Source organism: Pleurodeles waltl, chromosome 1_2 (genome assembly GCF_031143425.1).
Source record: "Pleurodeles waltl isolate 20211129_DDA chromosome 1_2, aPleWal1.hap1.20221129, whole genome shotgun sequence".
Classification (NCBI taxonomy): domain Eukaryota; kingdom Metazoa; phylum Chordata; class Amphibia; order Caudata; family Salamandridae; genus Pleurodeles; species Pleurodeles waltl.
The window spans coordinates 848,331,162-848,403,250 of record NC_090437.1 but is presented as its reverse complement, the minus strand read 5'-3'; positions in this window follow the sequence as shown (position 1 = coordinate 848,403,250).

The window sequence follows — 72,089 nt, the reverse complement described above, 5'->3', positions numbered from 1 at the left end:
TTGAGTTGCCTCCGGAATGCGAGGTGGCCCTGGGTGGACCTGAGGTTGGTGGGGAGGGAATTCCATGTCTTGGCCGCCAGGTAGGAGAAGGGTCTTTGGCTGGGGTATCTTGGACACTCTTAGTGTTTTCTTACACTTCCAGTGACCCTCTACACACTGCACTAGGCCTGGGGTCCCTAAGTGGTTCGCTTTCCACTTTCTTAGTATATGGTTTGTGTTGCCCCTAGGCCTATTGCATCCTATTGTATTCTACAGTGTTTGCACTACTTTCCTAACTGTCTACTTACCTGATTTTGGTTTGTGTGTATATTTTGTGTATTTTACTTACCTCCTAAGGGAGTATATCCTCTGAGATATTTTTGGCACATTGTCACTAAAATAAAGTACCTGGCACAAGGTGTAAGTACCATCAGGTACCCACTATAAGCCAGGCCAGCCTCCTACAATGAGGAATGGGAAATCAGGAAGAAACTCTTACATACTATTTAAATGGTGAACATTTGAAACACTTTGCATTCTAACATTGGAAACCAGGAAACTGTGCATGCATTGGGGGAGGCACTATTCTCCACAAGATGTTATGGCACCTACAACTGATCCCTCTATTTTGCTATAGGAAGAATGTCTCAATGACCAGGTGCAGGGTGGTTCAAATGAACCTTGCTTGTGTATGCGCTTTGTGTGAAGCTAGATTAAGTAGCCCGATTATGCACTAGCACTAGGGTAGAGAGTAAGAGCATGACATCTCATTTTATATGGCACTGTCCTGCTTTCAGCCTCGCACGTAAAGAAGTAGAGTAACTTTTTTGTTGCATGATATAGTAGCAAATCTATCCCTGAGTGTTACATTTCTCAACTGCCAAGTCAACTTCTTTCGCCCCTAAAAGCAATATTTAGTTATTACTACTGATGTACAAAGTTTTTGTTAGCTACAAAGCTTAGCGAGTATCTTTGAAAGGTTAGAGCCAAGTCCGCCACACCAAAGGTCAGTGATAAACTGGCGATAGCAAAACCTACACCATTACAGGGACCCCAGGCAAACCCACCAACCCAAGACAATCAGGAACCTGGGATCAGTGGCAGTGGGCACACAGTTCAGGGGACAGAGGCACAGGATAACAGGGAAACTGGGAGGACTGCTGTGCAACTGGGGGAGGACAGGCCCAGGGAACCCACTCTCCACGAGGCACTCTCCAACATCATGGGAGCATACCATCATTCCCAGGAGACCATGGGCACGGTACTGACCAAGTTTCAGGAGACCCAGCGGCTGCAGGAGGAACAGTACCTGGGGATCAGGGAAGATTTGAAGTCCATTAATACCACCCTGGTCACCATTGCAGGGGTGCTGGCAGACATGGCCAACACCATGAGGGACACAATGGCACACCAATGGGCCCCTGACACTAGCCTGAACGATGAACAGCCATCCACCTCTGCCGGCGCTAGTGGACAGGAGGCCCCGCCACAGGAACAACAGGCCACCAGCACCCCACCGCCTACAGAAGGAGAACCAGACCGCAAACGGTCCCTGAGATCCAGGAACAAGACAGCGAACATTGCCAAGACCCCCGCCAGGAAATAAGAATCTCCTGATTGTCACCCTTCTGTCCCACTATGTCACCCTGACAACCTTGACCTGCCATTACTCCACTTCCTATGCCCCCTTGGACAATGCACCTGTGATACCAATAGACTGGACTCTACCATGGACATTCCTCCACCATCACCCCAGCCCATTGCACAGCCCCCTCCACTTATTAGCACAGAAATAAACACCCTTGAATCACAAATCAATCTGGGGTCAGTCTGTACTTTCACAAATGTGTAATTGCAACCTCTCAGAAAAATAGCAATGTCAATGTTCATTTTCACATACGAATGTTCAACAGTTGTTGGGCATCAGTAAACCTAGCAGAAGGCAGAAAGTGATACCCAGATCTGTGAAATGGAAAGCCAAAGTGAAATATCAGGGTCCATACACAGAGGTAAAAAGGCAGAATCATGTGATGTCCTATGGTAATATGATATGAGAGGAGCAGTGCCAGTCTCTTACCTGTGTCTCACTGGAAGTATTGCATGATGATGTTGTTTCGTTTGTCTACATCTTCTTCTTCTGCCTCCTCTTCTTCACTGTCAAGAGGCTCCACAGCTGCCACAAAACCAACATCAGGCCCATCCTCCTGCAGAAAAGGCACCTGGCGTCGCAAAGCCAGGTTGTGCAACTTACAGCATGCCACGATTATCTGGCACACCTTCTTCGGTGACTAGTACAGGGAGCCACCTGTCAGATGGAGGCACCGGAACCTGGCCTTCAGGAGGCCGAAAGTCCGCTCTATAATCCTCCTAGTTTGCCCATGTGCCTCATTATAGCGTTCCTCTGCCCTTGTCCTGGGATTCCTCACTCGGGTCAGTAGCCATGACAGGTTGGGGTAACCAGAGTCACCTGCAAATATCGAGGAGTATATGTTAGACATACACAAACCCTTACCCAGACACCGATTCAAACTGTGTGGGGACCTTGGGCTCACCTATCAGCCACACACGGTGCCTCTGGAGTTGGCCCATCACATAAGGGATGCTGCTATTCCTCAAAATGTAAGCGTCATGCACTGAGCCAGGATACTTGGCATTCACATGGGAGATGTACTGTCTGCCAAACACACCATCTGCACATTCATGGAATTATAGCTTTTGCGGTTTCTATACACCTGTTCATTCCTGCGGGTGGGACAAATGCCACATGTGTACCATCAATGGCACCAATTATGTTGGGGATATGTCCCAAGGCATAGAAGTCACCTTTCACTGTGGGCAAATCCTCCACCTGGGGGAAAACGATGTAGCTGCGCATGAGTTTCAGTAGGGCAGTCAACACTCTGGACAACACGTTAGAGAACATTGGCTGAGACATCCCTGATGCCATGGCCACTGTTGTTTGAAAGGAACCACTGGCCAGGAAATGGAGTACTGAAAGGACTTGCACTAGAGGGGGGAATTCCTGTGGAATGGCGGATAGCTGACATCAGATCTGGCTCCAACTGGGCACACAGTTCATGGATTGTGGCACGATCAAGTCTGTAGGTGATAATGATGTGTCTGTCTTCCATTGTCGACAGGTCCACCAGCGGTCTGTACACAGGAGGATGATGCCATCTCATCATCTGCCCCAGCGGATGTGCCCTATGGAGGAGAATGGTGAGCAGAGGGTCATGTACCACATAGGTTGCACAAGGGTGTTTTGCACTATTGTGATTTCATCGGTGTGTGGCGCTGTGTGTCTGTATTCCTGTCCAAAAGTGCTGTGACGCAATTAGGTGCCCTGCCATGTCCCCCCCTGAAATGGCAGCTGCCTGACCAGTAACGAGGGACAAGGGAAAATGAGGTAACTGTGCTGGCGTTGTGCAGCGTCGCGGTAGGCGGATGAAGACCACTGCGCAATTCAGCATTGGTTATCATTGGGCCCTATGGGTTCCAGGAGCGAATGACGATGTACGCCGGCGGTGACGGTACGCACCTCCGTGGACGTGACCGCCATTTTCTATCTCTTCACTCACTTGATATCTGACCTTCAACAGGAGAGGACCTACACTGCAAGTGCTGCTGTAACCTGAGTCTGGAAGCGACAATGGCTACAGTGTCTGGGGAAAGGGCCCTGCCTTCATCGCAGAGGAGTTGGGTAACCTGGTGGATGGGGCCCTCCTCCAGTACACGCAACTCTATGGAACTCAAGACAAACAGGTGAGTACACTGTGTGCATGGTGGATGGGACATTAATGTATGGAGTGGCGTGGATGGAAGATACATGGGGGGGAGCTGTGACCTGCATGTGAGGATGGTCAGTGTATGTGCTTCAGGGCATGGTTAGGAAGCTGTGGCTAATAAGTAAGAATAACCGGACGGGGAAGTGAAATCCATTCTTACTTTACCTTTCCTGTAGGTCAGCGCCCACCAGAAGAAGAATATTTGGTGTGCCATCACAAATGAAGTGAGGACCCTGGGGGTCTATCATAGACAGAGCACCCACTGCCGCAAGAGATGGGAGGACCTGTGCCGCTTGAGCAAGAAGACGGCAGAGGCCCAGCTGGGGATGGCCTCCCAACGTGGTAGGGGTGCTCATCCCATCATGACCCCCCCCTGGTGTTCCGGATCATGACGGTGGCATATCCGGAGTTGGATGGACGCTTGAGGGCACCACAGCAGCCACAAGGGGGTGAGTACAGTCTCATTCGGCTGACTCTGCATGCTTTACGAGGTGTCTGGGTGGGGGAAGTGGGCTGTGGGTTCCCCTAAGCCAGGGCAAACTTGCTAGGGTAGGTCCTTTGTTAGGCAGGCTCTGTGGCACTCCAACCCCAATAGTGGTAGTGGCCATCTACACCTAGTCAGGCTCCTGTGGATTCCAGGTGTGCAGCAAATGGGCTTAGGCATAGTCCCCCATGGGCAGGTGATTTTCCTAAGAACTGTTAGTGCATGGCCTAGTGCATAGGGCTACTCCCTGTGTGTGGTGTCCGCCAACAGTAGTGGTGTTGCTGGCATTGACCATGTGTCTCCTCTGTCTCCCCCCCCCTTTTTGTTTTGTCACACTGTCCTTGTGTGCATTAGCATCATCTGGCGGAGGAGCAGTGGCACCAGAGAAGGAGGGAGCTGAACCCACATGGCCCAGGAGGGTGAATGTACGGAGTCTGAAGTCACCAGTGGGACCGAGGGCGAGGAAAGCTCCACAACGGGGACAGAAGGGGACACCAGCGACAGCGACTCCTCCTCTGATGGGAGCTCCCTTGCGGTGGCAGGCAGATTTGTGCCCACCGCATCAACAGGTACAGCCGCCACCCCCCTACCAGCACCACCCTCCCAGCAGCCCCATAGCGTGTTTCCCGTGCCCACTCACCCAGGAGGGTGTGCATCTCCTTCGCCCCAGGCACCTCAGGCCCTGCCCCAGTCAGCCCTGCTGCCCTCAGTGAGGAGGCTATTGACCTCCTGAGATCCCTCACTGTTGGGCAATCAACCATTCTGAATGCCATCCAGGGTATCGAGAGGCATTTGCAACAAACAAATGCATACCTGGAGTGCATTCATTGTGGCGTGGCAGCCCAATAGAGAGCATTTCAGGCTCTGGCCTCAGAACTGATGGCAGCCCTTGTCCCTGTGTTCAGCTTCCTCTCTCCAACTTCCACCACCCAGACCCAATCCCCTCTACCTCGGCCTATCCCAAGCACACCATCAGTCCAGCATGCACACTCATCAACACACAAGAGTGGACATGGCAAACATAAGCACCACACATCCCACAGGCACTCACACAAGCACCATCCCCATGCTGACACACCAACATCCACTGCCTCCACTGTGTCCCCCTCCTCCACATTCTCCTCCTCCCTCCCAGTCTCGTCTCCACTCACACCTGCATGCACTACATCCTCAGCCACTACCTCCATCACCAGCACGCCCATCACCACACACCGCTCATGTGCAATCACCACCCCCACTACTATGCACACGTCCCCTGTGTCCTCTCCCAGTTTGTCTGTGAGCCCTCCTCCCAAACTACACAAACGCAGGCACACACCCACTCAACAGCCATCCACCTCACAACAGCCTCCAGCCCATGCACCCTCACCCAAACTCAGCAGACATACACCTCTTACAACCACTACCTCTTCCTCCACTCACAAACCCCCTCCATCTTCCCATCCCAGTGTGTCTAAAAAACCTTTCCTAGCTTCCATTGACCTCTTCCCTACACCTCCCCGTCCTTCCCCTAGGGCTAGGATGTCTAGATCCCAGCCCAGCACCTCAGCCACCAAATCCTCGTCCAGTGTGGTCCCTGCAAGATCAGGAACATCGAAGGCGGCACCCATCAGGGCTGCCAGTGTGCCACCTAGTGGGCCAAGGACCACCCTATTCCGCCACCTGCCAAGGTAAAGAAGGGACCAGCATGCCGAAGAGAAAAGCCGCACCAACCACCCAGCAAGGCCTCTTCCAGAACCAAAGAGGACAGTGCCAAGGTCCCAGCAGCGACTTCCAAGGTGGGGAAGGGACACAAGGGCAAAGGGAAGTCAGCTCAGGGCACGGAGCCTCCGGGTGAGGGACTGGTGTCACCCCTTCTGCAAGTCAGACCAGCAACCTGTACGGCAGTGGCCACCACCGCAGCGGCTGCCACCTGCATGTCTGCTGCCTCTACTACAGGCACCAGCATCATCCTCAGTGGGCACCCTTCCGAGACTGCAGGAGACGGCCGGTGTCTCCCTCCACAAGTGCAGACACCTGCACCACCGGCAGCATCTCTGCCGCAGACACCACCGCAGCCAACGCCACCTGCCCCATGACGTGCCCAGCCAGTGCCACTACAGCGGACATCAGCATCATCCCCACTGGGCAGCCATCCGAGGCTGCAGGAGATGTCCTGGACCCTGCACACACTACATCAGGCACCACAACCAGCACTGGCACTACCAGCAGTTTGCAGGCTAAGTCACCGCAGAGTGGAGTCTGGCTCTGCCTCCATGGAGTATCATGCTACCTGTTCCCTGAAAATCTCGTGGCTCAGTCACCCAGGTGAGGGAATTGGAACTGCCACACCCCAGGTGCAGCATCACTGGGCATCATGCTCCCTCCAGAACCAGTTGAGAACAGCATCCACTACCCCAGTCCTTGGCAGGATGAAGCACTCTGGGCACAAAGCCCCCTCCAGAACCAGTGGAGAACAGCATCCACTACTCCAGTCCTTGGCAGGATGAAGCACTCTGGGCACCATGCCTCCTCCAGAACCAGTGGAGAAAAGCATTCACTACTCCGGTCCTTGGCAGGATGAAGCACTCTGGGCACAAAGCCCCCTCCAGAACCAGTGGAGAACAGCATCTACTACCCCAGTCCTTGGCAGTATGAAGCACTCCGGGCACAAAGCCCCCTCCAGAACCAGTGGAGAACAGCATCCGCTAGAGAGACTGTGGCTGTGCACTGCCCAGGAGCAAGCAGTGGGCAAACCACCCACTTGAGAGACTGTGGCTTTGTACTCCCCAGGTCAAAGCAGTGGGCAAACCACCCACTTGAGAGACCATGACCTTGCACTCCCCAGGACCAAGCAGTGGGCAAACCACCCACTTGAAAGACTGTGGCTTTGTACTCCCCAGGACAAAGCAGTGGGCATGGAACCCTCTCGAGGAGCAGTGGCATCGTCCCATCATCCAGCTGAGGTGCCCCCCTCCCCTTCCTGTTGAGGTGCCTGTGTTTTTTTCGACCTGATGCCCCTGCAGTGTTCTCTCCATTTTGAGGCAGGTGTCATGTGTGGGCTTCGCCCATGCTTTTTGTGACCACTCGTCCACGGAGATTTAATGGAATAGTATACAGACTTGTGTACTTGCTGTAAATATTTGTATATACTGATCATTTAAAGTTACCTTGGCCTATCTGAATTCTCGATTATTACACTCGTTAAAATCATTTCATTTGGTCCTTGCGTTCTTCCAGGTGGTGTATCTGTGATGTAATTGGATGTGTTTGAGTGTATGGTGTTGTGGTTGAGGGTGGGGGTGGGAGTGTTGCGTATTGTGTTTGTGTGTGTCACTCTCTTTTTCCTCCCCCCCTCCCCTGTGTTCTAGGTGCAGTACTCACCGTGATCGTCGCCACCACCTTTGATGTTCCTGGTAGATGAGGAGGTAGACCAACATGGGCAGGACCTGTAACTCGGGCTCCATGGCATCCTGGTTCCTTGTTGGGTGTCGTGAGGTGAGTGGTTTCCATTCCAAAGACTGTTTCTGCCGTGCTTATGATGGCGTTGATACTGCTCCGGAAAAGCTGGCGGATTGGTGCCTTGTAATGGGGTGGGCAGGTATACAGTATTGTCTTCCGCCTGTCTGTTGGTGGTTACCACCGCAGTGTTTGTTTCTACCACCGTGGCGGTCGGAGTGTTAAGTGCCTGTCTGTGTTGGCGGTTTCCGCCATGGTCGTGATTCAATTTTTTTTACCGCCGGTCTGTTGGCGGTATTACCACCGCTTTATCACCGACCGCCCTGGTTGTAATGAGGGCCTAAGTCTTCAACTAGTTCTTCAAGTTTACTTCTTACCTAAATTGATTAAGTGATGGTACCTGTCACGATCTTCCCAATCCTTATTAGTGTTCTTGTGATAACATGGAAGACATTGCAAAATGAGCTCCCGCTCCCACCTATTCCAAATGAGGTGAACTCCAACTGTCAGATTATTCAGAAAGATTCATCACAAGCAACTGAAAGAAAACACAAAGTTAGTGGGTTATTAAAGACCACCATGACAAAAATCTTGTGTTACAAAACTAGCAGTTGTTACTCCTGAGCAAGTAATATATATAAGAGAATAAAACTAAGCTTACAAAATCCTCGAGTCAGAACTCAGGAGGAGAAGGTTTGCTTAATCCATGTTTCATAGATTCTGTAAGTAGCACAGGGAGGGACTGATTCACAATGGTAAAGTTATAATTTGGGTGTTACTTTACTGACTCTTCTAGTGTAAGCTTACAACTAGCAACATTTCCATCAGTAACATTATGAGTAGTAACTTTGCGAGTACTAAGAAGATCCCACAGTGAGTTGGTGCTGTTTTCATCACACCCATGCCACCAATTGTGTAATCCATTTATGTGTACCCTTGTAAGTCATATTTCAATGTATGACAGAGTCTGGGAAAGAGGGTTGGGGTTTGATGAATGGATGGGGACAGGGAGTTGGGAAAAGGTGTGACAAACACAAACACTGCACACCAACAAATCAGGTCAATGAAGCACACATCATCATCATCAAATCTGCTGTCGAAGGAAATTAAGGAATGATACAGTTCAGTTCATGCACTGCAAACAGCCCTTCAGTCCCAGAGACTCAAATTATTATGTAATTGTTCTGTCATCTAGGTTTCAAAAATACAGATAAGGGAGGATTGACCCCACAGAGGTCTAAAAATTATGATTGTTAAAAGCAAAAATTATAATGTATATAAATGGCAAATTGGGAAATGCATCTGCATTTTTCTTGCAATGTCTGTCTTGGGTGCATTGCTGAACCGATCCAGTAGGATGAGGAGGAGTGTTGGAGCTTTCGTGCAGAAGAAGAGAAGGCCTGTGGATGTTTAAACAGTAAATGTTGGTATTATACAGTCAAGTTAAAAATAAGCTTCATGAGAAATTGACCAAGAGGCAGAACAAGAGCATAGGCTGTGCCGTGCAATCGCATAATGACTTGTGTAATTAACTACAAAGTGAGAACAATTTTACAACCTATCCCAGACAAGTGCCTGCATATACCTGACTGATCAATCTCACAACTGTCATAACATTTGGTTGAGTGCGACTATGTTATGACATGTCTGTCTCCAGTTATAGCCCCCCCAACAACAATCCGTTCGTTAGAGGAGTTTGACATTTGAGCCAGCACACTATTTAGCATTTCCCAAATCAAAGCACCTCTCTCCAATTTACTTAGATGAGAAGGCCTTTTTGAGTCACTTTGGATTCCCTTTGAACTTGAAGTAGATAACTTCCTTCCTCTGGCTGTTGAGGAAGTCCCTCCATGCGTCCTGAGTCTGACTGTGAGTCTCAACTCTGTGTGACTCATGAGTCCTCCTGACCCAAATGAGATTGAGAAGGATAGACCTGTAGTGCGTTGCTGTTAATGAATTAAAAGAGCAAAAGAATTTGAGCATTTTGTGGAGATTATGGGGGTCATTCTAAGTTTGGCGGGCGGCGGTTGCCGCCCGCCAAACGGGAACCGCCAATTGGCCGCTCTGCGGTCAGAAGACCGCCGGGGCCATTCAGACTTTCCCGCTGGGCCGGTGGGCGCCCACCAAGGGAGCGCCGGCCGGCCCAGCGGGAAAGGGCCTGCAACACTGAAGCCGGCTCCGAATGGAGCCGGCGGTGTTGCAGGTGTGCGACGGGTGCAGTAGCACCCGTCGCACTTTTCACTGTCTGCTATGCAGTACTGCTGGCGGGAAGGGGGTCGGATTCCCATGGCGGCGCTGCTTGCAGCACCGCCATGGAGGATTGGGCCAACCGGGGTTAATCCGTCGGGAAACAGCCGGACCCAGTTTTCTGACCACGGCTTTACCGCCGCGGTCAGAATGGCCCAGGAAGCACCGCCAGCCTGTTGGCGGTGCTTTCCGTGGTCCGCGACCCTGGCGGTTTTTACCGCCAGGGTCGGAATGAGGCCCTATATTTGTTAACTACAATGACGGGTCTCTGGAAAACCCCCCAAAAAGTACTGCAATGATTGGACCATGCAAGTAAATCTAGCTAAGCGTGCAAGGGTCAATCACCTTGAGGCAGAATCACCCATCAACCTCCAAACATTGCAAATCGTCAAAATCAAGTTTACAAATGTCTTTCATCACATCAATCATCACCACTCACACTCACCCAATAATATATCATTCAATTATCTTTCCAATCCAAGAATTGTAGTACACATTTCTCTATTGTATCTCCTCTTTTCCCATGGAAACAACACAATGGCAGTCTTGTAAATTAATGATCTTTACTGAGGCAGCCCAGCTAGGGAATGAAAAAAAAGAAGGATCAGAATCTATGCACGCTGGTCCAACTCCAATCTGGCCATACATGTGATTAAATGGCAGGGTGCATAAGTTAGACACCAAATACTTAAATTGTCCTCTAATTATTTACTTTTTTTTGTGCTTTTTGTCCCAGCAGTCCGACAATAATGTGAAAGTTCTATTGTGGTCTGTTTGGTCAGGGAAGTAGAGTTCATCCTCAAACTGAACTGAACAAAAATTGCCCTCAACCTCCTCCTATGCCATTTCAGGAATAGTGTAGTCTTGTGATATGAAGTGTTGATTCATTTTAATCATGGTCAATCTCTCCACGTTTTGAGGCAAGAGACTGGTCCTTCTGACTGTGACAACTGCAGGAGCTGAACTGAGCATATGCTGTGCAGACACAATGACTACTGGACAAACCAGATACTTTATTGCCAGTCTGCAGAGCTCTGGCCATTAGCACACCTTCCCATACCAATAGAACAATGGGTTTTGATCCACATAGACCTCTTTTGGGTTTTGCAGGTAGTCGTAGACCATCCTCTGAATGGTCATTGGTGCTACCACTTGCTTGACTTATGTTGTCTTGACCTCTGCCCTTCACTTAAGTCCTGCCATTTGAAGCCAAGCCATTGCAGAGGTTGCATCCAATTCATCTGTTGCTGATGTTGTTTTGTCGTTGCTGATGTCACTGATGCTGCTGGTGTTGGCTGCTGTGAGACAAAAGCACTGACCTCTCTGGAGCATGCAAACTGCATGCCAGAAATTCTGCCTGGGCCTCTAACTTTCAGGCATTCTTCTTCCAGGTCTCTTGCTTGCTCGACAACCCACATCTTATATAGTGAAACATTGTCATCTGAAAAAGGAATGAAAGTGGCCAGTATCTTTTTGTACCATGGGTCAATTATTATGACACAAATGTACTCTTTGGAGAACACAATCTCTCTTTGTAGCCTCTGGAATAACAGCCAATTGATGGATTAAGCTCTCAACCATCTCATATACCTCTTCATTGACACGGACAAACCTTTGCAACAATACCTTTTCATTCACACCTGTGAACCTTTGCAACTCCTTTTTTTAACTAGTCCTGTAGCAGATGGAACAACAGGATAGCTTGGCTCATCCTACATTCCTTCATGCTGACTTCACATTGAAAACCTTAAACGGAAGCAGCATTTGAGTCCGGCATTTGACTAGGACCCATTTGTCCGTTTCCATGTTTATGCTTTACCCAGTTGCATCCCCTCCTCTTTGAAGGACTTAGTGATCAGTCTGTACTGCTCACACAGATGTTGCAACATCTAGTAGGTTGTGTTCCAAAGGCACCACCTGTATGACAGCTTCAACCAGTACTCAATTAGCACCTCAACTGCTTCTGGGTTTTAAAAGAATGACTGAAATGAATGCAGATTCTTCTGCTGATGGCTAGTATGTTGCTGATTATGTCTTCTTTTTTTTAGAAAGTCCTGCATAATCAGGTTGATGCAATGTGCCAAACACTGGACCCCGGAATAGCCCCCATCTGTCATGGCCTTGACTATATTATTGCCATTGTCCATGACAACAAATCAGATTATGAGACCTCTGGGTTGCAGCCATTCAAACATGCGACTGTTAAAGTCTTCCAAGATGTATGGAGTTTCTCCATGGTGAACATTGCTACTGTTGCATGTTGCTGCATTCCCTTAAAAGTTTCTTCAGTGCTGAGACCTGTAGATAGCTGTTGCCTAACCCCCACAAAATATATCCAGTGAGCAATGATATACATGTTATCAGTTGCTTGACAACTGGTCTACATATTTGTCGTCAGGTGGATAGTGTGAGTACTACTACGCTGCCAAGCTTGTCCAACCAACTGCAGCACATCGTGATGGAGCGCTCGATCAGTAACTGTTGCAAGATAGGTCCAGGTGGGATCCTTCCATTTCAGGCAGATGGCCACCACAAATTAAAAAAATTCCACTCCTTCCACAAATGGAAAAGTGAGAAGGGCCAGCACTAATATTTTAGCCAGCATCCTATTGACAAACATGCCATTGGGTGAATGGTGCTTAAACTTGCCCATAATAGTAGCTTGAATTGTTTTCTTTTGTGGTACTACTGACGCAGTCGACTTCTGGAGAGAACCAGGCAATGGTAGACTCCATACGCAACTTGGAGTTGTTTGCATCGTGTGCCATTTCAAGGTTGCTGCAGAAAGTGATGCTGGCACACTGCTCAGGACAGGGCTATTTGGTGTAGAGCTGTTATCCTCTTCTTCCTCATCAGCTCCTGTCACCGTGATCGGAACTGATTCTCCTCTGTCATCACCACCAGCTATTTTTTAAAAGTGCTCCTCCCACTGGATTGCATGATGTTTTTTCATTTGAGTCATTTGGTCTCCAGTACCATAGTGTGAACTAGGCTTACCTCCACAAACATTAGCGTGGCTAATGGAGCATATTGCAATGTTATCATCCTACTTGCTAATCGTAAAAACAGTCCCAAACTGGAGAGGAGAACTTTTGTAGTGTGCCACTGCCAATGCCTTAACTGGAGGTAGGTGTATGTGTCAATTGCCTTACTGTAGTGCGTAGTTTGACTGAGCTAGTGGTGTATGCAGCTCTCAGCAGGGGCCTTACAAATATGGAAGCTGGTCATGTTGGTGGTAGAACGGGTGCCACATCTCTCTGAGCGTGTTGAATGGGGAGTAATCTCTGTGTCTTCTGAGCCTGCTTCCATACTTACAATCACTGGGTCATCCATATCACTGTCCCTTTCCATAATTCTAAAGCTTTAAGGAACCTTCCTTTTCTCCTGTCTCTCGTTGTGGGTATCATATTCAGCTGGGGTCTAATCCATGGCCAAGTCATCAGAAAAGGAGCTTGGAGAAGGAATGGAGTAGCCTTTCTTTTTCTTGCTGGAGATCGTGAAATCAATGATTCATCAAGAGCTACATCTTGTTCAATAGGAAGCTCAACCTCCTGTTCTGCTCCTACTTCAGGAAGAGCTATTGCTGGCTGTGGCTCCTGTTGTTTACTTTGCCCAGTTTCTTGTGACTATCAGGTGAGACAAATCCAATTCAGACTCACTGATCATTGCCATGATTGCAGTGAGTGCTTTTCTGAGAGACAAGGGCTTAGACGTAGGTTGGGGTGGTGCCGTCAGTGATACAGGAGTGCTGCTCCCAGCTAGTTGCCTGGAGGATGGTGTGGCAAGTACACCAGTTTCCTGTAAATGATGGATGGCGGCACCCAGTGGTAATAATCTGCTTTGTTTTCTCTGCCTCAATGGCCACTTTCTTGGAAGGAACACCTTTCTTTGGGGCCATCTACAAGCTCTGTCAGTTGGCACTTAGTTGCACAAGTGGAAGCAGGCACAGTAGGTGGTGTGGTGTCACTTTGTCCTGGCCTTCTGTCTGGAAGTACTGTGGGTGATGTCTCTTGTGCACTTAAAAGCAAACAAACTAATAATAAAAACATTCAGTGAAATGTGCAATTTTACAGTTTGAATTATTCATACAGACAATATAATTTAGTGAAGCTATCCTAAATAGTTAACTACAATAGTATATCCATAGACCATTCCAAACCAAACCATAACATAATATTTCAATCAGGATAACAGGATACAGATTTAAAAGTTAGCTTTATGTGCCTCTCAGATGACAGCTATGGCAGGCAGGCGGATGCAGGGAAAAATTGAATAATCCTTAAAAAAATGTGAAATGCTGGTGTGCACCTGTGGCCTAAGAGACCTATGGCAGACAAGGGGTGCAGGTCAGGAAAAAAATGACTAATTCTTAAAAAGGTGAAAGCAGGTGTGCACCTATGGTCTATGAGACATATGGCAGGTGGGGGTGTTAGGGTAAAATGGAATAATCCTTAGAAAAGTGAATGCTGGTTTGGCCAATGAGACCTATGGCAGGAAGGGGTGCAGGCCAGGAAAAAATTGAATAATCCTTAAAAAGATGAATGCTGGTAGGTATCTATAGCCTAAGAGACATACGGCAGGCAGGGTTTGCAGGAAAACATAGAATAATATGAACAAAATGGTGTTGTCTCACTAGGGACTATAAGAAATCCTTTGAGAGGCAAATAGACGCACGGTAAAATGAAAACATACATATAATATTTTAGAAACACTGTACATACAATGAACTTCAAGCACAATAAACTGATAGGGAAAAAGTAAAACAACAACAAAAACAAGAAAAGGCATAGCCCTCTACAATGTCACTAGAAAATTTCTTTGACAACTAAGAAAAAAGGAATTAAGCAAACTGAACACATGTTCAACACTACCAAGCAGGGAGTCATGGACAACAGAGAATGCATGCGTGCCTAAGACAAATGAATACTAGCTGAATACACAAAATGGCCACCTGCCCCGTGGTCAAACAACAACCAAGCAGGTATGGACACCAAAGAACACATACAGGCCTATGGCAAAAATGCACTGGCTGATTACACAAAATGACTACAGGCCACATGGTTAAACAACAAGTAAGGAGGCACGGACAACCAAGAACACATGCAGGCCTATCAGTAGTATTTCATCTATGAAATAACATGAAATAGGATGGTATAATGTTTATAATTATTATGGCATTTTTTTTTGTTTATTCATATTCCTTGTATTTTTATGATTATTAATTCTTTCATGGTTTAATGTACGTTTTCATGTTATTTTATTATAAATATATTTTGAATTTTAATTATTTTTAATCAAAGTTGAACACTTTTTTCAGTATTTTGTAAATTGTAGTGGGAATAGTTTGTCTATGCCCCCAAAGTCAAACACATTCTCCAATGTGGTTTAACTTAGAGTGCAGATAGTTCATTTACACCCTCAAAGTCCAACTCTTCCCCCAGTGTGTCTTAAACTGGAGTGGGAATAGCAAATCTACACCCTTCAAAATCGAACCCTTTCTCCAGTGTGGTTTAGAAAAGTAGAAATAGTAAACCTCTTCCCCTCAAAGTCCAACTTTTTCCTAACATGGCTTAGATTGGAGTGGGAAAAGCAAATCTACATGCCTCACAAATGTAACACTTTTCCTAATGTAGTTGATATTGTTTTGTGGAAAGGTATTATATATGTTTTAAAATAATTGTGTGTTATTTTGGGTATAAAATATCTACATTAATACAAGTGAAGTATTTTAGTAATATATATTATATATTTGTAAGAAATTGATTTCAATTTTAAATTATGACACTGATCTGGTAACATGTTTACAAATGTTCACTTCTTTAACATAAAGGGCCTTATCACAAGTGTGGCGGCCAATAGACCACCACACTTGTGGTGGCAGCCTGGATCACCACATTACAACCCTGGTGGTAGTCCTAATCTGCAAAGGCAGTGCTGCAAGCAGCGCTGGCCTGGGGATTTCAACCTCATTCTCTGCCTGCGGTTTCATGGCAGTAACACCGCCATGAAAAAGCTGCTGGAGAACAGGTGTAGGGGATCACAGTGCCCATACACTTGGCAGGGGCAGTGCAGGGACCCCCGTCCACACCATCACAATGTTCACTGTTTGCTTTGCAGACAGTGAACAATGCAAGGGTGCTGGTGCACTCTGCAGGCGATAGCATTGCCGCCGTTCTCGATTACGAGCTGGAGACAATGCTGTGGCCTGCTTCCTGTTAGGCCAGAGGGCAGAACCTTAGGTTTCCGCCCACCAGCCTAGCAGCAAACCCATAATAGCTCTGGCAGTGAGGTCACCACGTAGGCGGCAGCCACACGGTCAGGAGTTTGATGGATAGAGTTTTCCGTCCACCAAACTCAAAATGGGGCACAAAGTGTTAAAATGTTTGTAAAGTGCTTCAGTGTATTATTTTGTATACCTTTTTAACATATTTTAAATGATTTGCTTATAAATAATTTTTCATAAACAAACATTTTTATGCACACCTTTTTAATTGTTGATGCACATTTATCTTTATACATTTAGTCTGACTATTTCAGTTTACATGTCTCTACACAAACTTTTATAAAACAATGTTTTTTACAATGGCAGATTTAGTTATTCTATATTAATAAGTACTCTACATGAATAAATTCAAATGTTATTTTACATTTAAATATACTGAGTACATTTTAGCAATATGAAATAAAATACATGTTCATGCATTGTTTTTTCTTTTTTAGCTGTTGTAAAAAAACGAAATACAGGAGATGGAATGTTTATGGCCATTTAGCGTACAGCCTTCTTTAATTTTTAGGGGGTCATTCTGAGCCTGGCGGTCATGGACCGCCAGGGCCAACGACCGCGGAAGCACCGCTGGCGGTGCTTCCATGGGCATTCTGACCGCGGCGGTAGAGCCGCGGTCAGAAACGGGAAACCGGCAGTGTCCCACCGGTTTCCCGCTGCCCCTGGGAATCCTCCACGACGGCGCTGCAAGCAGCGCCGCCATGGGGATTCCGACCCCCTTCCCGCCAGCCTGGTTCTGGCGGTTTCCACCGCCAGAACCTGGCTGGCGGGAACGGGTGTCGTGGGGCCCCCTAACAGGGCCCCACATAGATTTTCAGTGTCTGCGTGGCAGACACTGAAAATCGCGACGGGTGCAACTGCACCCGTCGCACCCCTTCCACTCCGCCGGCTCCATTCGGAGCCGGCATCCTCGTGGAAGGGGGTTTCCCGCTGGGCGGGCGGGCGGCCTTCTGGCGGTCGCCCGCCAGCCCTGCGGGAAACTCAGAATGACCGCCGCGGTCTTTCGACCGCTGTACGGTCTTTCGACCGCTGTACGGTCTTCTGGCGGTTCAGAATGACCCCCTTAGTGTATTTACATCTTTTTGTGTTGGACATGCTTCTATGCAGCTGTGATTCAAGGTTCTGCTCTCTTGGTCAGGTAAGACTAATTTTAAGTCACCTTTTGGTGTTTTAATATTTAGAGGGATGTGTTTAGGATTAGTGTATAGTATAGGGTAGTGTTTGTTGGTTGCTCATTAAGTATGTGTTATGCTATCATTTTTGTTGTGTTTGTCAAATGCCGTAATCTTCGTTGTTTGTTTTGTTTTATTGTGATGTTTCTTTGTGATGTATAAACTATATGCTTTTTTAAGTTGTTAATATAAAAATCATGATTTTTTGGGGTGTGTTGTATTGTGAGGGTTGGGGTTAACTTTTCCTTTAGAGGTGTATCCTCTGGGTTCTATATTTGTAACTATTTTTGGATACATTTTTAAAGGAAATACATGTAATTATTTATCAACTAATATTATTTTTCATTTTTCATTTTTCAATTTTTCTGTTTTCATAGAGCATTAGTTTACATTTTGTTTTTAGGATTTCAGATGGTGCCAAAGCATTCATATTTTTTCCATAGGAAATTTTGTTTAATTGTTTACATTTTTTTGCGATTCTGTTTTTTCTATATTTCAAGGATTATTCAGTTTTTTAGGTTTTTTTTTAGTTGATGGACTTCAGCTATAGAAAAATAATGTACATGTTATTTTATTTTTGAATTTGTGAGAAATGTTTAAGTGTTTTACAGTTGTTTTTTTATTATATTCTTTGATAATGTGTTATGTACTGTATCCATTGGTACGTTTGCATCCTGCTCTCATTTTTTAAAGTTATTTTTATTGTACGTTACATATTTATTTATTAGTATTTATTTAAATACTTTTTATTTTTTAGTGTAAGTAATTTTGTTTAAGGCAGGGCTACAGCAATTATGCTGCAGGGGAAGACCAAATTACTATGGAGGGGAGGACCGAATTATGGAGCAGGAAAAGGCAACTTATGCAGCATATTTCAGTGCATTTTGTGATAGTATTACCTCGAACTGGCTTTATGATTCAAAGCTAGCTGCAGTCAAGATCACAATATTTTTTTATTGATTGTTTATGTGCAGGAAGGTACATCTTCCTATACATAAACAATCATTCAACGCAACACTGGCACCCTTGCACTATGGTGCAAGGGTGCCTGCGTTGGTGCTAGGTAGCTAAATTTACCACAAACGATTGGAGAAACACAGCGGTGCACCGTATTTTTGTAAATATGGCACACCCTTGTGTTTCTGAAGTGACGCAGTGTGGTGCTGCCAATTTTGGTGCAGTGCCATGTTGTAACACTCCTTCGTAAATGAGGCCATAGATGCTCTACCGCTGAGACAGTATCCTTTTGGAGTCGGGGGCACTGTCAGGAAGTATGTGACTTAACTCCTATTGCTTGGTAAGCATGGGGAAGCAATACTCAAAACCTGCTTTCACCAAGTTCTTTCTAGAGAAGCTAAGGCTAGAAGCATACACAGAGTGTCAGCACTGCTTCATGGGAAGCTTTGTAAGTGGGCAACATACCATATTGATTGGTGCTCTAATTGATAACTACAGCAGTCCTTAAACTCTCAAGTTATTTGGCGATAGTGGCAACTATCTTGAATCAGCGGGTAAAATGCCCCATTTGATTTGCAGTGGCTTTGCTAGGGAATCATATTAAGAATAAGCAAAGAGCTGTTTCTTCCTTGAGAGTCTGTTGGGGGGCATTTGCAAAAACAGATACATGTTTTTAAAATCAAGTCCTGTTGAGGAACAAACTTATAAGCAAGTAAAACCTTGTTTTTTTCATCCTGTAAAGAAACATGAAAAAATCTCATGTCAGGATATATTTCACTTGATATGTATATATAATTAAACATAACAAACAAGAATTCTCAATAATTTATATTTTCACCAAGCAACTCGATAGTTATGAAGCCTAAGGTGGTTATCTTACCACTAAGAAAGAAGTGTCAATGAACATACGTAAAGACAAACATCCCTTGTAGGAAAGTCATCGTTTTGACCTGATCTCCCCTATTTGAACCCCATATGTTGGGGTGCCCCCTCTTGTCAGCCCAGAATGTGGAATAAATATGGGAGATCCTCAGGAGCCCCTCAGATACCTGCCTGAAACATCTGAAGAAGAAGGTCTGTCCTGCTGGACTCTTGGACTGCACAACAGAGGACTGCACGCAGAAGAACTGCACCTGCTGCATTTTAAAGGCTCCAGACAAGAAAGACTTTGCCTGTCTTCAAGGATAAGGAGTGGACTCCCTGTGAAGCAACAGGGATAAAAGTCCTGGATGAAGCCACATGCAACATCCACTAGGAGGACAACTCCAGTTGACCAGCTTCACTTGGATTTTCCTGGACTGACCAGAACTTCTGAACCATTGGCTTGTGCTGTGGACCCTTTCTGACTTTTAAGCACCTCTCAGAAGAAGTTCTGAAAGTTTGGGAACTCTTTGCTAACTTTTGTGAAAAAGCTCTAGAAGAAGATTGACTCGACGTCGAGAGTCAAGCCTGCGTCATTGAACTGCGAGTCAGCCTGTCCACACTGGTTTTCCCCACTAGAGGCACCGGATCGCACTGACATTTACACCAAGAACAAAGACCACTAGAGACCCAAGAGGCATCGCTCAGAAGCAGGCCACCTTTGTTGAAGTGAACTCCGGATTCAAGGACCTAATTGCTTGACTTTGAGAATAAAAACGGCAGTAAAGTGACTAAGTGCGAAGGTAAAATCTTGACCTGGATCTACGACTTAATCAATCCGACCCACGCTCCATTTTGGTTGGCCTAAAACTTTGACTTTGTCCTGGTTCAGCGCGACCAGATGGATGCGATTGGTGTGTTATGCTTTTTGTCACTAGAATGCACATTTATTTATTTAATCTTTTAAAGTTCATATCTCCAATTCTCTATATTGGATTGTTTTCATTTTGGTGTCATTTTGAAGATACAAATATTCTCTAAATTGGTGTGGGTTTTGATTGTGTTGTGTCTTTTATTTATTTGCTGTTTTGCTGAAACTAAGGGCCAGATGTAGGTAGGAAAAGATTTGCGAGTCGGAAATTGCGAGTCAATGTGAATCGCAATTTCCGAGTCGCAAAATGGGATCCAAGAAAAAAAGCAACATCAAATTGCGACTCGCAAATGATGTCGCTCCGCTGTTTGCAAGTTCGCTTTTAGCGAGGTCGCTTTTTGCGACCTCGCTAAAAGCGAACTCGCAATTTGCGAGTCGGGTGTCGCAATTTGCGACTGGGACGCAAATTGCATGCAGGTGCAGCAAAACAGTTGGAAAAACACTTCCTGGCTCTTGTTGATGACATCAGAACCAGGAAGTCATCAAATGCACCTGGGAGGAGGGAGGACCACACCCTTTTCAAACTGCTGAGCAACTACCTGGAGGAACTGTTGCTACCATGGAAGACACAGGCAGTGCAGGAAGGAAAAGGAAACTAAAGTTCTCAGAAAAAGAACTTGAGGTGCTGACAGAAGAATGCTGCCAGCACCATGATCAGCTATTTGGCAAGGCAGCCCTTAGTGTCCTAGACACTGAGAAGAGGAGGATCTGGCTGCAAATCCAGGAGAGGATTAATGCCATTGGGTGAGCCACAGAACCCTTGATGAGATAAAGAAAAGGTGGTACGACCTGTGCTCCAGGACAAAGGATAGGGTGGCAGAGCGCCTGAGGGAAATGAAGGGCACAGGAGGAGGCCCATCCACCATCCCACCACCCACAGCCATGGAGGAATTGGTGGAGCAGACACTGGAGCCTGAGGCTGTGTCAGGAATGGGAGCATTGGACACGTCAGTGCAAGGGCCATCCAAAAGTGAGTACCATGACATAATGCATGTACACCTAAAAATGCTATATCCACACTCTCCCAGTACACAGCAGCATGCACAACCAGACTAGCTCCACTCCAGACTAGCAACCACCAGATTGGTGCATTATGGGCAATGTAGTACAGTAGTCAGCATATAGGCAATTGTTTATTATGAGGCATTCAACAGATGTTAGAGACTGACAGTGTGTTCCCTATGTCCCACAGGTCTCCCACAAGACACCCACACCAGCCACACCATCCAGGGTGAAGACAGCAGGCCACAAGCAGTGCAGGAGGCTGCAGCAGCCATTCCAGGGCCCAGCACAACACCACCACAGTCCACTCCAGAAGAAGTACAGGACATGGAGGAAGGAGACACGACACCTGGCCCCAGCCACACTGTGAGACAGCCAGAGCCAGCTGCACAACCGTGTCGCAGATGCAGAGTCCATGTCCAGACGGTGCCCCAGGAGGAGATAGGGGAGGCATCAATGTCTGCAGTTGAGGCATCCCACCTTTACGGTCAGCGCCTGCAAACAAGGCAATTATGGATTATATCAGGTGCAATGCAGAGACTGGAAAACAATATGACACATGGCCTGGCTGATGTGAACACACAGTTCACAAGACTAAATGACAATGTTAGCGAACTTACACTGTCAATACGCCAACTGGTGACGGAACTGGTGGCTGAGAGACATAGCGCAAGGCGCCGGGAGCGCCACCTAATTACCCGATTCGACGCATGGCAGCATCCATTGGCCGTCTTGCCATGAACACTTCAGGCCTGTCAAGACGGACCGTGAGTCTGCAGGTGGAACTGGTCCACTTTGCAGGGGATGTGGCACGGGGACTGGGCCGCATTAGCCAAGCTGTGGACATGTTGGAGGCCAGGCAGGTGGCAAGGGGCACGGGTGAGACCCCTCAGGGCAGTGAGGAGGGGTCCACTATCAGCAGTGTATCTGCCACAGACACATGTGTACTGAGGAGTGGGAGTGCACGTCAGGGGTCAGCTGGACCACCTGGGACAAGCCATGCTGGGCGAACCAGGAGGAGGATGTGGGCAGGAACACCGCAGGACTTATGAGGCACATGCAGTCAATGTGTACTCATTAAGGGTGGACATGTGCAGCCCTTTACCGACAGTTATGTTCTTTCATCATTAGGTTCGCTTATTAAAATGTTTTGTTTGTTCCACTACACAACTGGGCTCTTTGTGTGTGATATTAGTGAGTGTTTTGTCTGTTGCCACGTACCTTCCAAAGTATTGGGTTGCAATGTGGTCTTGTCTCTGTCTGCCTTGATTTGCAATGCTTCTATCTCCAGGCTGCCGATGTGGTAGCTCTTGCTCCTCATCCTCTGAATCTCGGTCTGCAGGGTGAAATGTAGCCCACGTCTGGTGGCAATGTAGTGTAGTATTGCGCATGCGCCAACTATCTTGAATGCTGTTATTGGGGCATACTGAAGCGCACCTCCACTTCTGTGGAGGCATCGGAATCTTGCCTTTAACAGTCCAAAGGTCCTCTCTATTACATTTCTGGTCCGCCGATGTGCACTGTTATATCGCCTCTCATTCTCATTGCTAGGTGTTCGGTACGGGGTAAGTATCCATGGTCTTAGCGCATATGCACTGCCACCTGTATGGCAAAAATAAGCAATGTTAGCAGGGCATGGATGGTTTCTACCGTGACCTGTGTGTATGGCTTCATGGTGTAGTCAGCAATACCTAATAGATATCTGTCTCCAAACTACCCACGTTCTAGGCGTTGGTGTATCCCACTGTGCCTGAAAATGTAAGAGTCATTTGTACTCCCTGAAGATTTGGCTACATTGTCAGTGATGACATTATGGGCATCACATACCACCTGGATGTTCAGTGAGTGGGTACATTTCCTATTGCGGAACAGATATTCCAGATTTGCAGGAGGGCAGATTTGAAAATGTGTCCCTTCCACACACCCTATTACATGAGTGAAATTGGCAATTCTGTAGAAGTCCAACTTGGTGCTGTTAATTTCAGCCTCATTACTGGGTAGGTATGTGTATCTGGACATGTGTGTGAGTATGGCATCTAGGAAATATCTGAGGAACCGTGAGAGTGCACTTCGGGATACCCCACCTGCCACTGCAATCACCCCCTGATAGCTACCCAAGGACAAGAGGTGCAGTGAGCATAGCACTTGCACAAGTGTGGGGATGGCGCTGCCGCACACAGTCTGGCGTTGAAGCTGCGGAGTGAGTAGATCAATTAATTCTAATATTGCTGCAATGCTGAGTCTGTATTTGTCATAAATCTCCTCCTCAGTTTGTTGGAAAAGTGTATGCCAGGTTCTGTATATCCTCTCCTGTCTCTGGCTCCTCCTCCTCCTCTGCTGGGCGGTGTGGACTCTCCTCCTCCTTGGTATCACATATATTTCAGCCATTTTGAGTAACCCAGATGCCTTCTGGGTCTCCTTTTATACTTTGGTTCTGGTTACCACCTGCTCTGACTTAGTGGTAATTTGGGTGTGCAAAATGGGCTTTTTGCGACTAGTCGCAATTTGCGAGTGGCTTTTTCATATGGTTTGCGACTCGCAATTTGCGACTTCCTATTTGCGAGTCGGTAATGACTCGCATCGCAATTTGCACTTCGGAAATGGGATTTTTGCGACTCGCTAAACTTTGATACATCTGGCCCTAAATGCTTTACACTTACCTGTCTAAGTTTCGCCTGACTGCTTGTTGTCAAGCAACTGAGGGTTCAGGACTTGACTGGACCTTATTAGTGAGTGTGGTATTATTATTAGCTAAAGGTGCACACCTCCATCTACTAATAATCCACTTTCTCACACTTGTTATGCTTCTATTTCATGAATATCTTGCTTATTAACTGAACACAGAGACCTGATTACCTAGAGATATAATTAAGGGATAACATTTTCACTGTTAAGGATAGATGCAGATCTTTAATGACAGGATACTGAGATAATTATTGTTTCCTTTAGATACACTCATCTACCTTGTCGCGTAAGCTCTCATCCTAGTGAGTCTGCTGCATTTGGATAGCAGAATCATCTGAACTGTGGGGAACTAAGTCCAATCCCACATCATGTGACACCTGCCGACCTAATCCGGGTTTTTGGCTAACTAGCGGTGCCTCACTTTGCCCAAGAGCAGGGTGATTTGTGGCAAACAGGGGCATGACAGGAATTACTTCTCAGGGAAATCGTGGTGAATCAGATCTCATTCTAGTCTCTCAGTTACATTAGTCTCATACATGCAAAGACAAACAGAGGCAGAAAATGATTCAATAAGGTTTATTGAATTAGCTCCATCTTAATTAAAATGGCACGAATTGCAAGAACAAGGATGATAAAACATGCTGAAGCAGAATAATGACACGGAGAGTGAAACAGGGAAAGTCCCACCATACTATCATTACGCGTCATATACGTGGTTCCTACCTAAGCTATGTTAGAGCACAGTGTAATAAGCCCCAATTGGCCTATCAGCTTTCTCCCCTGGGAAGACATCATCCCCCATACCTGAGCAAGGAAGTCTGTTGTCCAGAAAGACACCATCCCCAGGTAGGCAGGGGTCCAGTAGTCTAAGCAAACAGTTGTAGCAAAGGCAATCAGCATGCAATCGTGGTCGTCTGGATAGAATCTCCCTCTAACGTGTGTGGGACAGAAAATCGTTTTTATATTAAAACAGCTGATGTTCTGAGAAAATCTCCCCATGTATGAATGTGCATGTTTCTGTGAATGCTGGTGACGCAGTGTACCACTTTGCAGGCAACTCTATCTCACTGCAGCCTTGAGGAAAGCACAAAGTGAAAAGAATGTCTTGCTAGAGAAACAATGTTTTCCTAGGTGAAAGAACAACTAGATAAAGAATATAAAACAGCCCTCTAGATGTGGCCTATGCTAAAATAATAAAATGAAACAAAAAAATATATAACTGGGCTAAAGTGCACAAGCTGCAGATCTAGTTACTAAAATAACATGCCTAAAAACATGGCCAAAATAGCTATACAACAACCTATGGGCATCAGTTGCCATTAAAGTAACAAGTTAGAATGGTGGCATTCAGTGTCTCTGACTTCCCTCTTACCTCATTTCTCTTTCCTACTATTGGCCCTCATATTGTTCTATATTATCGTTGGTGGAGGTGGTGGGAGATAGAAAAGTGCTTTGCTCATGTTGAATACAGAGAACAAGGTAAGAGTTTCCAACACACAGTTGGAAAATAGGATAACGGCTAGGGGCCAGGGAGAGGAAGCAGAATGATAGCAAGGACTAATTATATATATATTGTATACTAGTGTCCATGTGTAATGCTGGGGCCACACACAGCATCACTGCCTATCACAATAACCCAAAATATCCTGTGCTGTAAAACACTTCATAGAACACTGCAAGATAGCTAGCATCACTTGCAAAAAGTGAATGAAAACATCTCCAGAAAAATAGGTATTGGATGTGTTATCATCCATTCAACGCACATGTTTGAAAAAATGAGGATCCTCACTGTGTGGATGCATTTTAAAGCTGCACCAATGGTATGAAGGTATTCTATTGCAATGGTGAAATTCTCTGTATCATTTAGGACAGTTATAATGAATCAACAGCAGAATGTGTGCACATCAACCTCTGAATGGCATGCAAAGCAAAGGATAGCAGCCATGGGAGAAGGAAGAACGTTTCCTTCTCTGTCTATGGAAATTGCTTTAGCAACATTAGGGGAGATTTAGGTCTACACGCTAAGTGAAAGTTGTCTAGGAAGATAGGCCCCCGACTAGAGTGTAGTGGTAGTACTATGGCACGCCTGGAGGAACAGGAAGAGTCATGAAACTCAGAGCTTCTGTCCACAGTGCACATCAGGAGGAAAGCACAGTCACAGAATATGGTGGTCATTCCAACCTCGGCGGTAAAAGGTGCTTACCGCCGTTCAGAAGAACGCCATAACACCGCCGCGGTAAACCGCCACGGTCATTCTGACCCACAACAGGCAAACTGCCAAAATACAGACATCCACAAAAGTCCGCCACACCAAAGGGCAGCAAAAAACTGGCGATGACCAAACCTCCACCGTCACGCCAACAGAAATACGCCCACACTATCACGACACACGAATCCACGTGGCGGTCTTTCAACCGCAGTATTCCATTGGCGGTACACACCGCCGCGCTCAAAATACACACACACTTACAAAATACAACCACATTGGACAATTCAAAATACACACACTTGAGACACATACACACACCACTCCCACACACACAATTAAATATAAAACACACACCCACATCACCCACAAACCTCCACTCCTAGAGATTCGTGAACACGCACCGAGAAAAGACATCCGAGCACCCAGACGCCCAATTCACTGTCACCCAGCAATATTTGCACGCACTTCACACAACACAACAATACACATCACCACACTTAGCAGCACACAATCCACCCTACACATCACCCACACCACCCCATGGCACCGCAAAGACACCCCAGGTTCTCTGATGATGAACTCAGGGTCATGGTGGAGGAAATTGTACGAGTAGAGCCACAGCTGTTCGGGGCACAGGTGCAGCACACCACCATTGCCAGGAAGATGGAGCTATGGAGCAGAATAGTGGACAGGGTCAACGCTGTGGGACAGGACCCAAGAATTCGGGACAACATCAGGAAGAGGTGGAACGACCTACGGGGGAATGTGCGTTCCATGGTATCCAGGCACAACATTGCGGTGCAGAAGACTGGCGGCGGTCCCCCACCTCCTCCCCCAGAATTTACAACATGGGAGGAGCAAGTCTTGAACATCCTGCATCCTGAGGGCCTCGCAGGAGTAGGCGGAGGAATGGACTCTGGAAAGGCAAATCTTAACTACTTCTCCCACCACCCCACTTGCATGCCAACTCATACCCCCACCCTCACCCCCATCACATCCTACTCCTTGCAACTGTCTCACCATCACAACCCACCCATCCCAACACCTAGCCCTGCATGCGTCCACAAAGCATGGACACCCATCACCTAAGCATGCCCACTGCACATACACATACCACCCCCCCAACCACCGTCACAACAGCCCCCACAAAGGAATGCCAGCACTGGGGTACACGGGCACCCACCCATTGCACGCTATGACACACACAGAAGCAATAACCATACTTTTATACCCCTGCAGGACCCGAACGCCACGTCACCGTGCAGGAGGGTCCACAAATGTCCTCTCCACCCCCAGAAGAGGCCCACAGTGAGGACAGCAGCTCTGTCTCCCTGGATCTAGATGACCAGCCCGGTCGATCGGGGACCTCGGGACAGTCGGTTCCCCTCACACAGCCACAGGCCACAGTAGACCTTCCCCCCTCTGGGAACACCAGCACAGCACCCACCCAGCGGGCCCATACCTCTGTCCCCAGGACACGTCAATCAGCGGTGTGTCCACCACTACAGGGAACCCAGGCTAACCCACCACCCCAACAACAACAGGGACCTGGGGGCAGTGGTAGTGGGCACACGTTCCAGGGGACAGAGGCCCAGGGAAACAGGGGAACTGGGAGGGCTGCTGTGCGACAGGGGGGACAGGCCCAGGGAACCCACTCTCCATGAGGCCCTCTCCTCCATCATGGGAGCATACCACCGCTCCCAGGAGACGATGGCGACGGTCCTGGCCAGGTTTCAGGAGATCCAGCTTCTGCAGGAGGAACAGTATATGGGGTTCAGGGAGGAACTAAGAAACATCAGTTCCACCATGGGTACCATCGTAGTGGCCCTGAATGAGGTAGTCACGACATTGCGGGACACTGTGGCACCTCAAAGGGCCCCTGACACTAGCATGCACCAAGAACTGCCTACCACCTCCGCCGGTGCTAGTGGACAGGAGGCCCCGACACAAGACCAACAGGCCACCAGAACCCCACCCCCTGCAGAAGGAGAACCACCCCGCAAGCGGGCCCTGAGATCCAGGAAGAAGACAGAGTAAGATGTCAAGACCCCCGCCAGCAAAGGATACCGCCCAGATTGTCAACCCACTGTCCCACATTGTCACCCTGTCCAACCTTAAACTGCCCCTGCTCCACTTCCCACAGGCATTTGGACAATGCACCTGTGAAACTGATAGTCTGGACTCTGCCATGGACAATCCTCCACCATCACCCCTCACCGATTTGCAACCACCCATCCAATTTAGAGCACTTGAATAAAAACACTTAGGGCCATATTTATACTTTTTGACGCACAACTGCGCCAACGCAGTTGTGCGTCAAAAATGTTAACGCCGGCTAACGCCATTCCAAAGCGCCATGCGGGCGCCTTATTTATGGAATGACGTTAGCCGGCGGAGCTGACTGGTGTGCGTCAAAAAAAATGACCCACACCAGGCAGTGCCGGCGTAGGGGAAAATGGAGCTTGGGCATCAAAAAATGGGGCAAGTCGGTCTGAGGCAAAAAATCTGCCTCAACCCGATTAGCGCCATTTTCTTTGACTCCCACCCTCCATTGACATGACTCCTGTCTTAGCAAAGACAGGAGTCATGCCCCCTTGCCCAATGGCCATGCCCAGGGGACTTCTGTCCCCTGGGCATGGTCATTGGGCATAGTGGCATGTAGGGGGGCACAAATCAGGCCCCCCTAAGCCACAAATATTTTTTACAAAAATTACTTACCTGAACTTACCTTAAGTTCCCTGGGATGGGTCCCTCCATCCTTGGGTGTCCTCCTGGGGTGGGCAAGGGTGGCAGGGGGTGTCACTGGGGGCATGGGAGGGCACCTCTGGGCTCCTTCTGAGCCCACAGGTCCCCTAACGCCTGCCCTGACCAGGCGCTAAAAAATGACGCAAAAGCGGCTGGACGTCATTTTTTTTTTACCCGCCCACTCCCGTGCGCCATTTTTGCACAGGAGTTTAAATAAGGCGCACATGCCTTGGAGTCATTTTTTAGACGGGAACGCCTACCTTGCATATCATTAACGCAAGGTAGGTGTCCACGCAAAAAAATGACGCTAACTCCAAGATCTTTGGCGCTAGACGGGTCTAACGCCAAAGTATAAATATGGAGTTAGCTTTGCGTCGGATTTGCGTAAAAAAAACGACGCAATTCCGGCACAAACAGAGTATAAATATGCCCCTTATTGCACAAAACAATCTGGAGTCTGGCTGTGATTTAGAACAAATGTATTAGACATGACCATGCCAAAATGTTCATTCACATTGTGATGGTAACAAACCGCTGTCACACAGCTGTAGTCCATGGGGAAACAAAGCAGATGTCACGCAGTGGGGCCCACAGCTCTGAAAACGGAAGGGAAAGTCACAACACAGTTAGCATACACTGGGTGAAAAAGTCAGACAGTAGAGAGGTAGGAGTCTTTAAGTAAATGTAATATGCCGGTGTCTACTCTTACCTGTGTGTCACTGAAAATACTGCTGTATTACTGTGTTCCTGTTCTCTATGTCGTCCTCTTCGGCTTCCTCCTCTTGACTCTCCACAGGCTCCACAGCTGCTACAACACCACCATCTGGACCATCCTCCTGCAGAAAAGGCACCTGGCGGCGCAAAGCCAGGTTGTGAAGCATACAGCAGGTCACGATGATCTGGCACACCTTCTTTGGTGAGTACATTAGGGATCCACCTGTCATATGGAGGCACCTGAACCTGGCCTTCAGGAGGCCAAAGGTTCGCTTGATCACCCTCCTAGTCCGCCCATGGGCCTCATTGTACCGTTCCTCTGCCCTTGTCCTGGGATTCCTCACTGGGGTCAGTAGCCAGGACAGGTTGGGGTAACCAGAGTCCCCTAATAGCCACACCCGGTGCCTCTGGAGTTGACCCATCACATACGGGATGCTGCTATTCCGCATGATGTACGCGTCATGCACTGACCCAGGGAACTTGGCATTAACATGGGAGATGTACTGGTCAGCCAAACACACCATCTGTACATTCATCGAATGATAACTCTTCCGGTTCCTGTACACCTGTTCACTCCTGCTGGGGGGGACCAAAGCAACATGTGTCCCATCAATGGCACCTATGATGTTGGGGATATGTCCAAGGGCATAGAAATCACCCTTCACTGTAGGCAAATCCCCCATCTCAGGGAAAACGATGTAGCTCCGCATGTGTTTCAGCAGGGCAAACAACACTCTGGACAACACCTTGGAAAACATAGGCTGGGACATCCCTGATGATATGGCCACTGTTGTTTGAAATGACCCACTTGCTAAGAAATGGAGTACTGACAGCACCTGCACTAGAGGGGGGATCCCTGTGGGTTGGCGGATGGGTGACATCAGGTCTGGCTCCAGCTGGGCACACAGTTCCTGTATAGTGGCTCGGTCAAGCCTGTATGTCAGTAAGACGTGTCGTTCCTCCATTGTCGACAGGTCCACCAGCGGTCTGTACACGGGAAGATTCCTCCATCTCCTCGCATGTCCCAGCGGACGGTGCCTATAAAGGACAACAGCGAGCACAGAGTCAAGCAACCCACAGGTACGTAACCACAGCTTGCACATAGCACGATTCCGAATGCATTGCATGGCTTGTATGAGTGTTGGTGCATGGCCTAGGTATGTGTGACGCAGTTGGTAATTAGGCCATGTGGGCCCTTGAAATGGCGGCTGCCTGACCTGTGAAGTGCGACAGTGGAATGTGAGGTCAATGCGCTGGCGTGGCACACCGCGGCGGTAGGCGGTCGAAGACCGCGGCGCTAAGCCGCATTGGTTAACATTGAACCCTATGGGTTTCAGGAGCCAATGACGATGTGCGTGACCACCATTTTCTATCTGCTTAATCACTCGATACCTGATCTTCGACAGGAGAGGACCTACACTGCAAGTGCTGCTGTGACCTCGGTCTGGAAGAGACAATGGCTCATGCGACTGAGGAAAGGGCCCCTGCCTTCACTGCGGAGGAGTTGGAGAAACTTGTGGATGGGGTCCTCCCCCAGTATGCTCTACTCTACGGTCCTCCAGACCAACAGGTAAGTACACTGGGACCATGCTTAGTGGGCAATGCCTGGGTTGAGTCGGGTGGATGAAAGATGGTGGGGAGGGGAGCGATTGAGGCATGCATCAAACGACAGATGAGAGCATGTGCCACATGGCAAGGGTGGGGATGGGGGGCCACTCACATCGAGCATGCAGAAGGTGATGACAATTTTTCTCTCCCTGTACATGTTACATAGGTCAGCGCCCACCAGAAAGTCGCGATTTGGCGTGCCATCGCCAAGGACGTCCGGACCCTGGGGGTCCACAACAGACGGGGCACCCACTGCCGGAAGAGGTGGGAGGACATCCGACACGAGAGCAGGAAGACAGCGGAGGCTCAGCTGGGGATGGCCTCCCAACGTAGGAGGGGTGCCAGTCGTCATTTGACCCCCCTGATGTCCCGGATCCTGGTGGTGGCCTACCCCGATTTGGATGGGCTCGTGAGGACATCACAGCAGACACAAGGGGGTGAGTACAAATACATTCTGCTGACTTTGCGCGCAGTGGAGGTGTCTGGGTGGGGGAGGAGGGCTGTGGGTATCCCTAGGCCAGGGCGATTTCTGTAGGCTAGGCCCTTCCGTAAGGCATGGCCCTGTGCCCCCGCCCCCCACCTCTGTAGGGTGCCAAGTACAGGTATCCATGGCCCTGTGTCATCTATGTGTGCAGTTGTCGTCCATAAGCTTGTAGGCCATGTCCCACGGATTGCGTAGTGCAGGGGGCTTCTGTGTCTGTCTTGTCCGCCAACGGTAGCGGTAATCCATGCACTCAACATGTCTTTATTTCTCCTCCCCCCCTTTTTTGTGGTCTTCCTGTTCATGTGTGCATTAGCATCATCAGGCGGAGGAGAAGTGGCATCGGAGCACGAGGGAGCTGCATCTCACATGGCCATGGCGGGCCATGCAACTGACTCGGATTTCACCAGTGATACAGAGGGCGAGGGGAGCTCCACAGCGGGGACTCGTGCTGATGTCAGTGACAGCGACTCGATCTCTGAAGGGAGCTCCCTTGTGGTGGTGGCAACATCCGTGCCCCCCGCAACAACAGGTACAGCCACCACCCAGCACACCAGCACTGCCCTCCCAGCAGCACATCAGCGTTTGGCCTGTGCCCGCTCACCCAGGAATGTGGGCATCTCCTTCGCCCACGGCACCTCAGGCCCTGCCCCTGTCACCCCTGCTGCCCTCAGTGAGCAGGTCATTGACCTCCTAAGGACCATCATTGTTGGGCAGTCTACCCTTTTGAATGCCATCCAGGGTGTACAAAGAGAGGTGCACCAGAGTAATGCATACCTGGAGGGCATTCATTTGGGTCAGGCTGCCCATCAGCGATCGTTCAACGCTCTGGCCTCAGCACTGACAGCAGCAATTGTCCCTGTCTCTAGCCTCCCCCCTCCAACTTCCTCCACCCAGACCCAATCCCCTGTACCTCTGCCTATCCCAGACACACCTACAGACCAGCCTGCACACACCTCAACACCCAAGGGAAGCTCATCCAGACATAAGCACCACACATCACACAAGCATTCACACAAGCAACATCCACATGCAGACATGCCAACAGCCACTGCCTCCACTGTGTCCCCCTCCTCCTCGTCTCCCTCCTCCCTCCCTGTGACGTCTCCACTCACACTTGCATGCACAACATCTTCAGCCACTACGTCCATCACCAGCACACCCACCAGAACACTCCGCACACGTGCAGTCACCACCCTCACTACCATTTACACGTCCCCTGTGTCCTCTCCAAGTGTGTCTGTCACCCCCTCCTCCAAACTACACAAACGCAGGCAGCCACCCACCCAACAGCCATCCACCTCACGACAGCCTCCAGCCCAAGCACCTGCACCCAAAGACACCAGACTTCACACTCCTACAACCACATCCTCTTCCTCCACTCCCATACCCACTACACCTACCCGTCCCTCTCTTTCCAAATTGCTTTTCCTTGCCAACCTTAACCTCTTTCCAACAACTCCCCCACCCCCTCCATCTCATAAGACTCCAATCAGCACCTCAGCCACCACAAAACCGGGACCTGTGAAGACTGTTGTCCATGGACTGTGGAGTCCCCCACCCTCAAGGGCGTCCAGTTCAGCTAGGAGCCAAGGCACGGCCAGCCCACCACCGGAAAAGCATCCTAAGATTGCCAGTGCCTGGCGCAAGCGACCAAAGACCCCAGGGACCAAAATCCCTACATTGGCTCCGTCAGGAAGTGGGGTGCCACCTGGCACACCACCAAAGGTGGAAAAGGGCCACAAGCGTGCAGGGAAGGGTGGGAAGGGCAGCACGCCCGACAAGTCCGGCAGCAGGCCAGCTGGCCAGGAGGGCCCCACTAGCCCCATCCCAGGTGTGCAGGAGGACACACACTGGCCCGGTACTGCAGCCCAGGAGGGCCCCGCAATCCACGTCCCAGGTGGGCAGGAGGACACCCACAGGCCGAGAACTGCAGCCCAGGAGGGCCCCGCAAGCCACCAGACAGATGGGCAGGAAGGCCCCGCCAGCCACATGTCAGGTGGCGAGTGACATCCATGCCTGGGCCGGATCCGCTGACCAGGACACTCATCTCAAGCACCGCTCCGCTGGGCACTGCCGTCTCAAGCACCGCTGAACTGGGCCCTTCATCTCAAGCACCGCTGAACTGGGCCCTTCATCTCAAGCACCGCTGAACTGGGCCCTTCATCTCAAGCACCGCTCCGCTGGGCACCACCGTCTCAAGAACCGCTGAACTGGGCCCTTCATCTCAAGCACCGCTCCGCTGGGCACCGCCGTCTCAAGAACCGCTGAACTGGGCCCTTCATCTCAAGCACCGCTGAACTGGGCCCTTCATCTCAAGCACCGCTTAACTGGGCCCTTCATCTCAAGCACTGCTGAACTGGGCCCTTCATCTCAAGCACCGCTGCGCTGGGCACCGCCGTCTCAAGCACCGCTGAACTGGGCCCTTCATCTCAAGCACCGCTCCGCTGGGCACCGCCGTCTCAAGAACCGCTGAACTGGGCCCTTCATCTCAAGCACCGCTCCGCTGGGCACCGCCGTCTCAAGCACCGCTGAACTGGGCCCTTCATCTCAAGCACCGCTGAACTGGGCCCTTCATCTCAAGCACCGCTCCGCTGGGCACCGCCTTCTCAAGAACCGCTGAACTGGGCCCTTCATCTCAAGCAACGCTCCGCTGGGCACCGCCGTCTCAAGAACCGCTGAACTGGGCCCTTCCTCTCAAGCTCCGCTGGGCACCGCCGTCTCAAACACAGCTGAACTGGGCCCTTCATCTCAAGCACCGCTCCGCTGGGCACTGCCGTCTCAAGCACCGCTGAACTGGGCCCTTCATCTCAAGCACTGCTCCGCTGGGCACTGCCATCTCAAGAACCGCTGAACTGGGCCCTTCATCTCAAGCACTGCTCCGCTGGGCACCGCCGTCTCAAGAGCCTCTGAACTGGGCCCTTCATCTCAAGCACCGCTCCGCTGGGCACCGCCGTCTCAAGAACCGCTGAACTGGGCCCTTCATCTCAAGCACCGCTCCGCTGGGCACCGCTGTCTCAAGCACCACTGAGCTGGGCCCTTCATCTCAAGCACCGCTGAACTGGGCCCTTCATCTCAAGCACCGCTCCGCTGGGCACCGCCGTCTCAAGAACCGCTGAACTGGGCCCTTCATCTCAAGCACCACTCCGCTGGGCACCGCCGTCTCAAGAACCGCTGAACTGGGCCCTTCATCTCAAGCACCGCTCCGCTGGGCACCGCCGTCTCAAGCACCGCTGAACTGGGCCCTTCATCTCAAGCACCGCTGAACTGGGCCCTTCATCTCAAGCACCACTCCGCTGGGCACCGCCGTCTCAAGAACCGCTGAACTGGGCCCTTCATCTCAAGCACCGCTCCGCTGGGCACCGCCGTCTCAAGAACCGCTGAACTGGGCCCTTCATCTCAAGCACCGCTCCGCTGGGCACCGCCGTCTCAAGCACCGCTGAACTGGGCCCTTCATCTCAAGCACCGCTCCGCTGGGCACCGCCGTCTCAAGCACCGCCGTCTCAAGCACCGCTGAACTGGGCCCTTTATCTCAAGCACCGCTGAACTGGGCCCTTCATCTCAAGCACCGCTGGCCCATTGGCGAAAGGGGCAGGCCCGCATCTGTGTCAGGCAGGGCTGCACGAAGCACTCTGGGCACTAGTCCCCCTCCAGTACCAGTGGAGACTGTTATCCACTTGAGAGACTGTGGCTTTGCACTCCCCAGGATATGGCAGTGGGCAAGCCATCCACTGTAGAGACTTGAGAGACTGTGGCTTTGCACTCCCCAGGATGGCACAGTGGGCAACCCACCCACTGTAGAAACTTGAGAGACTGTGGCTTTGCACTCCCCAGGATATGGCAGTGGGCAAGCCACCCACTGTAGAGACTTGAGAGACTGTGGCTTTGCACTCCCCAGGATGGCACAGTGGGCAACCCACCCACTGTAGAGACTTGTGAGACTGTGGCTTTGCACTCCCCAGGATGGCACAGTGGCCATGGAGGCCCCTCATGGATCTGGCGTCGTGGACTCATCTGGCTGAGGTGCCCCCCCTTCCCTTCCCCCTGAGGTGCCTGTAGTTTTCCTATCTGATGCCCCTGCAGTGTTCTCTCCGTTGGAGGCAGGTATCCTGTTTGGGCTTTGTCCATGTGTTTTGGCCCAGTGGCCCACGAACAATGGCTGATAGACATATCGGACTGGACAATTTATGTATATAAAGTTATAGATGTGTGATATATTTTATACTCAGTCTTACAATATAATTCTATATTTATAATCATTTCCTTTTGCCTTTGCATTCTTCCGGGGGGGTTTGGGGGTGTAACTGTGATGTGTTGCTATGCATTGATGTGTGTGTTGTAGTGGTTGAGGGTGAGGGTGGGTGTGTCGCATATGTGTGTCCCCGTAATTTTTTGCCTCCCCCTCCCCTGTGTCGTAGGTGCAGTACTCACCGTTGTCTTCTGCGCCGGCGTTCGTGCTCCTGGTAGAGGAGCAGGAAGACAATGGATGGTAGGATGTGTAGTTCGGGTTCCATGCTGTCCAGATTCCTTGTGGGGTGTATGGAGGTGAGCGTTTTCCGTTTGAAATGGCTGTTTCCGCCGTGTTTTTATCGGCGGGGCTACCGCCCCGGAAAAGGTGGCGGATTGGTGGGTTGTGATAGGGTGGGCGGTACATTGTCTCACACCTGTCTGTTGGCGGTGACCGCCGCGCTGTTTGTTTGTCCCGCCGTGGCGGGCGGTGTGTTAAAGTGGCGGTCTCTGTTGGCGGTTTCCGCCAGGGTCGGAATTGCATTTTTTTTACCGCCAGCCTGTTGGCGGTTTGACCGCCGCTTTAACACCGACCGCCAGGGTTGGAATGACCCCCTATATCTGTTTGAAAAGAGACAATGCTTTAAAATTAACGTTACCTTGTACTCAATAGTCCCGGTCCACAAGATCCACAGAGTTAACAGAATAATTGAAAAATGTCCCTGTTGCTGTCTGTATCATATGGTATATGTCACAATATTCTCTGTTCCTACACTATTTATATGCAATATATTCAGCAGATACACGGCAATGTGAGATTTTCCACATCAGTCATGCGTTAGTTTTGTGTTCGACCCAGGATGTGAAGGCCATATATGAGAAAGCAAAAGGATGTTCAATCTATCTTTTTTTATTCAGCATTGTGTATACATATTTTGCAGACGTACGAATAACTACCTCGAAATCCATTCTGTCTTTCTGATGTGGAATTTTTTAATTTTGCAACAGTGTACATTTTTACATTGCCATGATATTTTTACCTTGAAACATTTGCAAATAATGTATATCACCATTTTGGCTATCGGTTCCAGTTCAGTGCATATATTCGTGAACAGTAGTGATGTGTGAGATGTAATTGGCAGCTAAATTATGTTTCTGTGATCTGAGAGAATATTTTCAAAACAGTGATGAATCTTGAAATTAATTATTGGATCTCTAGCAATAAACCAGAAGTATACTTGGAGAGGAGACAAGAAGCTCAAGATGTTTTTGGAAAGGATAGTCCAGCCTCAATAAAAGAATATGCACATCTTTTTTATTTATGTCAGCTTCAGATTACAGTGTCCAGGAGGAACTTTCTATACTTAAACCAACAACTATTTTGTGCATTTCCTTAATAAAGCAAATGTTTTTATTGTTTTCAGACTGCCTTCCAAGATTCAGTCAAGACATCTTTTTTAACACATGAGAGAGGTAGAAAATAGTGCATCCAGGTGGTGTCCTTTACACTTTTTAATGGATTCAATGAAGATTGAAAATAAGAATGACATTATTCAGTTTAGAGAAATGCAGGTGTGTGTTTGTGTCAGATATACACCAGCGATTCTTTTTTTTAACCTCTTAGCTGCTGGGCCTTCCCCCCCCCCCCCAGTGCTGAGCCCTTTTTTGGCTATTTGGAGTAGTTCGCGCTTAGGCCTTCATAACTTTTTGTCCTCATAAGCTATCCACGCCAAATTTGCGTCCTTTTTTTCCAACATCCAAGGGATTCTAATGGTACCCAGAGTTTGTGGTTTCCCCTGGAGGAGACCAAGAAATTAGCCAAAATACAGTGAAAAATTTGTTTTTTCCAAACAAATGAGAAAAAAGGGCTGCCGAAGAAGGCTTGTGGTTTTTCCCTGAAAATGCCATCAACAAAGGGTTTCTGATGTTGAAATCACCATCTTCCCACCTTTCAGGAACGGGCAGACTTGAATCAGAAAACCACATTTTTCAACACAAATTTGGCATTTTACTGGGACATACCCCATTTTTACTATTTTTGGTGCTTTCAGCCTCCGTCCAGTTAATGACAGGAATGGGTATGAAACCAATGCTGGATCCCGGAAAGCTAAACATTTCTGAAAACTAGACAAAATTTTGAATTCAGCAAGGGGTCATTTGTGTAGATCCTACAAGGTTTTCCTACAGAAAATAACAGCTGAAATAAAAAAATATTGAAATTGAGCTGAAAACAACAGCCAATTTTCTTTATGTTTTACTCTGTAACTTTTTCCTCCAATGTCAGATTTCTAAAAGCAATATACCGTTTTGTCTCCTGGACTCTTATGGTTGCGGGGATATAAAGGGCTTGTAGGTTCATCAAGAACCCTAGGTACCCAGAGCCAATAAATGAGCTGCACCCTGCAGTTGTTTTTTATTCTATACTGGGGATGCAGCAATTCATTTGCTGAAATAAGAAGAGTGAAAAATAGGTATCAAGAAAACCTTTGCATTTCCAAAATGGGCTCAAGATAAGGTTTTGAGGAGCAGTGGTTATTTGCACATCTCTGAATTCCGGGGTGCCCATACTATCATGTGAATTGCAGGGCATTTCTTAAATAGACGTCTTTTTTACACACACTCTTATATTTGGAAGGAAAAAATGTAGAGAAAGATAAGGGGCAATAACACTTGTTTTGCTATTCTATGTTCCCCCAAGTCTCCCAATAAAAATGATACCTCACTTGTGTGGGTAGGCCTAGCGCCCGCGACAGGAAATGCCCCAAAACACAACGTGAACACATCAAATTTTTTTGACAGAAAACAGAGTTGTTTTTTGCAAAGTGCCTAGCTGTGGATTTTGGCCTCTAGCTCAGCCGGCACCTAGGGAAACCTACCAAACCTGTGCATTTTTTAAAACTAGAGACCTAGGGAAATCCAAGATGGGGTGACTTGTGGGGCTCTGACCAGGTTCTGTTACCCAGAATCCTTTGCAAACCTCAAAATGTGGCTAAAATAACACGTTTTCCTCACATTTCGCTGACAGAAAGTTCTGGAATCTGAGAGGAGCCACAAATTTCCTTCCACCCAGCGTTCCTCCAAGTCTCCCGATAAAAATGATACCTCACTTGTGTGGGTAGGCCTAGCGCCTGCGACAGGAAATGCCCCAAAACACAACGTGGACACATCACATTTTTTGACAGAAAACAGAGCTGTTTTTTGCAAAGTGCCTACCTGTAGATTTTGGCCACTAGCTCAGCCGGCACATAGGGAAACCTACCAAACCTGTGCATTTTTGAAAACTAGAGACCTAGGGCAATCCAAGATGGGGTGACTTGTAGGGCTCTGACCAGGTTCTGTTACCCAGAATCCTTTGCAAACCTCAAAACGTGGCTAAAAAAACACGTTTTCCTCACATTTCAGTGACAGAAAGTTCTGAAATCTGAGAGGTGCCACAAATTTCCTTCCACCCAGCGTTCCCCCAAGTCTCCTGATAAAAATGATACCTCAATTGTGTGGGTAGGCCTATCGCCCGTGACAGGAAATGCCCCAAAACACAACGTGGACACATCCCATTTTTTGACAGAAAACAGAGCTTTTTTTTTCAAAGTGCCTACCTGTAGATTTTGGCCTCTAGCTCAGCCGGCACATAGGGAAACCTACCGAACCTGTGCATTTTTTAAAACTAGAGACCTAGGGGAATCCAAGCTGGGGTGACTTGTAGGGCTCTGACCAGGTTCTGTTACCCAGAATCCTTTGCAAACCTCAAAACGTGGCTACAAAAACACGTTTTCCTCACATTTCAGTGACAGAAAGTTCTGAAATCTGAGAGGAGCCACAAATTTCCTTCCACCCAGCGTTCCCCCAAGTCTCCTGATAAAAATGATACCTCACTTGTGTGGGTAGGCTTAGCGCCCGCGACAGGGAATGCCCCAAAACACAACGTGGACACATTCCATTTTTTGATAGAAAACAGAGCTGTTTTTTTCAAAGTGCCTACCTGTAGATTTTGGCCTCTAGCTCAGCCGGCACATAGGGAAACCTACCAAACCTGTGCATTTTTTAAAACTAGAGACCTAGGGCAATCCAAGATGGGGTGACTTGTGGGGCTCTGACCAGGTTTTGTTACCCAGAATCCTTTGCAAACCTCAAAACCTCAAAACGTGGCTAAAAAAACACGTTTTCCTCACATTTCAGGGACAGAAAGTTCTGGAATCTGAGATGAGCCACAAATTTCCTTCCACCCAGCGTTCCCCCAAGTCTCCCGATAAAAATGATACCTCACTTGTGTGGGTAGGCTTAGCGCCCGCAACAGGAAATGCCCCAAAACACAACATGGACACATTCCATTTTTTGACAGAAAACAGAGCTGTTTTTTGCAAAGTGCCTACCTGTAGATTTTGGCCTCTAGCTCAGCCGGCACATAGGGAAACCTACCAAACCTGTGCATTTTTTAAAACTAGAGACCTAGGGGAATCCAAGATGGGATGACTTGTGGGGCTCTGACCAAGTTCTGTTACCCAGAATCCTTTGCAAACCTCAAAATGTGGCTAAAATAACATGTTTTCCTCACATTTCGGTGACAGAAAGTTCTGGAATCTGAGAGGAGCCACAAATTTCCTTCGACCCAGCATTCCCCCAAGTCTCCCGATAAAAACTGTACCTCACTTGTGTGGGTAAGCCTGGTGCCCGCGACAGGAATAGATCACACAACTGTCAATGTTGGTCCTCACATGAGGCAGCTGTTGACCCTGGGGTGATCCATTCCTGACGCAGGCACTAGGTGTAGGCACTCAAGTGGGGTAGTGTTTTTATCAGGACAGGTGAGGAGTCACTGGGTGGTAGGAATTTTGTGGATCCCAGCATATTCCTGTATTTTGTGTGACAGAAATGCGAGAAAAATAGAGTTTTTATTCAACATTTCAGCTTTGCAGGGTATTCTGGGTAAGAAAACTATGGGGAATCCACACAAGTCACACCTCTGTGGACTCCCCCGAATGTCTTGTTTCCAGAAATGTTTGGGTTTAGTGTGTTTTTCTATATGGCCGCCAAACCCAGGACCAAAAACACAGGTGCCTGTCTTACAAACCAGTGTGTTTTGCCATAGATAATTTTGATGTCTCCACAATACGATTTGGGCGGTGGAATTTGGGGCTGAACTAAATTGGGGAGCTCCCAAGAGAGCACTCTCTCTCTCTCTGCTTGCCGCCGCATTCACCTGCTCTCTGGGTTGGGCTAACCCACTATTACCCAGTTGCACAGACTGCTTGCGAAGGGACAGCAGGACTGTCCTCATCACCTCCCTTATAATGTACTGGAAGAGGAGTTATCGAATGGGACTCCGCCGACTGAAAAATCACTCCCAGAGTCTGCGCCATTGTCCTATCCCTCAGATGCTGTCTCAGTATCTGATGTCTCAGTCTCTGATCCTATGTCAGAGCTGTCCTCTATAACCCGAGTGCCGGCAGCCGTCATCCATCAAGATGCCATCTCTGCTATTGGCTAAACCGTTGCTCTAAAACACTAGCCTACGTAGACAGTCACAAAATCGATGGTGTGTGTGAGATACGTGCAACAGTAGAGGCCACCTTACCTGCGCTTCTTCCCTCAATCAGCACGTTCTTTCAAGACACTCAAAAAACACCTTGTCACATACCATTCGTCACAGTCTTTAGCACCTCCTGCGCCCAGTCCAACAATCATTATTGGTGCTCCCACTCCCTCCTCCTCGGATTCCCTCATTACCACCCAGCAAAAGTGCCCTTCATCTCTCCATAACCGCCCTCCACCCCGCACATACATTTCATTGGTATTATAGCGCAGGTAATGGCTGACTTTACTAATGTACTCAGCTATTTACATAAAATACAGATTTGCTCTTTGCAGTAGTCATATAAACCTTCTGCGCTTCTTTATGGCACTAAAACTGTCACTAGACAAGTCTGACCCTTTTGTAGCAGAAACATAGTCACAATACTTACTTGACTTTTTTATTGCTGCCTAAAAGCCAGGAGGCACCTACCTTTTTTAAAAAAAAAATATGCCCCCGGGGGGGGGGGCCGCCCGTTTTCCAAGGGGGCCGACCCCCCCAAGTGAAATCCCTGGCGTCTAGTGATGTTTCCTGGCCCCCGATCGCAGCTGTGCTCCGATCGGGGCCAGGAAACTCTTTCAGAAGGCCTTGTAAGAAAGGGGAGAGTCTCCCCTTTCTTATGAGGCCTTCCCGAACGTGGGGAAGGCAGTTTTCCCCATTGGAGCAGGAAGCGGCCGCAAGGGGAAATCAACTTTTGCTCGCGGCGTGCTGACGTCACAAAGGGGCGGGTGGGGGGCGGGGGGAGACACGGAAGCTTCTGTGTCTCCCTGGGATGTAAAAAAATAAATAAATAAATCCTCGGTGCGACGCACCCGAGGATTTATTAACCCCCTCCCTGGTGTCGGTCACTGGTCGTGACCCGCACCAGGGACGCCCGCAGGGAAGGGGTTAAAAACATGTTGATGTATTATTTCATCTTAAATGAATTTACGACTTTCTTGAGAGGATTTAATATTTGATGAACAGGTTTTAAGTGAAATCTAGGAACCTTTGACCTTTGGCACCCCACCCTAGCCCCAAGACTGGTGGAACAAAAGTCTGTGAGGAAAAGCCTCGAGTAGCTTCGAACATCTGGTCCGCGAAAACGAAATTGTTTCCACTACCATGAGAGTCTTCCATGCCACGTTTCCACGACCCACAGCAAGAGAGCAAGATGGTATTGCTATGACAGTTGTGTTGGAAATACTCCTGAGACTACCAGTTTTACCTTCCCAAAAGCCCATGTTTTTTAGAGTTTCACGTTTCAGAACCAAAGCAGCGTTCCAATTAACAGCAGCCTACAGCGACAAGCAACTCAAATCGGTCACTCATGCTGGCGTGGGTAAAAGCATTTTTAGGTCGAGCATAGCAGCACACAAGCGCTGGTCTTCTCGACATGTTGTAATCTATTCTGTGGGCTTTAACCATGCCCATCTCTAGCCCATCACTTACATTCGTTCCTGGGCCAGCCTTTCAAAAGTCCCATGATATCATTGGTAAATGCTTTTGTTTGTCCCACGTAGAGGCAGTTTTGTTACCGCCTTGGAGACTGACCGTTACATAGATTATTGCACGATCGTGAATGTAACTTATTGTGGCGCACTATTTTTTAAAATTGTTTGCCTCACTACTTCGCTCATGGCAGTATGCTGTTTCTCCATCTTCCTTGGTTTCGGACATCTTGCTGTTTCTCTGCGATGTCTGCAGGGGCATTGTTTTTTTTTGCAGTTTATGTAGTATGAACTCAATATAAATGTATTGCAGCACCCCACATGAGCATTGGTTACATTACACAAGAACATATTCCTTTTTGGTAACAAAGGGAGATTGAGTGACTTGCCCAGAATCACAGGATGTTGAGCCGGCGCTGAGACTGGAACCATGCTCGATAGCTCCAAAGACGGCAGCTTTGGCCCTTATGTCACATCCTCTCCCCTGGGGTTTTTTGTCTGGTGCATGTTGGGGCAGTCTGTGAATAACTTGTGTTTTTTATATAGAGCATGATAATACATGTTTGGCCATTTCACAGCGCCCTAAAGCAGGTGCCATTCTTAACAAAATCACTATATTTACATCAACCTTGCAGAGATGAAAAAGCTATGTCAGGATTTTTTTTTTTGTTTTGCAGTTTTGTGTAGCACACACTCAACACAAAGCTATTGGAGTGTTTTATTTCAGTTTTGCAGTTTTATCTAGCACAAACCTGACACAGAGGTATTACATCAATTTAAATGAGCACTGGTTACATTACAGAAGTACACATTCATTTTTGGTAGCAAGGAGAGATTAAGTGCCAGATGTATTAAACTTTTTTGCACTCGCAAACGGTGTGAATCGCAAAATTTGGCCGTTTGCGAGTGCAAAAACGTGGTCTGCGATGCATGAAAGGCATTTGCAGACCAAAAATAAGAAATCACAAAAATTGCAATTTTTTTCCTTGCGCCCTGGTTTTGCGAGTCGCATTTTGCGATTCGGAATTTCCAGTAGGAAATTGCGAGTCACAAAATCCAAGTCGCAAAATCCAAGTCGCAAAGAGATGCATACAAAAATCGCAAATTGCGATTTTTCGCAGAATGGCATTTTGCAGGTGCAACCTATATAAAGAGGCCCAGAATGCCTCAGACTCTTTTCCACAATGGCTGCACTCTACGTCATGGCTAGGAGGATGAGGATCTTGGCAGGTTTGAGGAGAGGGAGGAGGAGACAGGAGCGCATTTTTAGAGTGCGCATTACACTTTTTAACCTGACAGAGGAGGAAATATATGAGAGGTATAGGTTGAACTCAGCCATGATACTTGATCTGATAGCTGAGCTACAAATAATGGTATGGCACGTCATACTGTTACTGGAGTCTTTATCATTTGACAAGACAAAGGAACTCCTGATCACTCTTGACGTGGAATCGCTATATACAAACATCCCTCAAGAAGCCACTCTGGAAGTGATAAGAAACCTTCTAGAAGCTAATATGGATGAATCCAAACCCCCCCCGGGTTTCATACTGGACCTAGCGCACCTTGCTCTTACAAGAAACTACTTCAAATTTGAAGAGAGTTTCTTCCTACAGACACAAGGGACATCTATGGGCAGCACCTTTGCCCCCAGTTTGGCTTGCTTGTACGTCGACAATTTTGAGAAACTTGTGGTCCTCAACGATGACAACCCCTACCGAGACCAGATAAAACTCTGGAAGCGATACATTGATGAGGTACTGCTGATATGGACTGGTAGTAAGGAAGAGGCCCTCGCGTTCGCTGTTTGGCTCAACGGGGCTAATCCCTTCCTCACCTTTACCATGAACATAGGTGATAAAAAACTACAGTTCCTTGACCTATTCATCTATGAACACAATAGTGGTTTATCCACAGAAGTGTACTATAAACCGACTGACTGTAATAATCTGCTACAATACCAGAGCTTCCACCCACGTGCTCTGAGAGATAACCTCCTAGTCGGCCAGTTCCTACATTTTAGACGGAACTGCTCATCCGTGGCTGACTACCACAAACACGCCGATAAGTCAACCACCAAGTTACACACAAAGGACTACCCTCCACATTTGGTCAGTAGAGCTCGCAAGAGAGCACGCAACAATAACAGGGACCAGTTATTGCAACCCCGAGCATCCAAACCAGACCTTGAGAAGATTGTGTGTGTCACCACGTTCAACCCTCTATCCAACACAATTCAGAAGATCATAAAAGATAATTGGAAGATTCTCACATCAGGTGGCTTACCCTTTGAATTGCCACTACATGCGTATAAAAGAGCAACCAATTTACGCGACATTGTGGTCCATACAAGACCTAAAGATAAGCCTCGTACCAAACAGACTACGCTTTGGCAGACCACACCCCCCACAGGCCACTACCCGTGTGGCAACTGTAGCGTGTGCTGCCTCACACGTAGATCCATCACCATCAACCTTGACCTCAAAACCCCATGGGTTCAAAAGTCGCTTACGAATTGTAACAGTAAGAACGTAGTCTATCTAATCAATTGCCCTTGCCCACTCCAATATGTGGGTATGACCACTAGAAAGATCAGTACCAGAATCTGTGAGCATAGAAGCACGATTCGGTGCAAACGCGACGCAGCAAAACTTACCAGCCATTTCCTGTTAAAAAATCACTCTCCAGATGACATGTCATGGACGGTCCTCGAACAATTTCCTCTTACAAGCCCCAACATGTCGAAAAAACTGTTTCGGGCTGAACAACGCTGGATTTGGAGGCTACACACCGATACGGCTGGTCTAAACTATGAGATACCTTGGTTTTCTCTGCAATATTAGACCCCTCCTTATGACCTACATACTCTTTCAGTCCTTCGCCCTCCCTGCCCCTTCCCCTCTGTGCATGCCTTCTCTCCTCCCCTCTTTTCCCTCCACCTTTTCCCCTTCACCTTTCTCATTTCCCCAGGACTGCTACTTGTATCCCCTCCTTTGGGTCTTGTACCCCTTATCCCTTCCCCATCCCCTTCCTTCCATCCCTTGTCTCTCCTCTCTCCATGTTTTTCCTGGCTTCTCCCTTCCTCTTGTTTTTTTCCCTGTTTGTTTTTTTTCCAGTTTTTTCCTTTTTTTCCTTTTCTTCTCTCTTTCTTCCTTTTTCCTCTTTTTTCCTTTTTCCTCCTCCCCTTTTTTTCCTTCTCCTTTTTCTCCTTTCTTTTCTCTTTCTTTTCTTTTTTCTTTCCTTTTTTCCTCTCTTCCCCCTCTCTGTTCCCATCCTCTTGGTTCCCTGATTTCACCCCCTCCCTCCCAGCTCCACTCACACTGTGTCTTCTCACACCTCCCCTGCCCCACCCTCCCTTTCCCCTCCCTTCGTCCTTTCCTCCCCTCCTGCTTCCCTTCCCCCTTTCTCTCTGCCTCCCGCCGAGACTCCAGGCGAGAGGCGACCGGGGACATTCCCCATTCTCGCACGCCGGGAAACTACATTTCCCGGCGGCCCCCGCGGGGACCGCGCCCATCGTGACGCTGTCCCGCACGAGGGCGTTGTTTCTCCTATTCTTCGGCTGCCCCGAGTGCGATCACCACCGGGGCCGGCCCGCAATATCCTTCCGGGCACCCATCCTCACAATGTCGAGGCGCGGGTCCGCCGGACACACTTCCGCCCGCCGCTTCCAATCAGGGCCCAGACCGCGGGCCCAGACCGCGGGCCACGATGGTGAGCACCATCAGCTGAGTCTCATTTCCACACACCGATGACACTATGGCCCTCATTCTGACCTTGGCGGGCGGCGGAGGCCGCCCGCCAAAGTCCCGCCGTCAGGTTACCGTTCCGCGGTCGAAAGACCGCGGCGGTAATTCTGACTTTCCCGCTGGGCTGGCGGGCGGTCTCCTTCAGACCGCCAGCCAGCCCAGCGGGAAAGAGGCTTCCACGATGAAGCCGGCTCGGAATCGAGCCGGCGGAGTGGAAGCTGTGCGACGGGTGCAGTTGCACCCGTCGCGTATTTCACTGTCTGCGCAGCAGACAGTGAAATACATTTAGGGGCCCTCTTACGGGGGCCCCTGCAATGCCCATGCCAGTGGCATGGGCACTGCAGGGGCCCCCAGGGGCCCCGCGACCCCCCCTACCGCCATCCGGATCTCGGCGGTCCGACCGCCGGGATCTGGATGGCGGTAGGGGGGGTCAGAATCCCCGCGGCGGTGCAGCAAGCTGCGCCGCCGCGGAGGATTCAATGGGGCCGCGGTACACTGGCGGGACCCCGCCAGTGGTGCCGGTCCGACCGCGGCTTTACCGCCGCGGTCGGAATCCCCATTGAAGCACCGCCGGCTTGTCGGCGGTGCTCCCGCGGTCCTCCGCCCTGGCGGTCAAAGACCGCCAGGGTCAGAATGAGGGCCTATATCTACCCGTCTCTCTCAGTCCTCTTTACCCAAGCGGTCCTGAGAGAGGTCGGTTTAGGTGCATAGAGAGCGCCCGCCTTTGATGCAGTGAGTGAGCCGGCCGCCATTGGACGTACAGATAAGAATTCTCTCCTCTCTCTCTCCTATCCCTCCACTTCTTCCCCACCCCTGGCTGCCTCATTTACATATTCCCTACTCCTTCTGCTTCTTGCTTGTGCTGTTGTGTTTTGTTTTTTCTTTCTTTTTTCTTTGTTTTTGCGTTTAATATTATTATTAATCTTCACTGTTACTCTACTCTTTCCTTTGTTTTTTCTCCCCCCCCCCATTTTACTACAAGCCGCTTTTACTAATTCTTCCCTCGTGTTTTCTTGTCCGTGCCTCTACCTTTACTCTTGGGTTTTGGTCCCGATTAGGTGTCTAACTCTCCAGGGCCTTGCCCTCGTATCCCTAGGGGCCTCCATCCTTACTTACCCCCTTTTCCCTCTCATGTGGCTTCTTCCCTTGTCTTCCTTTTCCCCGAACCTTAGAATCTGACTATAAGGGGACGCTCCCTCTCCTGGACACCGGAGGCTAGTAGCCTTGTGTGATAGGGTAAGAAATTCTCCCCTTTCTTATTGTCTTCCACGCAATGACGTGCCATACAATTATTTATGTGAATTATGCCTTATGCATCCAGAACTGCTGCGTCTTGCATGATCTCTTTCACATGTGTTGTGGATTGCTGTGTATTGCTGTGTCACCTTGTCACCCCAGTATCGGTCTGATTTGTTTTATTTCCTTTAGGTCCTCCCCAGGTATTTCCTCGGCAAGGTAGGCCCCTCCGCCCACTCGGTGTCACTTATTATTCCTACTTTATTGCTATTATTTATTCAACGCCCACTGAGCATGAATAGCAGGGATCCTTCGCCCTGATGAATGCCCCGAGACCTTCCAAAGCTCTATTTTGAGGGCAGAAACATGTCGGCTTCTTCCTTTTAGATAGGAGACCCAGTGAGTCATTGCTCTCACTTTGGTGTCCCAGTCTTCTTTTTAATCACACCAAACGGAACCTCCTATTAAAAGACTTACATGGGTATCTGTTTAGGTGTTTTTATTTCCTAGTCTAGCTGGATCCCTTTTCCAGAACCAGAATTGATTTACACACTCCCTCCTGTTCCTTTAACAGTGAGGTTGAGTCCTCCGAGGTGGCATTGTCCTACCTGGGTGGGGCTAGGTGGTCATATGATGAAGCATGACACCATAGAGTGTGTGAGACCACCTAGTCCGTAAAGGAAATTCCCCTCCCACACCATACACCTCAGTCCACCCTTGTCTCGCCTCTAGTTGAGGATTACGAGGGGCATAGTGTTATAAGTGATACACTACTGATCCGCCCCCGTTACAAGAACCCCGTACTCCCAGCTGTGTTTTTGTATTGGTTTGGGTGTGGCACCTGAAACTGCCTGGGATGACTCACTTCCTGCTTGTGATGTCATCAGGCTCCTCCAAGTGTGCTTTCTCGAAACTTCTCGCAATTTGCGATTTTTTACCGATTTGGTAAAAAATCGCAATTTGCGAAAATGCAAATTGCAATTCGGTAAATGTGCCTTGCAAAACACAAATAGCGATTTTTAAGAAATCGCTAATTCTGAATCGCAATTTTGTTACATGGCCAATTGTGACTCGGAAATAGCGATTTCTTAAAAATCACTATTTGCGATTCGCAAGGCTATGTTTTCATACATATGGCCCTAAGTGACTTGGCCAGAATAACAGGTTTTTGAGCTGGCCCCAAGACTCGAACCATGTTCCCCAGCTCCAAAGTCAGCAGCTCTGCCCCTTTCGCCACATCCTCTCCTTTATGGTACTTTGTATGGTGCATGTTGGGGAATTCTTTATAGCGCTTAGTAATACAGGTTCTGCCATTTCAAATCGCTGAAAAGCAGGTACCGTTCTGAACAAAATCGCTATAGTTCATTTGCATTGACCTTGCAGAGATGAAGAGGTGAAAAAGCTATGTCAGGCTTGTAATCTGTGACATTTCCATTCTGTCAAAACCTCTGCAGTGGGTGCATAAACCAACTGACTTCAGTTGAGCTCAACACTAGGCAATACCGGAGGGTCACCAACCAAGCACATAGGTTAGTTCTAGGCAAGAAGATGGTGAAAGATGTTGTCTCCAAAATGGTGGAAAAGGAGTCATGACTCCGGACCCAAGCACTTCAAGGCCTCAAGCTTGATAGCAAAATACATTTTGCCTTTGGATGTAAACTGGGCCTCTTCAAAAATAGTTCAGTTAGCGCAAAATTGATACAAAGGTATTACAGTGCTTTACAGGAGCACCAGTTACACTACACATTTATTTTTGGTAGCAAGGGGAGATTAAGTGATTTGCTTAGTATCACAGGATTTTGAGCTAGTGCTGAGACTCAAACCATGTTCCCAAGCTCCAAACTCAGCAGCTCTGGCCCTTACGTAGGGTTCTATGTCTGGTGCGTGTTGGGGCAGTCTAGCAATACCTTTTTTTTTTATATAGCGCTTGGCAATACAGGTTCTACCATTTCATGGCACTTACATACATCCACTACATTTCAAACCAAAACACATAGGTAACAGACATTGCAATTTACTACGTCATTAACTCTAACCCTCACAAATGCAAGACCTATTACATTGCAAATGGTTGTTGCTGAGTGTAACGTGGTACAAATCTGACCTCCTCTGCAGCCCTTCAAGACCAAGAAACATTATCCCCATTTATCCAGTGCTTCCTCGGGGCAGAACATTAGTTTTTATCATTTAATAACTGTCCTTAACTCCAAATGTATTCACATCCATTGGACTCCCTTAACATTTATGAAGGATCTAGGGCCTGAATTAGCGTTTTATGGATGAGTTACTTTATCACAAAGCTGACGGATATCTGATCTGCTATATTTTGATTCCCAAAGGCTATATTGAGGCCATAATGCGGCATACAGGATGTCTGTCACATTTGTGAGGGAGTAACCCAATCCACAAAGCTCTAAATCAGTTTTTGAATCTGTTCTTATTATTAGTATTATTAAAGAAATAGTGGACAATTCCACTTAAGCATGAATAGTAGGTTTACCCACCAGGTCAAGATGTGGTACCAAACACATATATCAATAACATATGTATTACATGTGCAAGTTACATTGGGTCATAGAGTACTATTTTATCTTACGTATTTAAGAGTATCTCTTGTGAGAATAAATAGATATTAGGTTGCATGTAATATACAGAGGACCTGAACATCTTAATTTATGGAAACGTGTTTCCTTCTGTTGGGCCTTCAATATGAGGCATTGACAGATAACACATATCTTCTAACAGAATTGTTGAAAGAAAGTAAACAAAGGGGAACAACTGAACAGGGTCAAACCAGTCTAACTTGGATGCCCCCAGCCCTCCCCTCACTTACCAAGTCCCCTGAGTGAGTCAATGATGTTGACTTATCTAATCAGTGAGCACACCAAACCTTAAAAATAGGATGAGGGGCGAATGGATGAGATCTACTCATTTATCGTGTACAAAGCCATAGTTTGGAATGCTACCTTCGCCTCACTCAAACCTTCCACCACTTCTGGATCTGCATCTGTATGCGGTTCACATTGAAAGCCTTGCAATATGGTATCCCAGCTGGGGAGCTATAGTGATCTTACGTCCTCTTTATGCAGCGTAATACTCTCTGCTTAGGCCCACACCAGAAGGGAGCGTCTCCAGGCAACTTGGGATGGAGCTCAGGTGATTAAACGTTTAGCTGTCAGCAGACCCAGATCGAGAAAGCGGGCAGTGAGCTGTTGTCTTTTACTTCTGGGGAAGAGCCCCAAAATACATATCTCTCACATGTGTAGCATTGCTCTGAATCAGTGGTAATCTGGGTGTGCAAAACGGGCTTTTGGCGACTAGTCGCAATTTGCGACTGGCTTTTGCATATGGTTTGCGACTCGCAATTTGCGACTTCCTGATTGCGGGTCGCAAAATCTGGTTGCAAATTTTGAAAGTCGGTGCTGGGTCACATCGCTATTTGCTAATCGGAAATGGGATTTTTGCATCCCATTTCGGATTTTGCTGGGTCGCAAATAGCGATGCGACTCGCAAAACTTTGCTACATCTGGCCCCAAGTTCCGTTTGCAGACAATAAGGGCACCAGCACGAGGTTAGCAGGCGTTTTCCGTTTCTAGATCACAGTGGCCACTCCCGGTCCACTTTCTCATGGCAAGAAGTCTTGACAATGCCAGATGTGAGGCTTTGCTTGCCGCCACTGAATGGCATGGCACAAAGAGCAGCAGACATAGGGCAATCCCTGGACCAAGGGAATGTGCTAATATGTTCCAAATGGGTAGTGGTATCAGGAATTGATGTCGAATGGCAGAGCATCCGTAGCACGCGTCCACCATCTTGGCGCTGCTAGACACGCCCCCCACTAAACTTTAAATCAGGCCCTTAGACTTTTAAAACACCTCTTAAAACGTCAATGACAGGTATGGCAGTGGGTCCTTTTAGGTCTGGCTTGACAGTGTTGTTGTCTGCAGACTTTATCCTACCAATTCTCTAATATAGACATAGAGTAGAATTTGACTTCATCTAGAAGTTAATTACTTTCTCAAATCATGCTATTGGCTGTTTGGTGTATCATTCAGCCTTCCAGAAAAGGATTCCATTGAAATGCATGGGGACTATTTTACATACAAGGTACACTCAGCCATCATCCAGTTTGTTATCATTCATTCTTAGACTCCTATATGAATTGTATACAGACAACAAACTACTCCACATCAATATGCCAGATTTTGATCTGATAAACAGCATTTGTGCATTTAGTTCGTATTCACAGCATTTTTGAATGTCTATGTTTACATGCATTGTCACATTAACCCCTGAAGTGTGGGCGTCAGCCAGTGACAACTACCCCCACTCCCTGCCCAGTATGCCTGCCAGTCACTGGCCATCGCTGGGGAGGATATAAAAAAAAAACTCTGGTCCTTACCCCAGTGGAATTTCCTTTTTGTCTTTTCAGCCGTGGAAGATGGGGAAGAACTTCCCTAGCAACCAAGCCTTTGTTTTCTTTAATGATGATTGGCATGCATAGTATGCTGACATCATTGCAGAGAAAGTGAAAATGAATTGAGCCGATTGTTCATTTCACTTTCAGTACATCGGTGCTCAGGAGCATAGCTCAAAGCTTCCCCCAAAGCACTGATTTTCATGAGGTAGGCCTAATTGAACAAAGGGGAATCTCCCCTTTCCAATGATATTCCTTGCTAGTGGATTTGGTGCAGGATGGTGATCTCCAAGCAGGAATCCACCCACTAGATGCCAGCAATTTGACTGTGCCCGGGGAATGAGCCAGTGCCAATTAGACTTTCTGTCCCCCCCCCCCAGGGAAGATGGATCTAAGGCCAAATACACTTTCTGGCCCCCTTGGAAAGTGGATAGGAGTATTTAAAGCTGACCCCCAAGCGGGTAGAACGTGTGTTAGACACAAGCGACTGCATTTATGCAATTTTTTGTGGGTGGAAGAGCACCTCATAGATACCACATCATTTACTTACCCTAAAATCACAAATTTTCTCTGTAATGTAATCATCCAAAATCCACAGGGATCCACAAAATTCTTACTACCCAGCATTCTCCCACTGGTCCCGATACAAATGCTTCCATGTTTGTGTGGCTGGGCCAAGTGACTGCGACAGGAATGGATCAAATTAGCAACAACAGGAGTTCCACAGGGTGTCTCCCATTCACCTAGTTCTTGTGAAGTAAATATATTCCCTGTGCTGATGGCAAGAAAACAACCCCAAACTAGGTTAGGTGATAAGAAGAATAGCTTTCTCTACAGGAGAAAAAAGGTGATAAAAAGGTATAATTCACAGAATCAGTTTAGGATTACACCTGGAAACAGTGACTTTCCCAGATTTACAGACAGACCTAAGAACAGCCTCTAATTGAGGAAAAGCAATAGAACTTTACACATTTCAGAAAGTTGCACTTCCACACGGAGCTTGGTTACGGTTGCAAAAAATGTGTTGCACACCTATATCACTGATACATTGATATTAAGAATCATGCATAGTCAAATGTTGATATTGTCTTATATGGGATGACCCCAAGAGAGCTGAAGAATAAATATATTCTATAGAGTGTGGTGCCCTGTAACTGAACATTGGTTTTGCACTGTTGGCGATTATTCGTGGATTTTCTGAATAGATGTTAGTGTTCTTGTTTGAAATACATTTTGGTGTGTGAATTAAAACTAGCTTCAAAATATTTGATTTATAAATATTTAACAATTGAATGTTCTCAGGGAATTAGAACGAGATGACCTAGTGCAAAAGGGTTGGTTTGTGTATGCTGCTATAATTCTAACTATTGATACAACTTCCTTGTTAATGGTCTGCCACTGAAGAAGGCTGAGTCTTTCCAATAAGAACGCCACTGGGTTTGATCAATTCAGATCTAATAAATAGCAAAAATTTTAAGGGTTGCTGAATAAAGGTCCTACCTACCCAGTGCATCCAGGTGATCAGATGTTGTAGTAACAGTAGGGGGGGGAAAGGGCAATTGATTTGGCTGTGAGGAATGCTATGAAATGCAATGTGTGTAAGTAGCCCCAATGTTCTAGCCTTAATTATGTTGTGCCTGGTGTATGAAGCATTGTGGAGTGGCCAAAAATGTAGGTTTTGTTCCACCACTGCAGCCTTCAATAGACTAGATTTTCTGGGTCCTGCAGTGTCAGGAACCCTGTTGGGACCTGAGCTGGAATACCAGGTTCCTACTAGGTCCCAACAGGGCCCGAGCCCCAGCATCTTGTTCTCTGCAGGGATAATTGAATCTGGGAGTGGTGAGTCTAACGTATTTCAGGGATTACTTCAGCCTGGAAGGGTACACACTGGACTAAAGTTGAACTGGAGACTGGAGAAAACTAGACAAGCCAAGAAGGATAAAGCAGAAAATTAGTTGAACAATGGAAGGGGACTGGGCTTTACTTGCATGGGACAAAATTAAGAGGAAGAAACAATGAAAATACAGGGTATAGAAAATATGCAAGTGCAGTACAGAGTAACAGCACACTAACTACCACAAACAAGAATGTGTATGCTCAAAGGTAACTTACCATTCTGCAACTAGAACAGAACTTGAGCATATAACAGTTTAGTTTCACTGATTCATGGTAGACACACAGCAGCCCTAATAGAAGAAGACTGCTAAAATGAATCAGCGAGAAGGGAGTGAGCCCCAAACAAGGCTGGACTTGTTGAGTCCCAAGCAAGGCTATCCTTTTTTGAGACTCACTCCCCACATTCTAACCATCATTAGGTTCCTGTTCCTCCTTTTTAAGATTGACTCCTTGTCCTTCTGTCTCATTCTCACCCTGTGAGTTCCTCATTGAGAAACCTTCCAGTATGTAGCAGTGACCTCAACCTTGAAAACAACACTTTGAGAACCTGCATGGATCCAGGCTTCTCTTCTCTAACTGTGGATTTGGTTTAATGTTCTACTCCTCTCCTCTGCTTTTGTGTATTGCCATGGTTATTCTTTGTGAGTATTTTCAACAGTAATTGTTAGAAATCGGGTCTGTAGTTGACAACGGTCTGCACCCTGTCCAAGTAAGAACCACAGTCCTATTCAGGGCAAGTTAAAATACATGACCTAAATTAACCTGTGCTCACCCTCTGGTAGCTTGGTACAGAGCAGGGATTAACTTAGAAAGCAATGTGTAAAGTATTTGTGCATCACACATGCAGTAATCCACAGAGGTACATCACCAAAAGACTCCATACAAGTGCAGAAGAAGAAAGCTTATTTATCTGCATAAATCAAGATCAGAACAACAAAAATCCAGTCCATCAATTACTAGTTATTCACTTTTTAGGGTTAAGCAAAGCAAGCCTGATGAATGATTATGGGATAAAAAGACGGTGCAGGGACTCCTTGGTATGAGTGAGTGTTGTCTCCACAGACTATGGTTATGTCTGTGGTACGTCCTTTTTGGAGAGTGATTGAGTGTCAGGAACCAGATAATCTAGTCTCCCTAGCGTGGTCACAAACAAACAGGTGGGGAGCATAGGAAAACTTTGTGGCTGAGGTAGCTAACACAAGGGGGAAGTCACTACCACCGGCCTCAAGGACTGGAGCAGACAATAAAGTGCACAAAGCTGCTCAGGACCTTTGAAGGAAGCAGGTGGCAAGTTCAGCAAAGTCACTTGAGGTTGTTGAGGAAAGCGGGTGGCAAGTCCAGCAAAGCCGCTTAGGGTTGTTGATGCAAGTGAGCAGCAAAGTACAGCAAAGCGGCTTGTGGTTGTTGAAGAAAGCAGGCAGCAAAGTCCAGCAAATCCACTCAGGGTTGTTGATGCAAGCTGGTGGCCAAATCCAGCAAAGCTACTCAGGTTTGTTATGAAGAAAGTGGGCAGCAAAGTATAGCAAAGTCGCTCGGAGTCACTCTGGGGTTGGGGGATGAGTCCTGGGCTACCTGGCAGAGATCAGCAGGCAGCAGGTTGGTGAAACAGGGCAGGGCAGCAGGTCCTTAGAACAGTCAATCCTGGCAGAGTGGCAATCCTAAAACACAGCAGTTTTTACTCCAGCAGTGTTTCTTTGAGTCCAGAAGTGTACTGACTTGAGCAGGTCAGGGACCCAGTGCTTACAATAGAAAATGCCTTTTATGTGGGAAATGTCTTCAAAAGGTTTCTGTGAAGTGCACAGGTCTTCCTTTCAGCTCAGCGCCAGCTCTAGACTATCTGTGGGAGGTAATCAGTCCTTTTGTGAAGGCCCTGGCCACTACCCTTTGAGATGTAAATGGGAGCTTTTCCCAAACTTCTGCCCAGGAAGACCCATCAGTATGCACACTTTGCAGAAGAATGTAGATGTAGCTGAGTAGCCTGTGTTGGGTGTATCTGAAGGGAATGCACAAGTGTAGCTGTTATCTAGCGCATGCCGGATGTGTATTGGAGATAGGCTGTGAGCACACAAGGCAGAGAAAGTAGAGAAATGCCCAATTTCTTAAAGAGGCATTTCCAAAATAGTAATAATAAATCTGCCTTTGACAGTAGAGAGGATTTATTATTACCATTCCAATGGTAGTAAACGTGATTAAACTACTCCTCTCAGATCAGGAATTACAGCTTAAAAGTATTATAAGGAATTCCCAATGCTGGCCTATGAGAGGGGCAGGCCTTACAGTAATGAAAAATGACTTTGTGAGTTTTTTATTACCAGGACATGAAAAGGTACCTGTCCTGCCTCTCACTTACATGAAACCCTGCCCTATCAACTACCTAGAGTCCACTTTAGGGGTGACTTATATATAAGAAAAGGGAAGTTTAAGGCTTGGCAAGGGGTTTTAAATGCAAATTTGGGGTGGCAGTGAGACTGCACAGTCAGGCTTTGCAGTGACAGGCCTGAGACATGTTTTCAGGGCTAAGTAAGTCGGTGGAACAATCAGTGCATCAGGCCCACCAGTTGTGGATACACCAGTGTTATCATCTTTGTAGGAGAAGCGCATGCACTTTAGCACTGGTTAGCAGTGGTAAAGTGCTCAGAGTCCAAAGGCTATCAACAGCAATGTCAGAAAATTAGGAGGAGGAAGGCAAAACGTTTTGGGTAAGACTACCATAACGATGCCATTCAAACATTATTTACTTTTCCACATCTTTGCACAATGACGGGGCCTCTTTGTCTATACCCTTTCTTCATTTCATCTTTCTCTCTCTTCATTTATTCAATATTTTTACACTTCACTGCAGGTGATAATTATCAATGGAAGCGACCATATTTGCTCAACTCAAGTATTAACCTGTACTTCACTTTGATTACCGTCCTATTTATCATTCACAGTGATTTATCTGACCAGTTTGTACTCAGTCAAACATGGTCTTGATTATGACTTATTAGTCATCTAGGGTCGAACCGCATCAACCTCATATAAACACAAAGGGCCTTATTACAAGTTCGGTGGATGGTTTAGTCTGTCCACCGAACTTCTGATGGGAAGGTTGCACCAAAGTCGCTACCTCCCAGCCAGGCCAATGAAGAGTTTCCCGCTAGGTCAGCAGACGGAAACCTAGTGGGTAGATGGCTGCCTCCCCTGCATTAAGAATAAGGCTGGGCCTCAGGATTTTATATAAACATATAAAATATACTTTTTTAAACTATGTAAAAATAGTGCACATTTATTATTTGTTTATAAAATATGTTATTGTATTATTTTGAAAAAATAAGGTAACACAATTTTAATAAAATAGAACTAAACATACTGTAATTTATTCTACACATTATTTTTTTATCATTATTAATGCATATAAAAATATTTTGATTTTATCATTCAATATAATATTTTTAATTGAATTTAATATATTTTCACCCATTAGAGATGTATTTCATAATTGAGTTAATAGGTCTGTAGCATTCCTGTTATTTTGGTCTGCATTTAAATATATAAATGAATGTAGATCAATATTCAATATAAAATATGTATTTTTGAGTAAAATACATTTTTAATTCCCCCACACCCCACTTTTTCCTTATACTTTACCACAGGGAGAATCCACAATCAGGGCATCTCTTTATGGTAAAGTGTACTGAAACATAAAAACGTTTATTTAACTTGAAAATAAATATTAAAGATAATTGTATGTTAAATATCACTATAAATGAATTGTATATATTTATTTCAAAAGTGAAACTAATTTAAAAAATGGTATAGTGCTCGTAGCTTAATTTTGAAATTGAACTTTAGTTAATGGAAATAGATTTCATTAAATAAAACTTACAACTATTGGAAATCATAATTGAGTAAATGTGTGGGACAACTGGATTGCCCACAGAAGAAAACAATCAACCATTGGGGCTTCTGAGCACGAGGCCCAGACCCCCTAAAGGCCCCTCCCCTCATCACACTGTGAGGTTTTTGGTGAAGTTGCCAGGTCTGCAGACATGATACCTAAGGATAAGCTTTATAAATGCTATTCATAGCTGCCTGCAAATACCCTCCTGCAGTGACAGTAATTATATGTTTCCAGGAAAATAGGCTACATTAGTTGCATGAACATACACATGTAGTTATTTTAAATTGCCAGGGGAGGGAATATGCCAGATGGGCCTAGCAATTGGCAAGCAGAAACTCCAAAAGTTGCATGTTTATATCAAACAGGGCCATGTTATGAACCTTGCCTTTCAATGTTTACCTACTCTTAGCTCAGCTTGCTCCCGTCACCCCATGCTACATGGGATCAAACTATCTGAATTTATTTTCCACTAGGGGAAAGAAAAGTAACCTCATTTTAATAGACTCCTACCCAAGAAGGTTGACAGAGCACTATACAGTGACAATGAAAGGGGCTCTTGCCATATTGGAAGGCCTTGGAATAACACCTTCAAAGGACTCATTACCACCTGCTCCCTAGTGATATATTTAATATTATGTATAATAATATATATGTTATGTTGATATATGAGCAAGTCCTTTGTTCTCTATCTGGTCATCGAGCAGGGGATGGTTTTCTGTGGGGATTATCAGACTATGTAGTATAACTTCTCCTAGCTTTGCGATCCCTCTTAGATAAACAATCATTTTCTTCTAATCAGAAAAGTAGCTGGTTCTAACAAAGAGTAATAAATGTACAATGTAAATGGCAATAGACTTATATCTAGGGACATTTTGCTGTAATGTCATTAGGAGCATTGAGATAAAACTGAAAAATAGTGCTAATGTGATTACATCCAAGTTTATCTCCTGCTGCTCATTCTAACTTATATGACTTTTGCTTCACTGAATTCGACTCACGCTAAAATCAGCAAGGCAAAAACACTGAGGGGCACATTTTTGAGCCCCTACCACCAATTGAACACCCCATTAGCATCATTGTTTTATTTTATTCCTTTTAATTTGAAAAGGAATAAAGATCAACTGATATGTAAGTATGTTTATTGTATAGTTAATAAAAACCATTACATAAAAATACCAGTGGTGTAGTTGAATCATACCATCAAAATATGAAAACTTTCTTATCAAACTATTTCCTGAAACAAATAGCTAAATCAGATGAGTCTGTTGCCTATTGGGTGTATGCAGGCAATGTACATTGAAGGTGACTAATAGTCTGCTTTTATTTCAAGTGCTTAGTCTATCCTGACACTAGTATGATCAACTGATATGATTAGTATATTATACCAACAATAGATGTTGCAAAGACAACACTATTGTAGAAAAATAAAGATTATGTAAGCAAATTGTATTTGTACAGAAGGTATGAGAAGTTTGTCCTTTCTGGAGGGGGCCCCCTGATTTTCTGTCTTTGACTAGTCCCTATATTTTTGCTGGCTGTAGACCTCTGTGCACTTTACTCCTGCTAACAAGTGATAAAATGCCTGTGCTCCTCCTTTGAACATTGCAAAATTGACATACCCCTAATTAGCATATTTGACCTACCTCCAAGTCCCTAGTATATGGTACAAAATGTACAAAGGGCTTGTAAGTTAAATATCACTAGTAGTCTTCAGAACCCATTGTGCCGCCCATTACAGTGACAGTGTAAGCATGACTGCAGGCCTAGCATTTGTAGCCTGGCTGTTGCAATTTTAAATTGCAATGTTCTGCTTATCAAAATAGCACTTTTGGCAGGTCAAAATAACACCTTTTGACAGGTCAAACCCTTCCTTTTATATATTTCTAAGTGACGCCTAGTACGCCTTTTTGACAACAAGGGAGGATGCATCACATATAAAAGTAGGACATGTTGGAATTTAAATTTCAATATGTCCTTACAGAGAAAAATCCCCAAACAATATTTTCACTGTAGCAAGGCTGGCTGTTTCATAGGAAAACACTGGGTTACATTGTTGCATTTAATAATGCTAATTTCAGTTATGAAAGAATTAGAAAAACTATTTCTAATACTTATTTACAATTCAATTGAATGGTGAAGTCACATTTGTGATGAATAGTAAGGTGTAGGCACTTCTAGAAAGTTAAATTTTCCCTGCCTAAAGCCTCTGGAGGTTTCTTTCCATTTGCTCTGCCACTTTTGCCAGCCAGTATTTCGTATTTGAATCAGTGTGAATGGGTGTGAAATGACTCCCGGGACCAAACAATAGGTTGACCTGAATGGGCAAAGAGGCCCCTCTAAGTCTGAAAGTAATGAGCAGGGTGGGCTGTGAGCATCCTCTTTGACATTACAGGCTCAAAACCTGCTTGAATGTCATATCTGAATTGATAGGTCTGCTGGGGCTTTGCATATAACACTTGGGGAACACTGAAAAAGAGGCCTTCTTTGCCACAGGTAAATGTCAGCTGATATCGGGGCTGGGCCCTCCCACCCGCTACTCCCAGTGCCAGACAGGCCCCATATATAATGGGCCTCATTTTGGTATTACAGAGCCAAACCCTGTTTTTATAAATTTATTTTTTCGTTTTGAACAGGAAATCAATTACTGTTTCTGGTGATTGATGGTGTCAAATCCTGCTTGAGATTTAACTCCTGCTTGACAGGATTACTGGGTTTTACATCTAACACTTGGGGAGCACTTCAAAGGGTGAAAACATGATGCCAAACAATTCTTTTGTATCCACTGTCTGGTTGTTGAAAAATGTTGCTTAGTTGGACCCTGCTATCTGGCCTCTGCCTTACACACTGTGAGTCTTTTATTGTCTCACCTGAGATCCTGGAGGGCTTTTGAAGTGTACTCACTCCTGTGGTGGATTGTGACTTAAAGGACTGAAGTCAGAAGGTAAAATCATTGATCAGATGGTTATTGTATTGGACCCATGCTCCATTGCGGTCACCATCAAATTGCACCTTACCACAAGCATTCACTATGACTGGTATATTGTCCTTCTTAGTACTATTCCTACTTAAAACTTTAAGGATTCATATCTGGTTTCCTCTATTGGATTTATGTCATTTTTGTGTCATTTTCACATTTTACTATATTTTTCTAATTTGTTTAACATTAATTGAACATTTCTCTAAGTTAAGCCTGTCTGCTCTGTGCCATAGAGACAATTGATTGAGCTCCGGTGAATTTAGTGACCTTAATGGTTCACCTTGACAAGGGCTTCGATTATACCTTGAGATGGTTAGCCATCCACTCAAAATAATAATTTAATTTCTTCCAGAAAGTGAAATTATTTTATACCTAAACGCTTATTGAAAGATATAGATAAATGATTCAGTATGTTAAATAAAACATTATTGTTTGTGCTCAGTGTGAAGGATGAACGCACTGTTCTATAAGTTTAGAGGTATAGCCCAAAACATTATTCAAAATAGAATAGTGATGACAGATTAGATACACATGTAAGTATCAAGGACATTTGTTGAAGTTAAAATTCGTAGGGCTTAAAATGTAGTTTGAGTACACTATTCTTCAGAAAAAGTCTTTGGGCATCCTTATGAGTCTGGTGGTCTCTTGACTGCCATATTAGGACCATGGTGGTCAGGCCGTGGTGAGACTGCCAGCTCCATCAGGATTGGAGATCACAGGAGTCTGGTGGTTGCGGCGGTCCTAATATACCAGGGCAGCACTGCCCTGGGGATTACGACCTTGTTCTCTGCCAGCCATTTCATGGCTTTGCAGACGGTGAACATTGCAAGGGTGGTCTTGGACCCTGCATCCTACAACATTGCCCCCGTCTCGATTACGAGCCGGAGACAATGCTGTGGGCTGACCAGACACTACAGGGGGGGGATCATGCAACCCCCACCCCAAGCCACTATGGCCCCCAGGAACCCATCCCCTGGGGCTGGGGCCTGGCCACTACATGGTGGGTGCCTTGGAGCCCTTGGAGCCCATCCAGGACACCCAGGACACCCAGTGGCTTTTTGTTGGAGGCCATGGGAGTAGCCCCAGTTCCAGCATTGTTCCCACCCATAAGGAACAGCTTAAAATACTGCAACCTATGGGAGGGAGCAATTTTTTTTCATCTCTTTCCTTGCCCACTTTACAGCAGGCAGGAAAACAGATGAAAGTCTGCTCCCAGTGGGTGGGAGCATTATACATGATCCTGCCTGCCGGGAGTGGATTTACTGTTTGCCCTTGCTTGCAGGAGCTTTCAAATAGCTCATGCAAAGCGAGAGAAAACAGCTATGTTGCAAGAGTGGGCACCTTGGCTGAAAACAGCCAGGAAGGAGGGGCACTGTTTTCTTTCTTGGCCTTTCCCCAGGGAGGTGGTGGTCCCCAGCACTGATATCAGCCTTCGAGGAGGGGCACAGCCCACACGCAATGTTTTGGAATGCAGCCAGGTCCTGGGAGTTGCAGCCCCTGGAGCCGAAAACAGCTTAGGTAGGGGGGTCGTCCTCTCCCTTTTTGAATAATGGCCTGGCCCCGTGGAGGTGGTGGTCCCCTGTACTGAAATCTGCATGAGGAGTGGGGCACTTGCACTCCCTTCACAAATTATACAAATAACTACACCTGCAGGAACTGGCCCACCTAGGAGCATTTACCAAACAAGCAAAGCACGAGAGACTGTGCTTGTTTTTTTCTTAATTGTACTGCAGATTTGTGGTTACTCTGTAAATTCATGGTATAGTTTTAAAAAAAATGTTGGCCCCCGGCAGGGTCCCTGTGGGACCTTGCCGCAAGGCCTAGGGGGTCAGGGTATTTCTATCCTGCCCCTTGTCTTTTTTCATGTTTTTTCTTGGGACTCTTCTGAGTCCGGGCCCCAAGATGGCTGCCAACACTTCTTAGTCGAAGTGTTGGTAGCGGATCAGATCTCACCTTAATATCTGTCAGATCCGTGCACCCTCCATGTCCCTAGATCTATATCTCTTTTCCTTTTAATAACTACTGAATGGATTTTCACTAAATTGAAAAAGGAGTTATTTCTGGACCAAGAGCTAGCTTTCTGCCAAATTTGATGTAATTCTGTCCAGTGGTCCTGGTTGTAGTCATGTCTAAAATCCCTATGAGAAATTGCATGGGGAAAATGCATTTTGAGACCCTCCCCTTTCTCAGCCCTGCTTAACTAATCACCTCAAAAGTTATTCACAAAACAAAAAATGCTTTGTCTATGGAAACTAGGTCCTGACTATATCTAACTCACTATGGGGGTCATTCTGACCCTGGCGGTCTTGGACCGCCAGGGCAAGAATGATGGAAGCACCGGCAACAGGCTGGCGGTGCTTCATTCCCTATTCCGACCGCGGCGGTGTCCTGCCGATTTTCCCCCGGTGGTGATAATCCGCCAGGGCAGCGCTGCCCTGGGGATTATGACCCCCTTACCGCCAGCCTGTTTCTGGCGGTTTACACCGCCAGGAAGAGGCTGGCGGTAAGGGGTGTCCTGGGGCCCCTGGGGGGCTCCTGCACTGCCCATGCCACTGGCATGTGCAGTGCAGGGGCCCCCTAACAGGGCCCCGGCCTGCTTTTCACTGTCTGCTTGGCAGACAGTGAAAAGCGCGACGGATGCAACTGCACCCGTCGCACGGCCGCAACACCGCCGGCTCCATTAGGAGCCGGCTCCTGTGTTGCGGCCTCATTCCCGCTGGGCCGGCGGGCGCTAACATGGTTAGCGCCCGCCGGCCCAGCGGGAATGTTGAAATGGGGGCTGCGTTATTGCGGTAGCCGCCCGCCAAGGTTAGAATCACCCCCTATGTGTGTTTGTATATGTGTGTGTGTGTGCATGTGTGCATCTGTGTGCGTTTGCGTGTGTGCGTGTATGTGTGTATTACTATGCAGACGAGAACAAAGACAATCAGGAGTTCCCCCAAGACAGTGGGAGCTCCATTGAAATATGAATGCAAAAATTGATGCCAGAGTTTTGGGCACTACATTTGAGTCAAGTAGACACTGCAAATCTCCAAAGAAAAAGATACCCTTTCTATTGGCATACTGGTGGGAGATCTGGTAGTTTTGCTGTTATACTGGTCATCCTCATATATAGATTTCCCCAGATTACATAAGGCAACTGTATACCTTTGCCTGCATTTACCTATGCATAACATTTTGATACAAATCACTTTGCTGTAATTTTATGCAGATTTATGGAGCTCACTATTACCCTGAAGGGGGTCCTGGCACTGAGCAGGTATGAGTCTAGGCACACTTACGGCCTAGTGGAACTACTCTAAATGGCAGGTCTTCAGTCTCTTGCAGAATTCAAGAAGAAAGGCGGAGGCAATGCACCTGAACTCAGATTTGTGTGCAGGGTAATCAGGATATTTTTCAACAGGATTGAGCATTTGGAAGACAAACTGGTAGGGCTAGAGATTCAAGAATATTCAAGTAGAATCAATCAGTGAAAATTCGGCTGGGCAGGGGCTTTGTAAATTAGTGACTTTGAGAAGTATTCTGGGCACCACTAGGGTCGCCTTTCTCCTCATTGACTTGAGGCTGGTTACAGCTGCAGTAAAATCAATCTGGAACGCCATTGGGGCCTTGGCAGAGTCAGTCTGGAAAGGCAGAATGAAAAGGAGGAAAGTCACTTGCCTGTCTTTCAATGGAAATGCATTGTAAAAAGCACAGTTCGGTCCCATTGACAAATCTATCCAAAATTACTGTTTAAAGTGTTGCTTCATGCAGCGTAATTTGAGGTGTTCAACGAAATTTACAAAGCTGCTTTTCAATACCAGTCCTCCCTCACACATTATATGTATATTTATGGTACTCAATAAAATGAATAAGGCAGGCCAGAATAATTATCTCTGTGCCTGCTCAGTCCTATAGACCTAATTAAGACTGTCCAGGCTCAGTCAGCAGGAAGCACAGCTCTACAGTCTATCATGGTTCTAACTAACTGGCACACTAGACTGCAATAATTATTTCTTAAACTGAGGGACACATTGCAACTCCCTGATCATAGACTAGCTTTTACTATTATCCTCGAGCAAGGACTTTGCCTCCAAGCATGAATATTTCCCCACCCAAAATGTGGAAATAAAAATGCTTTTTTTAAATTATTTTTAGGGAGGGCTGGTGCACAGAGCTGAATTTAAAGCGTTGCCCATGCCCCCTCCATGCACTCTGTAAGGAAGACTCCAGGTTTCAAATGGGTAACCAGGGAATTCTAGTGTTGGCGAAAAGCATATAGTAAGTAGATAGCTAAAAGAACATTTTCAGAAAAGGCCCAGCACCTCGGAATTAGGTCACTGCTGTTGTTTGGGACTGAAGGATCACATCAAGTTTAGACAATCACCTAATCTGGTTGTGTAATAACTGGTAGTTCACAGCAGCTACGCTAACCTAATGAAAATATATTTTATCCCGTCAAATTAACCTTTGCCCTTAGAGGGCTCTTTCAGTGGCGATAGTGCTCTACATAGTAAAGATATAGAATAACACTAAAAAGACACGTCAGGACATGATTTGACAAAACATGAAATGTGACGCCCTCACAGATTCCCCTGTACAGAGATTGAAACCATCCCGATGTCTAATTATCAACTGCTTTGTGCTACCCGTCATTTTCGATCAATCACATATTGGCCATCATTTTGTTTCAGGATTGAAGGCTGTATATTAAAGATAAGAGCAGGGCTCTCTTGAGGGAACAATTTACATTACCTATTTTACAAAAAATGATATTGACCTGCCCACTTTTTGGATGCGATTTCTCCAAATTAAATATAACGAACAGCTTTGGCTAAATATGAAATAAGAAAAAGAATGAAATCCATGGTATGGCGCCCCTTATGTATACAGGCTGATGCAAACATTTTCCAGGCCTCTCAGTGCTGTGGATTTGGAATGCTTTCACTAAACAAGAAAAAATATAATTTTAGCTGCATTAGTAAGATATAAACATACCCCAGCGCTTTCAAAAAGGGGATTCGACTTTTTCATTTAAATCAGCGTGCAAGCATAAGAAATACATTTATTTTTGAAGGATTATGAACTATGCAGCATGATTTAAGATTGGAAACATTTCAAGGAGTCAGTGATATATTTCACCTCAATACCAAGATGTTTCTAAGGTGCAAACGTACATCCCTGTGTACCGTCACCATTTTATAAGCAATTACGTCGACTTTACACATACACACACATGTAATAAATGAATACTTTAAGTTACAATTCCTTCTACCCCATCCCCAGCAAATCACTGCTGCTCAGGCTGTAGTTCCCTTTCCCTTATTTGGTAAAATGAACGCAGTTAAATAATTCTGGAACGCAATGTGTCCTCCAAGGCTATACGTTACATAGTTATAAATATAAATGTGTGTTCTTAAGTGCAAATGTCTGCCTGCTTTCATAATGCCACACACTAATCATGAAAATTATACATTGGTTAAATCTTTTGCGACACTATTATATTTAAAGACCCATCTTGCAAGACCCAATGTACGAGTGCTGTGTGAATTTCTCTATATGATGGTTTCACTTATGCCTAAACGTGTACATCATTTCGACCTATAAAATTAATAGTTTATCACTCCATGCTCTAGTCATACAGAGACATACCTATACAAATGAGTTTGGAAGTAACACTAGTCTAATCTTCCACTTGAATCCAATGCTTGTGCAAAAAAGAGTTGTTGGGAAAGAAAAGGTTCTCTGCTTTTTTTTGGAGAGTGGACATCCCTGCCACAGTTTGTCCATATGTGAATTTCTGTTGTTTTTAAACTTTTGATCTTAGACAATTATGTGAGCGCGCTAAAGAGCCCCTGTGATGTGGAATGCTACCCAGAGCAGGTCAGATTTTGTCTTAGCATACTCGATTATTATGCCTGTGTGCTGAAGAGTCACTCTGATATGGAATACTAAGCAAAGCAGGGCTCCATGACCTGAACGGGAACACCATGTGCACCCTTCTTATCTCAGCATGACATTCGTCAGCTCACCAGCCTATGCAGGACTGACAGTAGTGACAGCAACAGATGGTCGTGGCAGCCTTTTTACCCATTGTCTATCAAGAAGTGTTGCCTACTGGCATCTCCTGTTTCTTTAGATTGATAAAGAGCAGGGAATACCCGTTTTCTTTCCTGCTCCATTGTTCTATGGAACGGTTAACTCCAATAGGTTGGAAGGTAGTTAAGAGGGGAGGCATAACCCTCTTTTGTGTTCTTCCTTTTGAATATCCACCAAGGAGGAGTTCACAACTCCACCCCACCTTGCTGCTGACAGTGAGGCAAGTACTAAGGCTAAAACACTCTTTGGTTCAACGGATAAGGTCTGCTGCAAGAAGTTATTCAATCAATCAATCAATCAGGAATTTGTAAAGCGCACTACTCACCTGTGATGGTCTCAAGGTGCTGAGGAGGGGAGGAGGGAGAAAGGGGGAGGTGCTGCTACTGCTCGAACAGCCAGGTCTTGAGAAGTTTCCTGAAGGTAAGGAGGTATTTGGTCTGGCGCAGGTGGGTGGGAAGAGTGTTCCACATTTTGGGGGCAAGGTGCGAGAATGATCTACTGCCAGTTGTAGTTTTACGGACACGTGGGACGGTTGCGAGGGTGAGATCGTCAAATGGGCGGAACTTATTCAGAGGCACGCTAAAGCAGTGTTGCCTGAACCAAGAAATACCTTCCAATTGACAATAAACATCAATCCAAAGACATTGTCAATAAAGTTGGCGTATCTACTCATGAGGAATCCAGAAAACCTAGGGCCACATTGTGCAAAGTGCCTTGGGGGTGCAACGGGCATGTAGTCCTGCTTTGCGCACCCCGGGACACTTTGGTATTACAGAAAGGGCCGCAGACAATTGTGCCGCCCTTTCTGTAATATAGGAAGAGCTGGCACACATACACCAGCACTGTCACCAGAGGATGTTCCCTCATTTGCATGGGGGACGGACCCCATGCAAATGAGGGAAACCCTTTGCCTCTGCACACGCGCTCTATTATAGATATGGGCGCAGATGCAAAGAAGCTGTCAGGAGGGTCTCTGACAGTGTGCCCCCTTATGGCAGCCCTCTTGAGTGAGGGAAAGGTCCTATTGACTCCCCAGACATCCTCTTGCAGGTGAATGCAGTCACTCACTTCAAACGCCTCTCATCCTCCTTAACACCTTCACTGCACCTTTTCCCCCTCAGGTGGCAGGCTTTTATTTGGCTATTTGGGGCAGTTCTGCTTAGGCCCTCTTAACTATTTGTCCACAGAAGCTATACATGACAAATTTGCATCACTTTTTTCCATCATCCTAGGGATTCTAGAAGTACTGAGAATTCGTGGGTTCCCCTGGAGGAGACCCAGAAATTTGCCAAAATAGAGCAACATTTTAATTTTTCTTTAAAAAATAGGGAAAAAGGGCTGCAGAAGAAGGCTTGTGGATTTTTCTCTGAAAACGGCATCAACAGAGGGTGTGCAGTGCTAAAATTACTATCTTCCCAGCTTTCAGAAACAGGCAAACTTGAATCACAAAATCACATTTTTCAGCATAATATTGGCATTTTACTGGGACATACCCCATTTCTACAACTTTTTGTGCTTTCAGCCTCATTCCAGTTAGTGACAAAAATTGGTATGAAACCAATGCTGGATCCCAGACAGCTAATCATTTCTAAAAAGTAGACAACATTCTGAATTCAGCAAGGGGTCACTTGTGTAGATCCTTTAAGGGTTTTGTACAGAACATAACAAATAAAATACAAAAATATTGAAATTGAGACAACAAAAAAACTGCCATTTCTCTCCACGTTTTACTATGTAGCTTTTTCCTGCCAAGTCAGATTTTCAAAAGCAGTATACCTTTACGTCTTCTGGACTCTTCTGGTTGTGGGGATATGTAGGGCTTGTAGGTTCATCAAGAACACTAGGTATCCAGAGCCAGTAAATGAGGTGCACCTTGCAATGGGTTTTTATTTGATACCGGGTATACAACAATTTATTTGGTAAAATATAAAGAGTCAAAAATAGGAATCAAGGAAACTTTTGTATCTCCAAAATGGGCACTAGATAAGGTGTTGAGAAGCAGTGGTTATTTGCACATCTCTGAATTCCAGGGTCCCCATTCTAGCATGTGAATTACAGGGCATTTTTCAAACAGACGTCATTTTTAAACACTGACTCCCATTTGGGAGGAAAAAATGTAGAGAAAGACAAGGGGCAATAACACTTGTTCTTCTATTCTGTGTTCTCCTGGGGCACCCGATACAAATGCTACCTTACTTGTGTTGGGAGGCCTAATACCCGTGACAGGAAAAGCAACATGGACACATCACATTTTTACATTGAAATCTGACGTGTTTTTTGGAAAGTGCCCATTCGTGGATTTTGACCTCTAGCTCAGCCGGCACCTAAGGAAACCTACCAAACCTGTGCATTTTATAAAACAAGACACATAGAGGAATTCATAATGGGGTGACCTGTGGGGGTCTCACCAGGTTCTGTTACCCATAATCCTTTGCAACCATCAAAAAGTGGCAAAAAAACACTTTTTCCTCACATTTAGGTGATGGAAAGTTCTGGAATCTAAGAGAAGCCACACATTTCCATCCAACCAGCACGCCCCCAAGTCTCCCGATAAAAATGGTACCTCATCTGTGTGTGTAGGCCTAGTGCCCACAATAGGAAATGCCCCAAAACACAACGGGGGCTCATCACATTTTCCTAAAGAAAACTGACCTGTTTTTTCCAAAGTACCTAGCTGTGGATTGTGGCCTGTAGCTCAGCCGGCACCTAGGAAAACCTACCAAACCTGGACATTTCTAAAAGCTAGACATCTTGGGGAATTCATAATGGGGTGACTTGTGAGGCTCTCACTAGGTTCTGTTACCCAGAACCCTTTGCAAACCTCAAAATTTGGCAAAAAAAACACCTTTTTTTTTGTATGTTTCAGTGATGGAAAGTTCTGGAATGTAGAAGGAGCCACATGTTTCCTTCCATCCAGCATTCCCCCAAGTCTCCCAATAAAAATGGTACCTCACTTGTGTGGGTAGGTCTAGTGCCCGTGACAGGAAATGCCCCGAAACACAACATGGACCCATCACATTGTCCCAAAGAAAACAGACCTGTTTTTTGCAAAATTCCTAGCTGTGGATTTTGGCCTCTAGCTCAGCCGGCACCAAGGAAAACCTACCGGAACTGGACATTTCTAAAACCTAGACACCTAGGGGAATTCAGAATGGGGTGACTTGTGGGGCTCTCACCAGGTTCTGCTACCCAGAATCCTTGCACACCTCAAAATTTGCCATTAAAAATCCACTTTCTGCACATTTCGGTGATGGAAAGTTCTGGAATCTAAGAGAAGCCACAAATTTCCTTCCACCAAGCATTCCTCCAAGTCTCCCAATAAGAATGGTACCTCACTTGTGTGGGTAGCCTTGTGCCTGCGACAGAAAATGCCCCAAAACGCGACGTGGACACATCCCATTTTCCTAAAGAAAACTGACCTGTTTTTTTCAAAGTGCCTAGCTGTGGATTGTGGCCTTTATCTCAGCCGGCACATAGGAAAACCTACAAACCTGTACACTTCTAAAAACTAGACACCTACAGGAATTCAGAATGGGGTGACATGTGGGGCTCCCACCAGGTTCTGTTACCCAGAATCCTTTGCAAACCTCACAATTTGGCAAAAAGGAACACTTTTTCTGTACCTTTTGCTGATGGAAAGTTTAGGAATGTAAAAGGAGCTCAAATTTCCTTCCACCCAGCATTCCCCCAAGTCTCCTGATAGAAATGGTACCACACTTGTGTCGGTAGACCTAGTACCCGTGACAGGAAATTCCCTGAAACACAACGTGGACACATCACATTTTCCGAAAGAAAACTGAGCTGTTTTTTGCACAGTGCCTAGCTGTGGATTTTGGCCTCTAGCTCAGCCGGCACCTAGGAATACCTACCAAACCTGGACATTTCTAAAACCTAAACACCAAGGGGAATTCAGAATGGGGTGACTTGTGGGGCTCTAACCAGGTTCTGTCACCCAGAATCCTTTGCAAACCTCAACATTTTGCAGAAAAGCACTTTTCCTGCACATTTTGGTAATGGAAAGTTCGGGAATATAAGAGGAGACACAAATTTCCTTCCACCAAGGGTTTCCCCAAGTCTCCAGATAAAAATGGTACCTCACTTGTGTGGGTAGGCCTAGTGCCCCGACAGAAAATGCCCACAAAACACAAAGTGGACACATCACATTTTCCTAAAGAAAACTGACTTGTTTTTTGCAAAGTGCCTTGCGGTGGATTTTGACCTCAAGCTAAGCCGGCACCTAGGAAAACCTACCAAACCTGGACATTTCTAAAAGCTAGACACCTAGTGGAATTCAGAATGGGGTGACTTGTGGGGCTCTCGCCAGGTTCTGTTTCCCAGAATCCTTTGCAAACCTCAAAATTTGGCAAAATAACCCACCTTTTGGCAACACTTGTGTGGGTAGGCCTAGTGCCCACAACAGGAAATACCCCAAAACACAATGTGGACACATCAAAATGATCTATTACAAAATGACCTGTTTTTGCAGGGGGGGACCCATGTTTTTTGGTTCTGTAGGGAAACCTACCAAACCCAGACATTTTTAAAACTAGACACCCGGAGGAGTCCAGGAAGGTGTGGCTTGTGTGGATCCCCAACATTTTCGTGCACCAACCGCTTTACAGTCCATTCAGACACCTTTCACACATGACACGCACAAGAAAATTCATGCCGCAAGCCGTGGGCCCAGCACATTACAACACACACATCAACAGGCAGCACTATTCAAGGGTCCATCACTTTCATACACCCACATGCCTGATACAGCAATCACACCAGCTGATGGGAGTGTTTTGACTAGAATTTGTCTGGCACCGCCAGCCAAGCGCCACCCCACACACACCTTAAGCCACGTGCCACTCCATGCACACCACCAGGGAGTGGGAGGAATGTGATCAGGAAAGTGGCAATGTTTCAATCTAGCCACATCCTCCACCACTGCTACTCTAGGAACTTGTAAGGAAATGCCTCCTTGGCATGGTTACCCCCTGACTTTTTGCCTTTGCTGATGCCAATTCGTATAGATATATGGAGTGAAATATAAGGAAATAC